Source organism: Sus scrofa, chromosome 18 (assembly GCF_054392235.1).
Source record: "Sus scrofa isolate SSC_HxYL_T2T_F1_AM1 chromosome 18, Sscrofa_HxYL_maternal_Yorkshire_Landrace_v2.0, whole genome shotgun sequence".
In the NCBI taxonomy this organism is placed as follows: Eukaryota; Metazoa; Chordata; class Mammalia; order Artiodactyla; family Suidae; genus Sus; species Sus scrofa.
The window spans coordinates 58,851,317-58,923,405 of NC_139400.1; the positions used below are offsets into that span (position 1 = coordinate 58,851,317).

The 72,089-nt window shown below is 44.9% G+C and overlaps 1 long non-coding RNA gene across 2 annotated transcripts; it reads right to left on the reverse strand.

The window, feature by feature from the left end:
• Positions 1 to 26,156: 26,156 nt before the first annotated feature.
• On the reverse strand, positions 26,157 to 43,686 carry LOC146395080 (uncharacterized). 2 transcript variants are annotated; one of them, XR_014834028.1, is made up of 4 exons: positions 37,495 to 38,014; positions 37,116 to 37,265; positions 27,704 to 27,916; positions 26,157 to 26,290 (listed from the first exon to the last, which is right to left on the reverse strand). It is a non-coding gene; the product is annotated as an uncharacterized LOC146395080 (long non-coding RNA). The 2 variants fall into 2 exon arrangements; XR_014834029.1 differs by lacking the exons at positions 37,116 to 37,265; positions 37,495 to 38,014 and adding an exon at positions 43,559 to 43,686.
• Positions 43,687 to 72,089: the final 28,403 nt, after the last annotated feature.

Here is a 72,089-nt window from a genome sequence, read left to right on the forward strand (position 1 = left end):
TAGGAAGGAAACAGAGGGGTTTTAGAGCAATGAAACCGATACTGTGTATAGACTAATGATGAATTAATGCCAGTAAACATTTGTCCAACCCATTCTATAGGTAATAACGACGCCAAAAGTAAACCCTGATGAAGAAAACTCTGGACTTTGGGTGATTATGATGCGTCATTGTAGGTTCATCCGTTATAACAAACGTTCCACTCTGGGGGATGTTGATGGGGGGGTGGGGATGCTATGCGAGTGTGGGGGCAGGGGGCCTATGAGAAATTATGTGCCGTTTGCTCAAGTTTGTGATCCTAGAATTGTTTTTAAAATAGTAATGTGTCTTATTAAAATTGCTATATATAAAATAGATCGGTAGCAAGGATCCACTGCAAAGCACAAGATAATCTACTCAACGCTGTGTCATAACCTATATGGGAAAAGAATCTGAAAAGGAATGGATGGATGGATGTGTATAACTGACTGCTGTACACCTGAAGCTAACACAACGTTCGAAGTCAACTATACTCCAATAAAATTTATTTTAAAAATAAATAAATAAATGCACATGAAATTGACTTTTTTTTTCCTAGGGTTGCACCTGCAGCATATGGACGTTCCCAGGCTAGGGGTTGAATCAGCTGCCAACCTATGCCACAGCCACAGCAACGCAGGATCCAAGCTGAGTCTGAGACCTACACCACAGCTCACAGCAACACTGGATCCTTAACCCACTGAGCTATGGCCAGGGATCAAACCCACATCTTCATGGATACTAGTCAGGTCCATTACCACTGCGCCACAACAGGAACTCCATAAAGTTGATTTTTAACAGAATAATAACCACAAAATATTGAAGGAAAAACATATATCATGTAATATGTAACTTTATTATACAATGTCAAATAGTCATTATATATCAACACATGATTCAGTCAGAAATAATTTATGTATAAAATTAAAAAGTAATGCCTTAAAGTAAAATTTAAATTTAAAAAGTAGGAGTTCCCGTCGTGGCGCAGTGGTTAACGAATCCGACTAGGAACCATGAGGTTGCGGGTTCGGTCCCTGCCCTTGCTCAGTGGGTTAACCATCCGGCATTGCCGTGAGCTGTGGTGTAGGTTGCAGACGCGGCTCGGATCCCGCGTTGCTGTGGCTCTGGCGTAGGCCGGTGGCTACAGCTCTGATTCAACCCCTAGCCTGGGAACCTCCATATGCCCCGGGAGCGGCCCAAGAAATAGCAACAACAACAACAACAAAAAAGACAAAAAAGACAAAAAAAAAAGAAAAATAAAAAGAAAAATTTAAAAAGTAAAAGTAAATAAAGAAAAACGGTAACAAAGAGAAACAAGCTGTGTACTTATAGCACCTACAGTTTTCACTCTGATGTCAACAATAAATGATTTTCCCAGCCATAAAGGGAAGAAGCCTCCCCAGGTCTCTTTATCCCCAGAACTTAGGCCCCTGGGTCCAAGCACCAGGCTCAGGGTGGAAGGCTGAGGCAGAAGTCAGGCCGCCCGGCACCTCAGTCACATGGAACCGTCAACACAACCGAGCCTGGAGCTGATGGGCAAGGCACAGGCATGGACCTGCCTGCTGGGTCTCAGGCAAGGCATCACAGCCCCGTGCCAGGGAGCACGTGTCAGTGTGAGTGTGTGCACACAGCCCCAGCTCTGCACACCCCCAGGGGATGCTGGCGCCTCTCAGGAAGGCCCTTGTTCCTGCCCCCTGACAGCCAAGCAGGTGACGGAGAGCAGTAAGGAGCATTGGGCACCCAGCACTCAGCTCTCCTCTGGGCCTCACTTCTTCCCCGACAAGGGAGGAAGGATGGACATTCTGGGATCTTCAGCTATTTCATTTTCGTCCGCACTCATGGCATATGCACGTTCCCGGGCCAGGATGGAAACTGAGCCACAGCTGAGATCACAGCAGGGGCAACATCAGATCCTTAACCCACCGGGCCAGGCACTGGGTGGGGAATGGAATCCAAACCTCGGTAGCCACCAGGGCCACCGCAGAGACAACACTGGATCCTTAACCCACTGCACCGCAGGGGAACTCCTCCTCAATTGTTTCTGATTCCTGAAAAGACCCCTGGGTCTTATCCCTGCTTCCCCGTCTTCCTGCTTCCCAAGCCCCCCAGCCCCCATGCCCTGGCAGGTCCCTTTGAGGCTGAACCTGACAGAAAACTCTTGTCCCCTCCCTGTGAGCTCACCCAGGCAGGAGAGCAGGGTTCCCAGCAGCAGGAATTGAGAGAGGAAGTGACCAGGGATGAAATGTGTTTTCCCAAATCGGCATCAGCCAGGAAGAGCAGCACCGGATACTCTTTCTGGGCTGCTGACCACGTGGCCGGGGAGCAGGGAGCGACCCAGGGCAGAGACGTTTCCTCCCCCCATCCAGCACTTTCTTCCACGGGGCTGCCCTGGCCTGACGCAGGAGTGATCCTTCTCCAGGCCTCTCCTCTCCCCTCTAGGGTGCACCTTCGGCTGGTCCTACGGACACCTTGCGTCTGCAACCTCTCCTTCCCAACACATTTCTCTCCAGACACGCTGGGTAAACTGCTTCTTGCCCCAGCCCTGGATATGTGGATTCACCCAATTCGATTCTCACCCCTTTTTCATTTGCTCTCCGCATGCTCTTCCTGCACAAGCTAGTCCAACCCACAGCTTTAATTGCCATCTGCTGATGGTCCTCAAACCCCCAAACACCGGCCCTGGGGTCCGCTCCGCCTGAGTGATGGACAAGCCAGCACCTCCAGCATGGCCCCAGCCTGTGCCTGCTGCCGCTGGTCTTTCTCTCTCATCCTTTCTCCTTGGAAAATACTCCGCAGAATCATCATCAATACCTTCCTCTCCTCCCTGCATCTGACGTGTTACCTGGTTACCATGGCTACAAATTCAAGCCTCACGTCTTCTGTCCACTCATCCCCTCCCCTCCCCTTTTTTTTAATAGTCGCACCCACAGCGTATGGAATTTCCAGATCAGGGATGAATCCAAGTTTCAGCTGCAACCTACACCACAGCTGCAGCAACACTGGATCCTTTAAACTATCGCACCGGGCCAGGGATCTAACCTGCACCTCTGCAGTGATCCAAGTCGAACCAGTCAGATTCTTGACCCACTTTGCCATGGCGGGAACTCCTTATCCCCTCCCTTTGAGTCTCACTCTGGGTCTCCGTTCCACTTGCCGAGATTATTACCACTGAGGGCTTACTTCTCTTGATGATGTGCCTCCATTCCACTCTGCACGGATGCTCAGAAAAATCTGCCTGACCTACACACCCAGGTTTCCTTATAAAATGAGGTCCAAGTTCCTTCTAAGTGACAGAGGGTGGCCTCATCTGCCCTCTCGCCTTCCTGCCCCCTGCCCCCCAGGGGATGATGGGCTGCTGCCCTGCCTGTGATTCCCTTCAAGCCCCGGCAGCTCCACCTCCTCATGAAGCTTCAGGCAATAACGTGATGTCCGATTCTAGTAACTGCAGCAAAGGTCTCTCAGGTACCACAACAATATTCAGAATCCCCCTGAAACATTAATACGGTGTCTTTGGAAATAGGCTAAAATTGCACTTAAGGAAAACAACGCAACTCCGCAGATGACTCGATGGACTTTGAGAAGTCAAAGACAGAGATGACGACAGGCGGGCGGGGGGGGGAGTCCTCGTTGAACATCCTTATAGGTCAAATTTAATATTGCTGCAGATGGTACACCACAATCTCCCTGGGAGTCTTTCCTCATGGGCTGTTTCTCCTCCAGTTCAATTGTCTAGGGAAATATAAAAGGAGATGTGGGCCAATAAACGTCAAACAGCCATTTCACAATCGTATAGCCCTTGAATGTCGATGTTTGTCCTTAGGTGATGTCTTTCCATCGTCATTGCCTTTTAACAACGGTTATAACCATTTTTTTTGGTACTTGTGTCCATAGGACCCATCAATCTTGTTATGATGTTGCCTCTCTTTCAAGCCCCATCCTTGGCATTGAGGGGTTGCACACGCACGACACGTGGGGAGGTGGCAACTCCTGGGAGCCCCTCTCCACCTGCGTGGGACACACCAGACTCTAGGTTCCCAGGAGCTGGCACTGACTGCCCCAAGTACAGACGTATCCTCTGAGGTACACATTATTCTGGCCGTACCGCCTCCCTCTTGTCCACAAACAGATTCTCTTGTCTGCTTTTACCTCTAAGAACAAAAGTTGATTTCTTCTACGTTCGTTGACCTTGACCGCCCACAGATCCAAGCCTGCCCTTCTCTGCCCACAGTGTGATGCTTGCAGGGCCCCCATGGGAAGAGATCTCCCAGTTGGACATTTCTGCGGCCAAAGTGATCCAGTTTTCTTTCCAGACCCATGCTCCCTTCCTCAAGGACCAGACGAATTTTTTTAATTGCAGAATTCTCTACATCTTGGGAGGCAAATAATGAAATAAAAGAAATCCTGCCATGTTCATAACACAGAAAAATGTCTTCTCCGTGGGTCGTATGGCACGTAGTTAGGTACAAAGTTAGAACAAATTGGAGTTCCCGTCGTGGCGCAGTGGTTGATGAATCCGACTGGGAGCCATGAGGTTGCGGGTTTGGTCCCTGCCCTTGCTCGGTGGGTTAACGATCCGGCGTTGCCGTGAGCTGTGGTGTAGGTTGCAGACGCGGCTCAGATCCTGCGTTGCTGTGGCTCTGGCGTTGGCCGGTGGCTACAGCTCCGATTAGACTCCTGGCCTTGGAATCTCCATGTGCCGCGGGAGCGGCCTAAGAAATAGTAAAAAGACAAAAAAAAAAAAAAAAAAACAAAAAACAAAGTTAGAACAAATTAACATTCCATCAGACTGCTGGATGTGGGGACAGCAGACCCCACAGTGTGGAGGACACACTTGGATATGGCCCAAGGGGACGTCTCACAGCCCTGCAGAAACAGGACAGCATTCGAGCAGGACCCAACAGACAGCTACAGTGAAACTCTGCCCCCAGATGTGCCTCTGCTGTGCCTCTTGGCTCTTTCTCTGCCATGACTCTCAACATCAGGGCTGGCTCGTAAACCAGGTGTAGGCCTGTTTTATAAACTCAGCCATTTACACCAGACACCCTCTTGTAAAGAGCGCTCAGTCCTTTCAAAGGGCGTGGGCTAGACTTGGACTCGAAGCAAGCCAAGTCGGGAGTACTAAAACTGTAACCTCCGTCATTTTAGGTCCATGCACCAAAAAATATTCTTGAGCAAAATATTACGTTGCAAGACTAAAGCAGCCCTAAAATACAGAACAAGCTGAATCTAGGTGGTGTTCACTCTAGACTCTGGGGCTCTGTAGTAGGAGCCTTGAGTGCGTTCAGGCCCTTTTTTTCAGCTTTCAGCGCCATCCCTGGCTTCCCTTGGGGCTGCTTCTAGTGCCACCTGGGGCCTTCTTCGGAAAACTGCCCTCGGGCTACTGGACTGAGGGTCCCACTCAAGTATAGAGGGGACCGGACATCCCTAGGGTGGCGCCAACCAATATCTCATTCAGCAGGAGAAGAAAAGTCCAGCTCATTCTTTCAGGGGCAGCCTCTGCAAACTGGCACTGCTCTTCCAAGTGTTACCTGAGCCTGGATATTTGCCTGACTCTTCATTGGTTCTTTCCTATACCTCCTCCCATCCCAACGCCTTTTCTTTTCCAATTTCTTCTTGGAGCAAATGCTTAATAATCGTCTTGCACATGAAGCCTTGGCTAGGGCCTGTGTGGGGCGCTCTCAGGAAGTAGGCTGTGTTTGGCTCAGTAGGAACTACCTTGCTTCTAGACTCAGTGATAAAAGAAACAGTGTTTTCTTTATCATTGGAGGCTTCAAGCCATGAGGAAGGGTCTCGCCGGTCCCTTATGATCAGAGCAAACATGCAAATGGTTATTTCAGAGCACGTTGAACTTGACCACGGGCACTCCCTTGGGCGACATCCATCATGGAGGTCGTCAGCTCGGGCATACACATACTCGTGACAGTCCTCTCCACTTTTATAAGAGGATATCTGCCAGAGGTGTCAGACAGGGCCACACAGGCTTGAAGCACCCAGCTCCAGAGCATGTAGGGCGCCCCCTAGAGTTGTGCAGCGCTCAGTGTAGTCAGGCACGGTTCGACATCAGCATCTTGGTGGTGCTTCACTGCACATCCAAGGAAGGGCTATTCCATCTGAAAAGAGTAGGACTAGATGCCCTCGGGGTCTCTCTTGTCTCTAAGAAACAACCCTGGCATAATCTCTGACCATGCAGAGCCGAACTACACGGCTCTAACCACACATCACCATGACTCACGGTACATCTTTAAATGAGGATTCTGATGAGGAAGGTAGGACCCAAGGCAGGTGTCCTTGATCTCCAGTGGGAACCTGGATCCTCCCAGCAAAGCTGCTCACAGATAGTCTATCTTTTCTGTCATGTGTCCTTGAAAACGTGCATGGGAAGAAGCAGTGAGATCCCAAACACCTGCCAGCGCCTGAGTCAGGCTGGGCTCACAAACGGAGCCTTTGGATGGCTCAGAGCAATAGCTGTGTGTCATTGCTCATCAAGACCAGGAAAGAACACACAAGTTCCGACAACAGAGCTATGAAAATTAGAAAACACCTCTGGCTCCCAGATTCCTTCTCCTCTACTCTCTGCATATCATGGAATGACGGTGACACTGTCCAGATCATCAAATACCAGCACTGAAAGAGACTGTCCAGACTAAGCTGGCTAGACTCCATCACTGCCCTGTGTAATCCACTTACCTGTATGTAAGCTCAACATTCAGCAAGAGCTATCTGGATATTTATCAGAACCAAGCTTCTCCTCCAGGGTACATGGTGGAAAACTTCAGGGTTGAAGCTACTGGAGGAATTAGAAAAGTAATAGCTCCATTTACCGTTACACAGATGAAGAACTATCTCAATGCCTCACCTTTTCAAAATGTAGCCAAAGATAGAAAAAAATCCCAAGCAGAACAAAATTTCCCTTGGCTTGGGAAATTGTTTTTCTTGTGACTATCCCTTGCTTATGAGGCTATTCTTAGTCAAAGCTCTTCCAGTTGAGTCCAGATAGAAGTTTTTGCAGGAATTCTCTTACTGAGTCAGGAGCTATTGGGGGGGACATTGTACTCCTTTCAGTGGGCATGATACAAATGGATATTTGGTGGCCGCTTGCAAAAGGTGTGATATTTATTCAAAGTTGAAGTAAGGCATGAACGAGTCCATGGAAGGACTTGGCTGCCCTTCCCATATGCTGCATAAAGCTGCTCCCACAGCATCTGATGTTTTTCTGTTGACATCAGAGTCAGTGTCTGGAATGGTTCTCTAACTTCAGTGTTTTTGTGGTTCAAACTGGGCATTTAATGGACTTTGGTGACTTTGTTGGCTTTTCGTGTTCAACTCTCTCACATTCGAAAACCACTGGGCTCTTTTTAATAAGCTCCTAAGGGAGCTCCTGGTGTGGCTCAGCAGGTTGAGAACATGCCATAGTGTCCCTGAGGATGCAGATCTGACCCCTGGCCTTGCTCAGTGGGCTAATGATCTGGCGTTGCCATGAGCTGAGGTGTAGGTTGCGGGTGTGGCTTGGATCCAGTGTTGCTGTGGCTGTGGCTTAGGTCTCAGCTGCAGATCCGATTTGACCTCTAGCTTGAGAACTTCCATTACCAAGGGTGTGGCCTTAAAAAGAAAAAAAAATTAAAATAAAAAATGAAAAGCCCTTGAGAGATTCTTTGGTTGATTGAAGTAGGACTGGATCCTTACTTCCGAAGAAAAGCCCTAAAATTCATGTTGACTTTTAAAATAATTCATGGAGTGAAGCCTTCCTGTTTCTTATTTCAAGTTCTCAAGGTATCTTCAGTAATAGATTTATGCAAATCAAAAAGATAAACAAAGAGCAAGCGTATACTTAAAGAGAACCGGATGAAAGCATTCAAGAGAAAATTAAACAACAGAAAAATAAATGCATTCCTTCACATGCCCCGGCCACATTATTAGAAGGGACAACACTGCCCCTCCCGAACTCAAATTCTTTGGACAGTTTTCAGAGGTACCAACTTTGTTTGGCAGACCAGCTCACCGGCTCATCATGCCAAGAGCACCTGTCTTCTCACTAATGAATAGTCAACAGACAAAAGGATGAAATAAGGGCCATGTGGCTACCGCAGACTTCATGTTACAAGTTTTTTTTCTTTTTTTTTTTTTAAAGGAAAAACGCCGCAAGGAATTTTACAAGTGCATTCTGCCAAAGAACTGATGAGGGGATCTAAATCGCTGGGGAAATACAGTTAAAGCGGTGTGTACCTTAGCGACATAGCATTTCTTTCAAATAAGTAAGTCCTTTTTAGTACGAGTGTGTGCCATGCAATATTTTCTATTATCTCAGTGTACACCTGCATCGGTTATTAGAAATCAGATTCAGCCGGGCCCGCGGGGTTTTTATTTGCTGAATCAGGCAGCTCCGTAGTGCACCCAGCTTGACCTGGAACTGGGCATCAGGGTGTATGGGCTGAGCTCGCAGGCTCGTCTCTCCCAAGCTGGAGGACCTTTGGCAAAGCCCTTGGCCTCTCTGATTTTTCTCCTCATTTATAGGGAGAACACTCATGCAATAGGGTTGTTATGTTGATTTTTTTTTTTTTTTTTTGGTCTTTTGAGGGCCATACCCGCGGCATATGGAGGTACCCAGGCTAGGGGTCCAATTGGAGCCGCAGCTGCCGGCCTGCACCACAGCCACAGCAGCGCAGGATCCGAGCCACATCTGCGACCTACAACACGGCTCACGCCAACGCCGGATCCCCAACCCACTGAGCAAGGCCAGGGATCGAACCTGCAACCTCATGATTCCTAGTCAGATTCGTTAACCATTGAGCCATGACAGGCACTCCTGTTATGTTGATTTAATGAGAACTTTTATGAGAACCTTGTATAGACAATGAAAGGATATGTAAATGAACACAAATGTGTTAATTAATTAATTAATTTGTTTATTTGGGGGGTTTTTTAGGGCTGTACCTGCAGCATATGGAAGTTCTCAGGCTAGGGGTTTGAACCAGAGCTACAGCTGCCAGCCTACACCACAGCCACAGCAACCTGGTCCTTGAGCCACTGAGGGAGGCCATGGATTGAACCTGAGTCTTCATGGATACTAGTCAGGTTCCTTTCCACTGCACCACGAGGGGAACCCCCACAAATGCGTTAATTTAAAAAGAAAATTAGTTGCTTACTCTCCCTGCCTTTCTTCTATGTGTCTTACAAGTCAGTTATTATCTAATATATTCCTAATGTTTTTACCTATTTGCCCCGAGTATTCAGCTCAATCCATGTCTACTTCATAGTCACTGTAAAAATTTGCACTTCATAGTTTTCTAATATTCTTATGTATTGATGGTTGATTGATTGATTTTATTTTTTGGCCTCTCCCACAGTATGTGAAGTTCCCAGGCCAGGGATGGAGCAGGGGCCATGGCAGCGACCAGAGCCACTGCAGTGACAACTCAGGATCCTTAACCCACTGCACCGCCAGGGAACTCCCTCACATTCTATTTCTGAGCAGCAAAGTGTATTCTCCCCTGAACCATCTTCATCCTGGCTTCTCTGGGGTCTGTTCACACAGTAGCCAAGCACCTTTCCCAGGAGCCTGACCGCCCCTCTCACAAAGCATCTCCTGTGGCGTTTAAGCCTCAGCCCCATCACTGGCGCTGCTCACTCCGTCACTCTGGCCTCCTCTGGGCCCCTCATGCTCATCTCAGGCTCCTTCCTGACTCTCCGTCTCAGACCATCAGCCCTCAGTGCTTTCCAGGCAGCTGGCTCCCTCTCTCTCCCCAGTCTCTGCTTCCTCTTTTTTTAGGGCCCCACCGGCAGCATATGGAAGTTCCCAGGCTAGGGTTTGAACTGGAGCGGCCGCTACCAGCCTACACCACAGCCACGGCAACACAGGATCTGAGCCGCACCTTTGACCTACACCCCAGCTCATGGCAACACCGGATCCTTAACCCACTGACCGAGGCCAGGGATCGAACCCATAACCTAGTGGATACTAGTCAGGTTTGTTACCGCCGAGCCACGATGGGAACTCCTGCAGTCTCTGCTTCTTATGAGAAACAATCGGACCACTGGAGGGCAATTGCGGGAGACCCCACACCCAACATTCCTGGTCCCTCTGTTTTGCTTCTTGCCCTGATGCTCACCACTGCTACCTCCTCTGTGAGTCACGTGTGTATCCTGTCGGGTTTTGAGGGTTTTTTTCCCCCGGTTAGAATCTAAATTTAGTAAAAGTGGGGATCCCTTTTGTCCAGGAGTGTCTTAAGTGCCCCCAACAGAGACCTCTACATAACGGGTACGGAGGAAAAAAGACGGCGCATGAATCCATCTGCACTGAGAAGAGGGATGTGATGATGAGCAGCCGGGATGCTGTAAGCCCAGCCCTCACGGGTGGGTAGGGCTTGGCCTGTGGAATGGTTCTGGATGATGCTCTAGGATTCAAAATCTGGGGAGATAGTGACAAGAGCAATGCCAGGCTTCCAGGTCTTTCTGCTGCCCCATGACGATGCAACGTAATGGCAGGACCCTCATGCACCACACGCACCTGTGGCCACCCCAGCATCTCCTTTTCATAAATGTGCTCCTTGACCTTTTTCTCTGTCCCTGCCCCATTTTCCGAAATGGCGATATGTTTGACGGTACCAGCCGAAGAAAAGTAGGGTACAGAAGAAAATCCCTCTCTTTCAATTGCTCGCAAGTCTGCTTTCTGAGGAAGAGAGTATGGCTCATAACATCGGTTTTCTTTTTGTTTTTCCTTATTAGAGCTGACATCCTTGATTGATGGAAACCTAATAAATTCTCCAACATTTGCCCATGTCAGGAAATAAAGTTAAATTAATATAATTTTTTTCAAATTCTGTGGAAAGTTTAATTTCTCAAAAAAATTAATAAAATCTGGTTTCTGGCCAGGAGAATAACAGAAATGTCAAACCGCCCCCATCAAAGCGTATTTGGCTGTAACTTGGGATAGCAGAGCCAGAAACCCCACGAGAAAGCCTGATTTTACTGCCCTCCAAGCTTGGTGAAGACTGAAAACAGCTATACCCCAATTTTGCCGCTAACCACTGGCTCACTGCACCCACACTGCCCTCTCCGCAAGGGAGATGCCATAAGGGAGATGCTGAAGCCTGGATGAGAGATAGCCACAGAGATAGCTAACATTACCCTGAGTCTCAGAATAAATTATGAATTAACTCCACGTACAGCATGTGATTAGCCCGACATGCCTTTGAATAACTGCGCAAATGGAGACAGTGGAGGAATAGGTGGGTTATTATTATTATTATGGCCCAAGAAAATACCCTCTTCCCCTTCCAAGCCCTATGTTCTAAGAGCTCTGAAAAGTCCACAGCGTTGCTGGATGGAAGAGATCAGAAAAAGGTCCAAGCATGTAGTGCCTGCGTGGCTCAGTGGAAACGAATGTGACTCAGTGGAAACGAATCTGACTCGTGAGAACGCCGGCACGATCCCTGGCCTCGCTCAGTGAGTTAAGGATCTGGCACTGCCATGAGCTATGGTGTAGGTCACACTCATGGTTCGGATCTAGCATTGCTGTGGCTGTGCCATAGGCTGGTGGCTACAATTCCCATGCAACCCCTAAGCTAGGAACCTCCATATGCCATGGGTGTGGCCCTAAAAAGATAGAAAAAGAAGGAAGGAGGGAAGGAAGGAAGGAAGGAAGGAAGGAAGGAAGGAAGGAAGAGTTCCAAGCAGGAGATGTAGACGAGGATGCGGTTTGGTAAGTGGCTGGAAACATCCTAAGACCCAGGCAAAGCAAACTGGTCCCCCTCTAGGGGTTCAAGTACACCCCAGCCAGGGGAGAGATCAGGCAACATTCTGATTGGCTGGGCACCTGGGCCCAGATGAAGGGCCTTGACCCAATGGCAGGCTGGGTACGGCGAAGGCTCCTGGGTCTGGAGCCTGGAACCAGCAGCCCAGGGAGCCTGGAGGAGCAAAAGCCAAGGTCATGGCTCACAAGCAGGGCCGACACTACCGACGCTACTATCCTCAACTCCACCAACCCAAGGAGGTCCTTCCTCTTGTGAATGCGTAACGAACCCACCTGCATCTTACATACCTTGGCCTAGAGCCTCATGTGCTCTGGGCTGAATAATGAACAGCCTCTGAATGGGTCCTTCTGACTTGAGATGTCCCCTCCCTGCACTTCCCAGAGTCCAACCCTCCCAATACCCAGACGGGAGGATATGAGTTCTCAGGATTAGCCCGCACTGAGTCACAGCAGGGCCAGCCAACACCCACATTGCTGGGGGCACCTCCAGAGTTTCCAGGTCCGCAGGCCCGGGGAGGGGGCCGAGGAGTTGCTTTTCCATAAAGTTCCCAGGCCAACCTGATCCTGGTCAGAGACCACACTTTGGGGACCACTGATGAAAGGCCAAGATGCCCAGGGCCACAGTCTCTCAGAAAGCCAAACAATCAGCAAAGAATGGAGACAGAATAGCTTAGGATCTTCGGGAGAGGAGTTCCCGTGTTGGCTCAGTGGGTTAAGGACCTGACCTTGTCTCTGTGAGGATGTGGGTTCTGAACCTGGCCTGGCTCTGTGGGTCAAGGATCTGGCATTGCCACAAGCTGTGGTGTAGGTCGCAGATGAGGCTCAGGTCAGGTGTTGCCATGACCGTGGTGTAGACCAGCAGCTGCAGCTCTGATACGACCCTTAGCCTGGGAACATCCGTATGCCACAGGTGCAGCCCTTAAAAAAAAAAAAAGAGAAAGACCTTCAAGGCAAACGTACCCAAAGCCTCATCCTCAGTGGGGTCATAACCCGCTGAGCCAGCCACCTGGCGAGATGGTGAGGTGTCAACGGGACTCATGGTAGCAGAGCCAGCCCCAACCAAACCCATTGATCCAGAAAAGTGAATTGGGTGTAAGGAGATATAAACACTGCTTTCTGGCTTTTGAGGGAGAGAGCAGAGGCTGCACTGAGAGAGGAAGGCCTGGGGGCCCAGGCTCAGGCTCGACGGAGACCCAGCTCAGGACGCCCACCCGTGAGGATGCCTCCCCGCCTGCTCTGGGCTTGTTCTTCATGACAGCTTTGCTCTTGTCTCTCGCCCCCTCCCCAGATTCCGAGCCTATGAGAGCAGAAATCGGTCCCGGTCAGCGGCGATCTCGAAGTCGTCCATCCCAGCAGAGGAAGATGATGTGACGGCGGATGGCACCCCGAGAGGATGGCACCCCGTCCGTCTCTTCCCTCCCTCAACAGATGCTTCCCGATGAGCTTGGTGGGAAACCGGCTGTCAACCCCTAAGGGCTGGGAATCAGCAGTGACCAAACCAGAGGGGGCTCAGGGCCAACCAGACATCAAACAAAAAGAGGCCCCCGAAAAGCTACATGTTTGAAAGATAAGCCGTTAAGGTGCGAGAAAGCGCTCTGAATGGGAGCATCAGCGCAGCAGAAGAGGTGAAAGAGAGGATTCCCCCGACTGTGTGGACTGTGTGCGTGAGAGCCCAGAGAAGAGCCCCCACCACTCCCGCCCCCCCCAACCCCCCCCCGGGGGGGGGCAGAGAGAGGAAGGATACAGAACGAAAGCGCCCTGATGCTTCACCACGAGGAAGGGCGACTCTTTGATTGAAACAGAAGGAAAGCTGAGCAGGTCTGCCACAAAAACACAAAGAAAGGAGATGCCCGGGGTGCAGGGAGCAGGAGGAGCTTTTGCCTCTGTGGGTCGGTGGTGCGGGGGGACCCCCTGGGCTGATCAGAGCAAGGACACGGTGTCACTCAGCTGGCGAGTGACGGGGAGAGTCTGCTGATTCCCCCACCCACCCTGATTCCTGTCCGCCCTGCCCCCGCCCCCCAGAAACTCAGATCACGGGTGGACAAGGGTGCTGTGCTCTGACCCCAGGTGGGAAGAGACAGACAAAGCCGAGGAACAAGCCCTTGTGAGAATTCCTGCGCTCAGCACCTCTTCTCAGACTCATTTCCAAGCCAAGCCACTTCCTACCTGGTGTGAGGACCTACTTCAAGGGTGAACAGCCTAGCATCGCAGCCCGGCCTTTGGAGGTCAAGTCCAGGTCCACCATCTGCCTCAGCTTCCCTTCCCTGCACGGTGACTGGTTCAGCCTCTGCTCCCAGAGACGAGACATTTATTCTTCTTCTTTTAAAATGTGTCTCTGGGAGTTCCTGCTGTGGCGCAGTGGGTTAAGAATCTGGCTCCCGCCACTTGGGTCCCTGCAGAGCTGTGAGTTTGATCCCCGGCCCAGGGCAGTGGGTTAAAAGATCCAACCCTTCTGTAGCTACGACATAGGTCACAGCCATAGCTCGGGTTCAATCCCTGGCCCAGGAACTTCTATAACCCACGGGTGCGGTGAGAAGGAGAAAAAAATGTGTCTCTGCATTTCCTCTGTCTCTCCTACTTGATGACCCTTGTGCCAGTGCTATCTGGCATGTAATGAGTGTTTGATAAATATACAGGGAGGAGAGGGAAGGGAGAAGGTTTCCATAGTTTGGCTACAGTGAATAATGCTACAGCGTACGTGGAGGAGTAGATATATATATTTGAGTTAGTGTTTTCAGTTTCTTCCGATAAATACCCAGAAGTGAAATCACTGGATCACAAGGCTTTCTATTTTTATTTCTTCGGGAGCCTTTACATTTGTGCCGACAGGGCACACGGATCCCACGGATTCTACATCCTCCCCAGCACTCGCTAGTTCTTGTATTTTGATGAGAGCCATTCTAACAGGGGAGAGGTAACATCTCCTTGTGGCTTTGGTTTGCATGTCCCTGCTGAGAAATGAGGTTTGGCAGCTTTTCATGTACCTGCTGGCCGTCTGTATGTCTCTTCAGATCTTCTGCCCGTTTTTAAACTGGACTGTCTCGTTGCTATTGTATGATGTTCATGTCGTCTCCACCTGGATTTAAACCACCTCCCAGGACCAGAATCCTGCCTCCCGGGACCTCCACACCCTGCTGCCTTCTATCCAGGGAGCACCTGTCACTCGGGGGTCTGAGCCCTGAGATCATAGCGAGGCTCCCTCCCCCAGGTCCCCAGACTGACCGAGAGGGGGAGGGGGAGGGGGGAAGCTCCTGAGCCTGAGAAATGAGTCATCCGCACACAGGGCGCAGCTCCTGGCCGCCTTGTCACAGGCAAGCCAGGACAGGACTTGATTTCGTCTCATTACTCATAGTTTTAGCGGGAAAAAAAAATTCTTTAGATGGCTATCTTAGTACTCCACAGATTAATCAAATTCAATCAAATCAGCCCATTTTCAGGTAAGGAAGGCGGCCAATCGGAAGAAGCAGGGAAATTACTTGGCACCACGGGTCTCCGTCTTCCACAGATACGGGGATGCTGAAGAAGAGAAAGCCCTAGAATGACGGGTCTGTGACCTACTCCTTCTCTCCCGTCCAGACGGAAAGGCCAGTGCACGTTGCTGCACCGATTCAAACTCTGGGCTGGCAGATAAAATTCATAGTTTATGCCAAGACGAGAAAAACTGAAACAAATTTTTTCTCTGCCCTTTGGCCATCTCTTTCCCCACAACTGTGCCTGGAGCATCTGTGTTATGGGCCGACCAAGCCTCCCCATCAGCAGAAATACCTGCTCAGCCTTCAGGAGCAACATTTTCCCAGCATCCACAATACAGCTCCTTAAGACGGGGAGTTCCCGTTGTGGCTCAGTGGTGACAAAGCTGACTCGTACCCATGAGGGTGCAGGTTCAACCCCTAGCCTGGGAACTTCCATGTGCTGCAGGTGTGGCCCTAAAAACAAACAAACAAACAAAAAACCCTTAAACGATATCATTCTTTCTGCATCTTTTAAGATGCCACGATGACCCATAACCCACGACCCCCTGCAGGGTGTACACTGCTAGTAATACATTGTTAACCCTCCAGCGCCCTGAACTTTGACCTCTAGCCAGAGGAAGAGCTCCCAGCGATTGCCGAGAGGCTGTTCCTGGGCTATAATGCTCCATTCGGCTAGAATAAGATTTTTCCTTTCCTTCTTAGATTGACGGATTAATTTTTTGGAGACAGGACCAAAGCGTCCTCCGGTCTAATCCTTCTAGGCCTAGGTCGTGTTTTAGTCATTATAACTAAAATTAACCTGCGACATTTGCATTCGTGTTGGCATTCAACATTGTCATCCCTCAGACCCTAAACACATGAAGCAAAGCCATGGACAGCACAGGTTTCGATGGCAATTTTAAAAGTTGTATGGAGGAGCTCCCTCTGTGGCACCGTGGTTAGAATCAGACTGAAGCAGCTCAGGTCGTCGTGTCGGTGGGAGTTAGAGTCCCAGCCTGGCACAATGGGCTAAAGGATCTGGCTGTGCTGCAGCTGTGGCTCAGATTCAATCCATGGTCTGAAAACATCCCAGGTGCCATAGGTGCAGCCATTAAAAAAAAAAAAAAAATGCATTGACAATGGAATGTTAATCCTCAAATTGAGTTGAACCTACAAAGAAGTGGCAAAGTCTCTGCACATGTCACAGAAGGGTTGTCAGGGCTTTGCTGCTGAGTCACGGCTGAATGCGGAGGAAATCAGTGAGCCAGCGTCAGTGAGGCCAAGACCCGTGCTGCCGCCGACTCCCAGGTGCCTTTGGCCTGGGAGTGGAGGGTCTGAAACCCCAGACCACAGCCAGCAATCCATGGTGGTCGTGTTGGCAGAATCTGTGGAATGTTCTGTGTGGATTCTGTAAATTTTGCAGATTTTACGGGGAAAGAAAGAAATGTCATATTCACGGCAAAAACATTAAAGTCCAGAAAACTTACACGTATATTCTGTGACTTTCAGGATCACTGGCAGTAGCTACATGAAATAAACAGCTCCGGCCGCCATCAAGGCAAACCAGCAACCCCGCTAACGGCTCACTTGGTTCTAATAATTTGCATTTTATTCTGACCCTTTAGAATGCTAACCAAGAAGTCCAAAACTCCAAAGGCAAACAATCAGGCATAAGTTTCTGGAGAGCGGAAATGCCGTTCATATTCCGAAACAATGTGGAGCGCAGGATTCTCATCTGAGGTTTTTAAGCCTTTATTCTTTGGAGCAGTTTCACGTTTACAACCAAACTGAGAGAGAGGCGTGTAGATTTCCCACGCGCTGCCCGCCCCCCACGGGCACAGACCCTTCCTGTATCCACACCTGCCTCCACCAGAGAGGTCAAGGTTTACCAGGAATGAACCCATCCTTTTAAAATGTTTGCCAATGTTTTGTGTTAAAGTAGCTGATTTACAAGGTTGTGCCAATTTCTGCTGTACAGCAAAGTGATCCAGTTATATATATATATATATGAAAAAGAATGTGACTTTCGGGAATCACGTGAAGTAGATGAGCAGATACATAAAAAACAGCCCCACACCTCATCAAGGTTAGGGTTAGGGTTAAGGTTAGAGTTAGGGTTGGAGTGTTAAAATATAAAAAATAAAATACATATTATATACATGTAATATATAGGGATACACACACACACACACACACACACACACATTCTTTTTCTCATATCATCACCATCATGTTATATTCCAAGAGATCGGACCCAGTAAGAATGAACCTATCTTAACATTGAAAGTTCATAGTTTACCCTAGAATTCACTCTTGGTGAACTACATTCTATGAACTTGGACATGCGTAAAGTGACATGTATCTGTCATTGTAATATCATACAGCATGTCCACGGCCCTATGAATCTTCTGTGCTCTGCCTATTCATCAGTCCAGTCTCTGGCAATGACGGGTCTTTTATTGTCTCCATTGTTTTGCCTTTTCCAGAATGTCATATAGTTGGGATCACACTGTATATAGCCTTTTTAGAGAGGCTTCTTTGTCTTAGTAATATGCATTTAAGTTTTCCCCATGTCTTTTTTTTAATGGCTGCACCTGCAACATATGGAAGTTCCTGGGCCAGAGACTGTATCTCAGCCACAGCTAACAACCTACACCACAGCTGCAGCAATGCCAGATCCTTTATCCCACTGTGCTGAGACAGGGGTGGAACCCACACCACCCCCGTGACCCAAGCCACTGCTGTTGGATTCTCACTCACTGTGCCAAAGTGGGAACTCCCTCCCTCCATGTCTTTTTATGCCTTAATGTCTCATTTATTCTTATTTTGGTTTCTTCTCTGATTCCCATTATATCTAGTTTCCTAAGATGGCACCTTAGATGATTAATTTTACATCCTTCCCTCTCTAATATATTTATTTCTTTTTCTGGATGCACCACAGCTTATTTATCTATTCACCTACTGAAGGACGTCTTGGTTGCTTTCAAGTTTTGGCAATTATGAACAAAGCTGCTCTAAACGTTTATGTGCAGGTTTTTTTGTGGACATCAGTTTTCAGCCCTTTTGGGTAAATAACAAGGAGCATGGTGGCTGGAGCATATGGTAAGAGTATGTTTAGTTTTTTAAGAAACTGCCGAAGTGTCTTTAAAGGTGGCTGCACCATTTTTTTATTCCCATCAGCCATAAAGGAGAGCGCCTATTGCTCCATACCCTCGCCAGCGTGTGGTGGTGGCAGTGTCCTGGATGCTGGTTGTTCTATTATTTATCTTTAGTAGCTAGAAGCCTGCTAAGATTATCTAGTCCTTCTTGTGCGAGTCTTAGCACATCGTGGCTTTCAAGGGATTGGTCCATTTCATCCAGGCTATTGAATTTGGGCGAGGGTTTGTAGGATGTGGGTAGTGATCTCCTCATTTCTGACTTGAGTAATCTGTGTCCTATCTTTTTGCTGAGTTAGCCTGACTAGAGGTTTGCTGATTTTATTGACCTTTCCGGAACTAGCTTTTGTTTTGGTGATTTTTCTCTATTGATTTCTTGTTTTCCATTTCATTGGTTTCTTCTCCGATTCCCATTACATCTAGTTTCCTAAGTTGGCAACTTAGATGATCAATTTTACATCTTTCCTCTCTAATATATTTATTCAAAATTATGAATTTCCCTCTAAGGGCACCTTTCCTGCATCCCACAATTTGATAAATCATGTTTTATTTTCACCTAGTTCAAAATTTTTTAAAATTTCTCTCGAGGTTTCTTCTTTGACCCCTGTTATTTAGAAGTATGTTATTTAACCTCCATTTATTTTGAGATATTTCAGTTCTATTTGTTACTGATTTTCACCTAACTCCACTGTGTCTGAGAATAGATAGTGTATGATTTCTATTTTTTTTTTAATTTGTGAAGGTATGTTTTCTGACCTAGAATATGGTCCATCAAGTGAATGTTGCACATGATCTTGAGAGGAATGTGAATTCTGCTGTTGTTGGATGAAGTAGCACATAGAGGTCAATTATATCCAGTTGACTCATAATGTTGAGTTCACCTATAGTCTTACTGATTTTCTGCCTGCTGGAGCTGTTTCTTTATGAGAGAGGCGTTGAAGTCCCCAGCTAGGATGGCGAATTCACTTATTTCCCTTTGCAGTCCTGTCAGTTTTTTGCACATGTAATTTGATGCTCTGTTGTCAGGACCATATACACTAAGAACTTTTGTCTCCCTTTGGAGAACTGACACTTTTGCTATGATGTAATGCCCTTCTTTCTCTCTCATAACGTTTCCCGCTTTGAAGTCTGCTCGGTCCGAAATTAACACAGCTACTCAGGCTTTCTTCTGATGCCTGTTTGCCTTAGATATTTTTCTCCACCCACTGACCTTGGACCAACCTGTGTCTTTATATTTAAAGTGGGGTTCTTATAGAAAACCAACAATCGGGTCTTTGTTTTTTGATCCACTCTAATATTTTTGGTCCTTTATATTCAAAGCGACTTTTGATACGGTTGATATAGTTGGATCACATGAAATTGTAAAAAAGTTTTGTAACTAAGGGTAGAAATATGAAAAGGTTTGTGAACCTCCAAAAGCCTTTTTGAAAAATACACATGCATCTCCTAGGGAGCAGTTTCAAGTATTTATCACAGTTTCGAAACATTCAAGGACTTTAAAATTTGAGCACACCCCTGCCCTGGAGCTGACGCTACAAACCTGCTATCCATTCATTGGGAAATCTGCTGTGCCAGATAGGGCAGAGTATGTTTTATAAGAAGTTTTTTCTTTAGTACTCATTGTAACTGTGTCAAGTAGGAATTATTTTCCCTACTCAATGAATGAGGACCTTGAGCTGCTGTATAGCTCAGTAACCTTGAGGGAAAAGACACAGCAAGTGGTTACTGGATCCAAAATGCAAAGTCATGTCCAGCCTTCTACAAACTCCTCCTACAATAAAAGTCAGTATTGCTTTGACTTGCAGCCTTCAACGCAGAGACTTAAAAGACCTCCCTTGCAACGGGGGTTTATGCTAAACGTGGATATTCACTGGATCGTTTCCGAACCCTCTGCTCCTCTCTTCAGTTGGTTTGTAAGCCCCTCGGGGCTACATAAGGGATGGTTCCCCTTCCATTTGGATGTTCCTCATGGCTCTCGCACAGTCCTGGGAGTTGCAGGGTGCAGGGGAAAATAACCCGTTGATGCCCCTAAGGTCTGTCTGCATCTTAGATCCTCTCTTTACCCCTGATATGCCGTTGGACGAGCTCTACACCCTCCCTGCCTTCTCTAGAACATGGGGCGAGACGAGCCTGCTGACCTCTCAGGGCTTGGCAAGAGTTTAGGGTTTAGTGAACAAATGAGATCACTACAGTGAGAGCTTTGTAAGCTATAAAGCATCCTATGTTTGCTACTCGAGCGCACACTTAGCAAATGATTGCTAAGTTGACGTCAATAATTAATGGAACTGATGGAAAAATGAATGGAATTTTTGTCTACAAAACATAATAAACACACTTTACACAATACGTTTTTTTTTTTCTTTTTCAGCCACACTCACAGCATACAGAAGTTCCCGGCCCAGGGGTTAAATCCAAGCTGCAGCTGTGCTCTAGGTTACAGCTGCAGCAATGCCAGATCCTTAACCCACTTCACCACAGTGGGAACTCCTACACAATATTTGCAATTATATATTTTGTACTCTTTTTTATTTCTAGAGAGGTAAAATATAGGCCTAAGACAAAAGCATTCATTACGTAGCCAATAAAAGGCAATATGATTAAGAACACTGTCCCTGTGCATTTTATGAATGAACACACAAAAGAGACCTTTTAGGAAAGCCTTCAAAACCGTGACCTCGTTCCACTTGTTCTAATCAAAATAACCAAAGTCAGCCCAGTGTTTGAAAGAGTGAATTCTTCAAGATGTTCCCTGACAAATATTCTTTGCTTCCAAAAATTTCCTTTTCGCCGTGAGTTGTCATCTCTCCTATTTTAATACGAGTTGATGGACATAGCAGAAACTCTCATCAAGACACAGCCAATGTTCTATCTTTCTAATGAAGTCGTGAGAATAAAGCCACCTGCCTGCTATTTGTCAAAACCGTGACCGTCTACAACAGCTGCTTGGGGTGAGCAAGTTCATTCTGCCGTGCAGTTCTGATTTGGCTGCACCTGTTTTGAATTTTCTTATAAACTGCACATGCTTCTGTCCATAAATTTCAGGAATCCCATGTTGGATTTCCTCAGACTTCCTCCAGGGGGGTTTGTAATGAAATTAGACAATTAAGTGGTCTGACAAAAGCTTTATCCCCACAGCTGCGAATTATAGGCAATCATCGGTTCCAATACGATGCTAACCTGATGGGTCCCATGAGTGCAATTTCTATGGCCACGAAAGGTTCCCATAACTGGTGTCTAGTTCCACATTTGGAAAAGCAATTTTTTCAACTTTGAATATAAACAGCATGCTAATGGATACGGAATACATCTCTGGACTCTGAACCAAGGAGGAAGACTATACATAAACTTTTAAATGAATGCAAGAATTAGTCATAATTAGATGCATTTAATTGTTTTCAGGCAAAACTTAGAATATACATTTCTGAGATTTTTTTTCAACTGGTAGATTTAAATTATGAGGTTTTTTTTTTCCCCTCTTCACTGTGGGAGAGACACTGTGACCTGTGGAAGATAAGTCCAGATTATAGTCTCACTTGAAAATTTTGGAAGAATCTTCATTATTTTGCTACTCAGTCTAAAAATACTCTCTCTGTGTGTGCGTATAAGTGTATTTAAAGAACAGTACTACATTTTGCAGAATTCAAGACAGGAAGGAATGATAATTCTCAAAAATTATCCCTGAAATTTAAATTACAGGTTACAATGTGTCTTGCTTTGTATTCATGAGTCATAGAAGTTTCTCGCTTCTTTTCTTTTTTTTTAACAGCTGCACCCACGGCATATGGACACTCCCAGGGTAGGGTTCAAATCAGAGCTGCAGCTGCCAGCCTATGCCACAGCCACAGCAACACCAGATTTGAGCCGTGTCTGCAACCTACACCGCAGCTCAGGGCAACCCTGGATGCTTAACCCGCTGAGCGAGGCCAGGGATTGAACCCGCATCCTTAAGGATATTAGTTGGACTCCTAACCCTCAGGCCACAATGGGAACTCCCAGACCTTTCAAACTGAAAGATGTTCATATTTCATTTACATGCTCAAGACACAGAATCAAGATTCTTCCAAATGACACCCACGAGACAATTTCCAGGGCTCATCTGACCGCGCCAAGAGAGTCCGTCCCTTGGATTTAATTCCCAGTCACACCCAACCAGAGGCTGGAGGTCAGGGGGCCCAAAAATGCCATCTGTGGAAGTCAGACTTGCAGGAAGCAGATCGGGAGGGGCTCGTGGAGAATATCCAGCAAGAACCAAACAACCTGCAGCCGCGGATGTTGGGAATGAAACAGTTCTTGGAGTTTCTGTCCAGAACTCATTCTCGTTTAAAGGGTCTGCGCCCTAGGGGAGGAATGTCACCTCCCTAGCGTCACCCAGAACAACAGGAAAGGCAGTTTTGAAACTCCTGGTATAAAACTTCTTTCTACGGAGAGTTCCCTTTGTGGCTCAGCAGTAAGGAACTGGACTAGTATCCATAAGGACGAGCGTTCAAGGAACTGGCATTGCTGTGAGCTGTGGTGTAGGTCACGGATGTGGCTCGGATGCCGTGTTGCTGTGGCTGGGGTGTAGGCTGGCAGCTGCAGCTCTGATTTGACCCCTGGCCTGGGAACTTCCATATGCCACGGGGGTGACCCTAAAAAGACAAAAAAAGAAAAAAGAAAAAGAAAGAAAGAAAGAGAGAGAGAAAAAGAAAGAAACTTCTCTCTTGCTCTAGGTGGACTTGTGTGGCTTTCCTTTAGGACAGTGATGATTAGTCAGTTGTTGTGATGGAAGACAGAAAAGTGTCCCCACGTGGAGCCAACCCTGAAACTGGGCCTTAAGAATCTTATGAATTATCGGAGTTGCCGTCGTGGCTCAGTGGTTAACAAATCCGACTAAGAACCATGAGGTTTCGGGTTCGATCCCTGGCCTTGCTCAGTGGGTTAAGGATCCGGCATTGCCGTGAACTGTGGTGTAGGTTGCAGACACGGCTCGGATCCTGCATTGCTGTGGCTCTGGCGTAGGCTAGTGGCTACAGCTCCGATTAGACCCCTAGCCTAGGAACCTCCATATGCCACAGGAGCAGCCCTAAAAATGGCAAAAAGACAAAAAAAAAAAAAATCTTGTGAATTATCCAACGAAGAGAAAGTCAGAGATTGCCTCCCCATCTCAGAAGGCAAGCTGTCTTTTTTTTGTCCCTCCTTCCTTCTTTGGCGGCCCCATGGCATATGGAGTTCCTGGGCTAGGGATCAGATCCAAGTGACAGTTGTAACCTATGCTGCAGCTAACCTATGCATTCAGTAACAATCGATTCTTTAAACCCACTGTGCCAGGCCAGGGATGGAACCTGCATCTGGCATATCAGAGACACTGCCAATCCCCTTATGCCACAGTGGGAACTCCAAGGCAAGCTGTCTTGATCTGAGTGGCCAAAAAGACAATCAGTGCTCTAAAAAAAACTTAACTCTCTTTCAAAGAGCCCACGTTCACGTGTCTGTAAGCCATCTTCGTTTGGAAATTGAAAAAATACGATGAAGAAAATGAGCATTTGATTTGCAAACCACATTGTAATGAAAATGGAATTAAAAGATTCCATTTTAAAATATAGCATGAAATATGTTGTTTCATGGGTGTGAACTCTGAAATTCATTCACTGCGTAATCATTTCCAGGTGCTCACCAGAATGTGCCTCACAGTTTACAAACACACGGCTTTGAAAATATCAAAGGACTCAAAGTAAAAATCCAAGAGCCCAACAGACACATGCTGATAAAACAGAGAAAATACAATTCTTAGAAATGGGTGCAGCAAGGGAGTGCCCTCTGTGGCTCAGCAGTAAGGAACCCAACTAATATTCATGAGGATGTGGGTTTGACCCTTGGCCTCACTCAATGGGTTAAGGATCCAGCATTGCCGTGAGCTGTGGTGTAGGTCAAAGATGTAGTTCAGATCTGGCATTGCTGTGGCTGTGGCGTAGGCCAGTAGCTACAGTTCCCATTCAACCCCTAGCCTGGGAGTTTCCATGTGCCACAGGTGTGGCCCTAAAAAAAAAAAAAAAAAATAGCAAAAAGGGAAATAGATACTGACAAAATTTAAAAAGAGACACTTCTCTATATCTTGAGAAATGCAGCTAAAATTAAACAGAAATGAACATTTAAGATAATGAAAAATTTTAAAGTGGGGAAGCAAACAAACAAAGGAGTTTCCTGAATATGCAATAGGTATAATTGTAGAAACAAACTTACAGGTGGAAGGGGAAAACAATGGAAGACATGATTCAAGAAAATTTTCCAGAAATAAAATGAGACAAATCTAGTTGTTAAGACAACACCCCTCTCAGGAAAAGTTTTCATAGGACAGAGCACACCTATAAGTATAATAATAAACTGACTGGACTTCAAAGATAAAAACGCATATTTGGGCCATGTAAGCATAAGAATTTAACTATCTATAAAGGAGAAAGACAACAAAGATATACTCAGCCACCATCGGCGTGAGAGAAATGCAAATTGAAATTACAAGGAAATACCATTGGTTTGTAAAACTTAACATGTACATGGTTCTTGTCCAGGAATTCCATTTCTGAAAATTTACTCAACACATGTAATGTCACGTATGAGAAGTTAAATACCTACATGCACATGCGACCGTCACTATTTTTCTCAATACCAATAAACAGGAAACAACCTAAGTATCCATCAAAGGAAAACAATTAAGTCGATTACAATGGTAATCAGTTTATAGAAAGGAATTCTAAAAAGCCATTAAACAGAATGGTACTGTTCAATGACTGCCACGTCCATTTGTGTGTTATCCACACACACAGGCACAGGGAAGCCTGGTCGCGGTTGGCATTCAAAGACTGGATATGAGCCCTTGGAAGGGCTAATTATCTGTAAGGATACACCCGGAGCTGATAATGCTGTCCCCGGTAAGGGGCAGCGTCCTCGGGACAATGGTGGAAGCCAACATCTGCTCCATCTTTTGAATTCTGTGCCATGCACATGTGCTGCAGACGATGACCCAGAAACAGAGGTGAGTCTTCAACAAAATGCAATCCTGTTGGTTGGTAAAAATTAAATATCATCCGTAGAATGATGGCAGGAAGAGTGAGAGAGGGGTCCTTTGGTGATTTCAGCTCTAGGACACCTGTGCCGCAGAGCTGACACCTGCTCTGGCCACAATGTCCCCTCGGGGAATTCAGGACACAGTGATCTCGTGGTCGAGGAAAATTCCAGATGTGAGCCCTATTGATGACTCCACAGCATGGGTAAGGCTCTGCGCTCCTTGGCAGACTTTTTTCCCTCGGAATCCTGGTTGATTTGCCCCGAGGAGCTCATTCCTTTCTCTTTACTCAAGGGTGAAGTCACCAGGAAGGTGGGTGTGTTTTCTCCCCACTCCAGCTGGAAACCTCCCTGACAGGCATTACTAAGACCAGCCCTGCCTAACTGGTGAAATCCCATTAATCTCTTGCCTGGGGCACTGCTCTCCAATGACAGGTGAGTGTGGGGAGGAGAAACGCAGGTTTCTGTACAGTTTCAGCTGCCTGAAGCTGTGGCGGTGAAGGAGGTGATACCAGGAGGTTGCCGCCCTGGAATGTTCCAGGCGCCCGCTCCTGCTCCAGGGAGTGGACACCCGTGGGCAGTGCTGCCAGAGGAGGGGGGGTAACTCCCACCCCCAGTGCCTGGTTGGAGTAGGAATTCACCCTGGTGGGGCAATTTTGGTTCCACACCCAGCCCAAAATGCTGTCGTGACATATTGAAGGAACCGCCCTTCCTCCTCCTGAAAGGTAGATGCTGCGGTCAGGAACACACACCTGCAAGGTCTGCTTGTGAAGGGACCCCTGCTGTTGGTGCCTGGAGAGGTCAGGTCATTTGGTGCCCACATCACAGCGTGGGCCACACCTCACATTACACCACTTGGAATGGATTAGCTTTCCAGGGCCTGAAAGTAGAAGTGAGAAAGGAAAATCAAGACCTAATACTGAATGGATTAGGAAGAGGTGGTATATATACACAATGGAATACTACTCAGCCATAAAAAGAACAAAATAATTCCATTTGCAACAACATGGATGGAACTAGAGGCTCTCGTGCTGAGTGAAGTAAGTCTGAAAGAGAAAGACAAATACTATATGATATCCTTTATATCTGGAATCTAATGTATGGCACAAGTGAGCCTTTCCACAGAAAAGAAACCCATGGACTTGGAGAAAGGCGTGTGGTTGCCAAGGGGGAGGGGGGGAAGTGGGATGGACTGGAATCCGGGGTTAATAGATACAGACTATTGCCTTTGGAGTGGATAAGCAATGAGATCCTGCTGTATAGCACAGGGAACTACATCTGGTCACTTATGATGGAGCATGACGGAGGATAATGTGAGAAAAAGAATATATATATAAATATATATATATATGTGTGTGTGTATCACTGAGTCACTTTGCTGTACAGTAGAAATTGACAGAACACTGTAAACTATAATGAAAAAATAAAAATCATTTTTAAAAAATTAAAAAGAGCTAAAAAAAAAAAAAAAAAGACCAAAAAAAGACTTAATGCTTTTGCCAGTCCAAAGTAGTGTCTACTTGCTCATGGACAGCAAAGCCAGCCTGCTGACACTGGTCGTGGCGAGAGCAAGAGCAGTGTTTACGGCAAAGCGCCGAGGAAGGAGTTCAGGCAGCCAGTGCTTTGAAGACCAAAACCCCCCAGTGGCTTTCAGGGAAAGCTTTTTAAAGACAGGCTGAAGGAGAGGGGGTGTGGGGTGTGTGAGCAGCTCCTGGGTCTTCTTCTGGTTGGCTGGTGGGGAGGTCTTTGAGCGTCCATATCATCAACCTTCGGGTTCCAGCCAGTCTGGGCCTTTGCCCTCGTGGGCAGCACGGGGTTAACTTCTTCCATCTGGTGGGGGTTTCAGTATCTGCAACACAGCTCAAAGGAGTAGCCCTTGAGGGGAAAATTTGTTTAATGAGTTTATTATTATTTCGTCTCGCTGGACGGTTTTCCTTTGTTTCTGCATTTGCTCCCTTCTCTAAGTTTACCCCTTGGAACTTGGGAAAAGCTTAGGAGGGTAAAGTTTTTCTACAAACAAGAGTCAGGCAGAGGACGTGGTGGGGGGCGGTCATCCTGGAAAGGCCCCGCAGGCTCCATTACAGGACCTGAGCCATTGAAAGTGGCCAAATGTTGATGGGGTTGCCTTTGTGGCAGGAGAACCGGCAGCAAAACTAAAGAGTGCTGGAAAGTAACAACCCTTGTTTATGACTCAGCCTGAATACAGTGCGACTGAGACTAAGACTGACAAGATGTGAACTGGCCAGAGAAAAAAATGCCAGTCAGTAGCTTACGTCTCTGATGTGGCACCTACCTGCTGGGTGCTGGTAAGTCTGATACTTGCTTGGAGAATGACAGCATTTTTTTTTGGTGGGGGGGGACCATGCCCATGGCATGTGGAAGTTCCCAGGTGAGGGATCGAACCCCCACCATAGCGGTGATGCAAGCCACCATAGTGACAATGCCTGATCCTTCACCACGAGGCCACCAGGGAACTCGAAAAAAGATAGTCTTCCACAGACGGATGCTAGGAGAACCGTGAAAAAAATTTAACTCACACCAGGTATTCAGTGCTAAAGTTCAAATGCATAACATCATTAGTTGTTGGAAAACACACATGCCATGACACAGCTTCTGGAGATACTCACAGCCCTGGCCACGTCAAGCACCAGTGAAGATCCCAGGGGAATATAAAATGGTACCACCTCTTGGGACAAGCCTGACAATTTTTACTAGTGAAACACATAATATACCTGTGATCTAGCAACCCTCCTCCTGGATATTTACCCAAGTGAAATAAAAAAGATATCTTCAGAAAATCTTGTACATTGAGCCTCAAAATAAACTTCCTCAAAATAGTGAAGATATTTTGCCTATCATGAGATTTCACCCGCTAACATCTCCAAGTCTCCCTTCCTAGAGAGATTTAAGTTTGTTTGTGTGTGTGTTTTTTGGGGTTTTGTTTTTTTGTTTTTTTGGCTGCAACCACAACATAGGGAAGTTCCCAGGCCAGGAGTCGAATAAGAGCTACAGCTGCCAGCCTACACCACAGCCACAGCAATGCAGAATTTCAGCTGTGTCTGCAACCTACACCATGGCAACACTGGATCCTTAACCCACTGAGCAAGGCAGGATTGAACCAGCATCCTCACAGAGATAATGTCAAGTTCTTAACCACTGAGCCACAGTGGGAACTCCAGGCTTGTTTTTCTTTCTCTTGATATTCTTAAGTACAGACTCATGAAGTGCCTGGTCTCTTCCGCTCAGTTTGTTTTTGGGAAGTGTCCATATCAATGCATGTATCAGTAGTTTATTTCTTTTTATTCATGACTGATTGTCCTATGGTATAGATACACCACAATGTGTGTATCAGTTTTTTTTGTTAAGGAACATTTTGGTCCTTTCGCATTTGGGGTAATTATTAAGAAAGCTGTTTTAAATGTTCTTGTACAAGGTCTTTTGAGAATATATGTTCTTGTTTCTCTTAGGAAAAAAATCTCAAAAGTAGACGTGCTGGATCATAGGGTAGCTGTGTATATACCTTTACAAGACATAGTCCGATCTTTTCCCAAAAGGATTGGACCACTTATGTTCTTATGAGAGATGTGTGAGAGCCCTGGTTTCTCCAAAGCCTGACACTGAGTTTGTCAGTCTTTTTCATTTCAGGCCGTCTAAAGGGGACGAAGTGGTACCTCTCTGTGCCTTTAACACGCGTTTCCATGGTTACCAATGACGTCAAGATCCTTCCCGTATGCTTAGTAATTATTCACACATCTCATCTTGTGAAATAGTTATGCACATATTTGGCCTGTTTTTCATTGGCTTGTTGGATTGTTGTTTTCCCATCATTGAGTTACCAGAGCGTATTCATGTAGTCTGAACACAAGTCTTTGATCGGATATGTGTGCTGTGAAAGCTTTCCCGGAGTTTGTGACTTGAATATTCATTTTATTCATTGTGTCTTTTGAAAAGCAGATGGTTTTAAGTTTGATGAAGACTAATCTATCAGGGGTTTTTTTTTTTCTTGTAGACTTCGTGATTTGGTGTCCTATGTAGGAAATTTTTCCCCATCTGAGGATCATAAAGATTTTCTCCTAAATTTTCTACTAAAAGTTTCGTAGTTTTAGCTTTTATGTTTAGGCCTATCCCCCACTTCAAGTTGATTTTTTAGTAAGAAGTGAGGTAAGGATCGAGGTTTATTTTTTCCATGCAGATGTCAAGCTAGGTGCTTCGGCATCACTTGTGGAAAAAGAACATCCTGGGGAGTTCCCTGGTGGCCCTGCAGTTAAGGATCTCATGTTGTCACTGCTGTGGCACAGGTCCGATCCCTGGCCTGCGAACTTCCACATGCCGTGGGTACAGCCAAGGAAAAAAGAAAAAAAAAACTTGAACATCCTTCTCCAATTGAATAACTATGGCACCTTTTCTGCAAAGCAATTGGCCTTACATGTGAGAGTGTATCTAGAGTCTCCACTCTGTTCCATTAATGCAAACATCTTTCCTTGTGCCAATCCTTCTACACTGTCATGATTACACACAGCTTTATTTCTCCCTTGTGGTTTTTTTTTTATTATTATATATATTCGTTAACCACTGCGCCACGACGGGAACGCCCCTCCCTTGTGTTGTATCATGTCCTGTTAATATAATTTTTCGTCATGATTTTAAAGCTCTGTTATGATTTTGCGTAAGCTCCATTACGAGGTGGAGCACACACATTTCTGATGATCAGATCTTGCTGATAAAATATTTCTTTTGTCTCCATGAAATATCCCTCCTGCTTTGACACCATTTTTCATCTTGGAGTTAATTCTCTTTGATATTAATATCATCACTCGTCTACTTGTACTTATAGTTTGGATGGTTTATCTTTCCTTCCCTCTATTTTCAGTTGGTGTCCATATATTAAAAATTCAGGAGTTCCTGTCATGGCTCAGTGGTTAACAAATCCAACTAGGAACCATGAGGTTGCGGGTTCAATCCCTGGCCTCGCTCAGTGGGTTAAGGATCTGGCATTGCCGTGAGCTGTGGTGTGGGTTGCAGACTCAGCTCGGATCCCTCCTTGCTGTGGCTCTGGCGTAGGCCAGCGGCTACAGCTCCGATTGGACCCCCAGCCTGGGAACCTCCATATGCCATGAGTGCAGCCCTACCTAGAAAAGGCAAAAAGACCAAAAAAAAAAAAAAAATCATATATTAAGGAAGAGCATACAGGGTTTTGCAGGTGGGTTGCTTTCTTACAGAACCTGACAATCTCTGCCTTTAATTGGAGTGTTCAACCTGTTACTTGCTTTGCAGAGCATGTGTTTCTATACAGAAGCATCTCTATAGTCAGAAAACACACAAAGCTATGCTTTCTACAGGACCCTGTATGGTTAAAGTATAAGCTGTGACAATACCTCGTATGCCTCTCTTGAGTGCACTTAACCTCATGAAACAAGCTGCAAATATTTAAAAGCTATTTGAAAGCACGGCTCCCACCAACACTTCAAAATAGTCAGACTTAGTTGCAGCTAAATGATCTCATTTATCACATATGTATACACCACAGAGACATGGAAACTGTTACCAGCACACACTTAGAGCAGTTTTCCAAAGGAAGATTGAGATGTTAATAGACTGTCAGTAATATTGAGGAAGCATCTATTTCCCTCCTTTTCAGAGTCTGAGAGAACCACGATCCTACAAGTTACAAAACACAGAGCTGGAAGAACCTGTAAATCCTAGCAGCTATTGGCAAATCAGAAACACCAGGCCTTTACCCCAGTTCCTGCTCTTAAACAGGGGAAGTAATGTCACTATAAACCAATAATGCATCTTTGGGAGCCAAGTGGGGAACATCCGGAGCAGCGCTTCCTCAAAAGCCAGCAGTGCCCAGGACCAGTGGGAGACGACCAGAATGTTTTGGGTGAGGCATGGAGGGCGTTATTTGATCCCTGAGAGAAAGGAAAAAAGAAGACTGAAGAGAACAAGGCAGAGGCAGGGCGAGGCTGGAGCAGCAGCAGATTGTGGTGAAAGAGCTCAGAGGGCCAGAGCCCCACAGTACCCCACAGCTCCAAGGCCACCGCAGAGGGGGTCGGGAGGGCCTGAGCGAATAAAGAGGGAGAGAATTCCATTCTGAAGCTGTTTTCCTGTCCAGCATGAGATGAATTACCAGCAGGGAACAACCCCCAAACCTTGGTACAAATCTGGTAGGTTGGCTAATAACCTTAATTTATCTATAGGGAGATCAGCAGATGCTACATCTACAAATGTTGGCACACATGGCACAGGCGTAGGAACTGAAGGAAGATGTGGTGGGACCAGAGGGACCTAGGAAAAAAACTAGACCAAGGGAGAGGAAGGCTTGGAGTTTCAGAGAACTACAGGATTCAAGTTCTAGGCAGTCTTACTGAACTTTTGCGTGTGTGTGTGTGTTGTCTTTTTAGGGCCGCACCCACGGCATATGGAGGTTCCCAGGCTAGGGGTCGAATCGGAGCTACAACTGCTGGCCTACACCATAGCTGAAGCAATGCCAGATCCGAGCCATGTCTGTGACCTACACCACAGCTCACGGCAATGCCGGATCCTTAACCCACTGATCAAGGCCAGGGATCGAACCCAAAACCTTATGGTTCCTAGTCGGATTCATTTACGCTGCGCCACGATGGGAGCTCCCTGACTGACCTTTCAAAGACCAGAAGAGCACAGCTGGCATTTGAACTACAACTGAATATTATTATAGGTGCTACAGAGCACCTTCTGTATGGTTTCTCAGCTAACTTTCATAAAAAATCTCGGGGGGCTAGGCTGAGAAAGAATTTTCATCCACCTGAGAAGATGGAGCCACAGAAATCACTAGCGCGCCATGCTGTTTGGTTTTCAACCAAAATCACAAGTCATGCTAGAGAAGAAGGAAAGAGACAAAATAAGCATCAAAAGCAACCTCAGAAATGACAGAGGTTTTTGAATGACTAGATGGGGGATTTAACTGTGGTGAGTATAGTAGGAGCTAAAATAGAATGATTGGATAACATGCAATAACAGAGAGGGAATGTGAGCAGAGAGATGGAAACTCTAAGACTCAAAGGGAAATACTACAAACCAAACCGCAACGTAACAGAAATGAAGGCTGCCTCTGATGAGGTCATCAATAAATTGGACACAGTGGGAAAAAAAGAGACGCTACGGCAGTAGAAATGTCTCAAACAAGTGAAAAGAGGAGAAAATTAAGGAAAAAGAAAACCACCACTAATTTTTTAAGAGGCTTAGGCTTCATTGATGCCATAGGTGAAGAGATAACAGACTCTTTTATGTGTTCTCTCGTGGCACAGTGGACTGAGGATCCAGCCTTGTCATTGCAGTGGCTCTAGTTGCAGCTGTGGCATGGGTTCCATCCCTGGCTCAGGAACTTCCGCAGGCCAAAGAAAGAAAGAAAAGAAATCATATAAAATACTCAGTTGAAACCAGAGAATATGGGGGGGGGGGAGAGCAAGCACAGTGAAGAAAAAATAGCTACAATCAAGGATGGGATGCGGCAGTCCAAATATGTCAATAATTTACTTTTCATGTGAATGGTCTAAATATACCAATTAAAAGATAGTAAGTATCAAAGTGGAGAACAGAAAATGAGACCCAGCTGCATCTATTCGTCCACATTAACTATGAAGCCTCCGGTGAAAAATAAAGGGAGGAAGGAAGATTGCCATGCTAACCACGATTAAAAAGTTGGGGTAGCAATATTCATTTCACAAACAAAACATCAGAACAAGGAAAATTATCAGAGAGAAAGGGGAGACATACATAACAGAAGAGGGATCCATTTTCCAAGAAGATATCACAAATCTTTAACGTATATGCACCTAAAAATATAGCCTCAAAGCATGTGAGGCCAACACTGGTAGAACTCGAATGAGAAATAGCCATGTATACTCTTATTGTTGGAGATTTTTATACCCTCTGTTGGTAACTGCTAGAGAAAAACCAGTAAAAAATCATGTAGTTGACCAGAACGTAACTATCAAGCAAAATGATCTGTGGTGTATTCTAACCAACAACAGAAGAATAGGCATTCTTCTTCAATTCCCATGGGGTATTCACACAATAGATTAAATTCAATGTCATAAGAAACATCTTAGTAAATGTGAAAAAATTAGCAATGAAACAAAATATTTCTCAGATTAATATGGAATTTAACTAAAAATCAAAATCAGAAATATGAATGAAAAATCCACAAGTACTTGAAGATTAAACAACGCTTTTTTTTTTTTTTTACTTTTTTTTTTTCTTTTTAGGGCTGCACCCACGGCATATGGAGGTTCCTAGCTAGAGCTTGAATCAGAGCTACAGCTGCTGGCCTACACCGCAGCCACGGCAACTCGGGATACAAGCCGCATCTGAGACCTATGCCACAGCTCACGGGAACACTGGATTCTTAACCCACTGAGTGGAGCCAGGGATCAAACCTGTGTCTTCATGGATGCTCATCAGATTCGTTAACCACTGATCCATGACAGGAACTCCCAAACAACACATTTTTAAACAGAATATGGGTTAAAGAATAAATCCCCTTAACCTAGGTTACATTAAGGAAACCAGAGAATAGCATTATAAATCTAATGGAAGCAGAGGGAAAAGTGATAAAAATTAGAAAACAAACAATGGAAATTGAAAACAGAAAAACAATAAAGAAAATCATCAAAACAAAGCTCACGATTTGAAAGGATCAATTAAGCTAAGTCCCCAGCCAGACTAACTAGGGAAAAAAAAAAAAAAAACACAAATTACCAGCATATAAATGAAAGGAAGTTTGTCACTAATGAATCCACAAACATGACATGAGTAGCAAAGGAAATCTAGGAACAACTCTATGCCCTCAAATTTGATGACTTAGAAAAAACAGGCCAGTCCCTTGAAAGGCACAAAGTTTTCAACTTCACACAAGGATAAACTGATAACCTACATAGGATAAATTGATACTTTAAATCGATAATTCATAAAAGGAATTGAAGAACTGAAATTTTAAAACTTGCTAAAAAAAAGCATCACACCCACATGGTTTCACTAGCAAATTCTACCAAACAATTAAAGAAGAAATAAGGCCAGTTTTCCACAGTCTCTTTCAGAAAATGGAAGCAGAGGAAGTACTTCCTAACTCAGTCTATGAAACCAGCATCACCCTAATAGTAAAACCAGATAAAGACATTAAAGAAAGGAAAACTACTGACCAACATCTCATGAAAAAAAGATGCAAAAATCCCCAACAAAATATTTGCAAGTGAAGCTCAGCAATGGACCAAAGCAATTCTACCCCACTGGCCAGCTGGCTTGACTCCAAGTATGCAAGGCTGGCTCAACATTCAAAAAAAACTAATCCGTGAAATTGGCCCCAGAAACATGCTAAAGAAAAAAACAGTTGTATGAGCATATCGGTTGATGCAGATCAATTTGTATCTATATGCCCAGGAATGCTAAGGATCACCACAGCTGGAAACAGAGGTAAATGATTCATCCTAGAATCTGCCAGAAGGCTGGCCCTGCAGATACCTTCATTCTGGGCTTCTAGCCTCAGAACTAAAAGTAGATGGCTCACATCTGAGCCAAATGGGCATGAAAGGTCAGGATAGCAGCACAGCTGGGATAGAGAGAGCCAGGGTCTCGGGGGGGCCCAGAAAGGGGCTGGTCAGGGACACACAAGCTTCATCAAGGACCAGGGGCACAGCACAGATTCAGGTCCCAAGAGCCATCTGGTCAACTACGGCTTCCGCTCCAGGTAGCAAGAGAGTAGGGGGCAGGGGAGGCCGATATTCAGAGAATCTTCTACACAGGCAGCTGAGGCAGGGACCTGCCCAGGTCTCTGGACAACAGTGATGCCCACAGACTAAAGCGGGTGGAGAGCACTTCCCGCCAGACCAGGGGCAGGTGGACAGCACCGTGCATGTAAGAAGCCCCTCCCCGCTGCCACCCCTTCTTGCTGCCTTTCGGGGGTGGGGGGCTCTAAGGAGGGCTTTATGCCTCGGGGAGGGCAGCCTAGAATAATTAACTGGACCACGCCTGGTGACAATAGGACTTGGGTAGAGATAAACATTTGCCCAAGAAATACAGTTCTGAACTGAAAGTGACTGAAAAACGGCCAGATGACCCAGAGTTTACCGGACTGGATTTTTATGATCATTATTTGTGGTTGTGTTGCAGTGGAGGCTGGAGGGCCCTCGTAAAAACGTGTGCACCCTTATAAAAATGAAGCGACTTTGATCTTTTCATTATGCTGTCTGCCTCTAGTTCACACCCGCTACACGAATACATCTTAACATCTTGCTGCAATAGACACATTTCTAGAGAAAACAATTCCAAAATTTTTTCACCATGAAAGAAATTATAAAACTGACACCCCCCCCACACACACACCCCAAAGAAATTTCAGCATAAAAACTATCGAGGTTCAATGATTTTACGGTGAACTCTAGCAAGACGGCTGAGAACAGGTAATTTAAGAGGTTTTGCTTATTCTCTCCCACAGCACAAAAGATTTCAAGCCAACAGGGAAAAGTATACCCCAGGAGAAAATCAGGCAAAGGAAGCTGGAGACAAGGGACAAAAGAAGAAATTCAAATGTTCCACAATAATAGGAAAGCAGAGAAAAGACTGGGTCCTGTTTTGCGCATTTGGAAATGATGCCACATGAGGAAACCAAAGAGGCACCTTGCTGCCGCGAATGCAAAACCCTCAGGTAGGTTTAAGACTGAGCACAGGATGGCGGAGCCCTGCCTTAGCAGATGCACACCTGACACTCTCCAGGGACCCAGCTGCAGGTTGAAAGGGCTGCTCGGAGACCAGTGGGGGGTCGGGGGTGGGGAGCTCTGACGGCTCCTGGTGCAGGGACCGGTCCAGACCCTCCTCCTGGGAGATCACAGCCTGGCGCCTGGCTCCTGGGAATCTGGCCCCACCTTCCCTCCCAAGAGGACAAATGATGCTCTAGACCTCGCCATGTGGACAGGGCAGCAATAAAGCCCCGGACGGGAAAGGAAAGCTTGTGCCCAGGAAACAAAGAAAAGGCTGACCTGGGACGTGAATGCCCTTTGCATTTGTCGTCGAAAATAATCAATAAACAATCTCTAACAGGCATAGAAAAGAGTCTTCTTTGAGCCAGACTGAGACTACAGTCCAGAAGACAAGCCTTTCATAACTTTGGGGAACTGCTCCAGGGAAGTGCACTTTTTGGCACAGTTTATGTCTTGTCAGAACAAAGAACATCAGAGCCAGGGTTTCCAAAAAAAAAAAAAAAAAAAAAACAGACAGGCAGATACAGTGAGTCCCTGTGGCCTTGGCACCTGGGAAGGGAGACATTGAGGAAGGGAGGCTTTTTTTTATTATTATTTTTTTTTTTTTTGGTTTTTAGGGTCAAACTTAACAGCATATGGAAGTTCCCAGGCTAGGGGTCGAATCTACAGCTGCTGGCCTACACCACCGCCACACCAGCGCAGGATCCGAGGTGCCTCTGCAGCTCAGGGCAATGCCGGATCCCCAACACACCCAACAAGGCCAGGGATCGAACCCACATCCTCGTGGATACTAGTCAGATCCATTTCCACCGGACCACAACGGGAACGCCTCATCTTTATTTTTAACGTGGACATTCTGCATTTCTCGCCAACGTGCCCTTTTCTTGAACAATTAAAGCAGAGATACAAGGTACGTTTTCTAGGCCACAAAAGGTTATTTTAGGCCGCATAAAATTCAGGTTAACTCACGTGTAAGCCAGAAGGACCGCCCAGCCTCTCGGCGTGCCAACACTTCGTTTCTCACACTGATGGAGCCCACTGAGCACGGCTGGGCCAGGAGCTCCGTGAAGAGTGTGGGGCCAACTTCCAGTTGACAGAGAGAAGCTGAACCACTCTGCCCTTCAGGAGGGAGGGGAGAGCTCTGTGGCCACGAGGAACTGCAGACTCCTGACCCCTCTGTAGCATCCTCTGTTCTTGCTCTTGCCAGAGGGGGGCCTTCGGGAAGTTTCCTGCCTCCCCCCCCCCACCCCCCACAAAGGCATTTCTGCCCCTGGGCCCCCCACCGCTTTCTCCTGACCCTTTGTTTCCTCCCTTCTCTAAAGTGCCACCTGCTGTCCCCCAGCCTCACCTGCCTCTCCCTGCTGTGCCTGTAAGTGCCCAGCACTGCCTGGCTCCGAATTACTTGGCACTTCTGATGTGGCTGGTTCCTAGCTCCTGCAAAGGGACAGAGGGTCTGCAGACATGGCAATGCTCCAAGATGCACCTTTCTTGTTCTTAACGAGTGTGACAAGCTGAGCTCTGATGCACGTGGACACAGCATGCCCAGCCCTCAGCCCTGCCCCCCGAGTAGCTGAGGGGATGAGATTGCTCTTTGCTGCAAGCCGGGCTGACAGAATAGTATATTTTTGCTTTACTGGATATTACCCAGTTACTATTTGTAATTGTTGTATCAACTTATATGTGAACTATAAATATATGAGATGATGTAATTTAGGAGATATTTTAATGCCAAGGAAATTCACTCTTTGCCTATGATAGGGCATGCCACTGTATTTCCTACATTGCCATTCAAATTTATAAATCTTTCTTGGAAGAACTTATAGGCTGATGCATAACATTTCTAAGACTGATACATAATACATAATACAGATACATAATATTTCTCAGCTTTCATAATATTTCTAATCAATCTTTTTCCAAGATTTTTAAACACAGTGTTTTTCCACATTTACTTCTACTACTTTGAGGCTATTGTTTTCATATTTAAACAACTTACTCATCTGAAATTTATTTTGTTATTGGAAATGAACTGTCAACTTTCCAATAGTCTCTCGAGGTCATTCATGGAAAATCTATCATTTCCTCACTTGTTTTCCAGATCATATGTTTCCGTTTGTGTTGCTTATTTTGGACTTTTTCCGTTCTGTTTGTTACACTATTTATTCATGCATCTCTATCACACTGTTTTAATTATAGTAGCTTTATAATATCTTTTGATATTTGCCTAGAGCCAGTGCCTGTTTATCATTCACCATTTTTCAAAGTATTTCTGAATATTCTTACTTCTAAACACGAGATTTTAGAACCAACCTGTCAAATTAAAAAAAAGTGCAGTATTTCATTGTGAGCAGGTTAAATTTTTAAGTTAATGTGGAAAGATACAATGACTAGGGGATATTGAAACTCAGTGTGCTGCTTTCTAAGTTTATTCATATATATAATAAATTTATTTTTATACTTTTTCATAAATGTGCTTCTGTTATTATGTATTCTTTGGTACATTTCCTAACTGGTTTTTTATACATGAGAGAGGTGAGTTTTATAGATTTGTACTCAACCATCTTTCTAAATTGTGTTTTGTAATTTTCAGTTTTCAAATTTTCCATGCATACAATTATATAATTTCCAGTGAATTCACTTTGCCTTGTTCTTTTCCAATTTTTCACACCTCAATATTTTCTCAATTTCTTTTTATCACTAGTACCTCCAGTTCTTGCCTGAAAAGCCTCCAAATGTTTTTTCATGCTGTATAATACTAGCTATTTCATCTTGTGGAAGGAGAATCTTTTTATTCTAATTTCATTAAAGATTTTTGTTTTCTTTATAATGAAGAAAAGATTCATATTTTCATTGCTTTTCAGCATTTATGTTGATAGCAATATTATTTTGTTCTACATGAATTATAATATATTACATTGTACTGGGACGTGTTATATTATACCAACACACTATCGTATTTTATTGAACTATTTCTGAAATAAATTCCATTTAATTAGAATATATTTTGATTGTGCTCCTGGCTTTGGTTTTCTAGCAATATTTATTGATTTTGTGTTTCCTTCATAAATGTGATTGGACTACAGTTTTTCAGTATATGTTTAGGGGGTTGGGTGTGATACCATGCTGTTTTCAAAAAAGCTTCATTTCTTTCAAATTTTATAATAGTTTAAAAACCATTAACATTGCCTAATTTTTAAGATATGCTGGATAGAATTCCTCTGAGGATTTTAAGGTGAATAAGTACTTGATTATTTTTAATAAAAGAGCTAGCTAAATTTTTTTATTATTAATACTTTTAAAATTTTCTCTTTTAGTTCCTACTAATTTTCACTTGTGTCTGTAATAATCCTCATTCTCTTTTCTTAGATTTATTGGGGGTTTTCACCCCCAACTCCTTAAGTAAGATTCTCGATCAATTTGCATATATTTTCCACTTTTGCATTAATTCCTCTATTCAAGTAACCGAGATTTTCTCTTTAATACTCTCATAGTTCATAATTTCTATGTGCAGTATTTTGCCCAGTTTTTATGATCTCCAAAACTGGTTTATCCTCCGAGAGGGATTTAAAGACAGTATTGCTTTTTTATGGTAATATTTTTAAAATTCTAGGTGGTAGGGTTTTGTTTGAAATTGTTTTATGAATGTATTATGTGGTTGTATTGCATTGTGTCAGAGAACATTGTCCTATTTCTACAATATGAATTTATTGACCAGATACATAGTCCATTATTATTCATTTCCATGGGCAATTGCAAATAAAGTGTAAATGCTATTTTTAAGCCTTAGAAATTATTATACTTCAGTTAGACCCGTCTTGACAGTGTGCTTGTTATTTCTTCAAACTCCTTCTTTTTTCCACTTTGTCTCTCAGCGAATGAAAGTCTTCTACTACATTCTTTTTAGTTCTTTTTTAAAAAGAATATTAGTAATTTATTTCCTGGGGCATGCTTTTTACTCTTCCATCCTTATTATACATTGCTCTTTGTTGTCTTGTTGATATTCAAGGCTCCTTGAGCAGAATTTAAACTTATCTCCAAGAAGGTCAGAGGTCACCATTTTCATCTTCTTCGAAACAGCAGGTTCTCTGGTGAATAATCTTCCTCTGCCATTTGTTCTTCAGATTATCTTTCTCTTTTCATCCTGGAGAATGTGTATGTTCTTTGAGTCTTTCATCAATAGATGATCAAGTTGTCTAAGGATACAAGAGTTTTATTTCTTTAATTCCAATCTGCATATCTTTTATTATTTTTCTTATTGCAGTATCTAAAATTTTCGGTATGATGTTGCATGGTAACGGTGGAATGAGACATTTGCCGTGTTCCTAATTTTAAAAATAATACATCAATTCTCTCATCAGTAAGTATGATGTTAGTTGAAATTTTTCTATGTCTACCCTTCCTTATGTTATGAAATTTCCCTTTATTATTTCTAGGTGTTTTTGGAGAATTTGGTTCGTTTTGTTGGCCACCCCTGTGGCATGTGAAAGTTCCCAGACCAGGGGTCCAATCTGCACCACAACAGCAACCCAGGCCACAGCAGTGACAACGCTGGATCCTTAACTCGTTTCACCACCAGGGAACTCTGAGAACTTTTGTCATAAATAAATTTTGACATTTGTCAAATGCATTTTCTGAATCTATTATAAACGTGTTTTTCTTATTTGTTCCATTAATGCAATGATAAATTTATTTACAAATGTATAACAAGCCTAGCCTTCTTGAAATGAACAGCAATTGATCATGCTGCATTACCCCCTCTTTTTGAGTGCTTTGAACTACGTGTGTGTGTATATATAATATATAAAATCTACTCTCTTGGCACATTTCAAGTATATAGTACAATGTTAACTACAGTCACATAGACATACATTAGGTTTCCAGAACTTTCTAATCCTAAGCAACTGAAATTTTGTACCACTTGACCAACATATCCCCAAATCCCTCTAGCATATGCCATTCATACCTTTGCTCGATGCCTTTTAAACTTTTTTCATTTGTTTGTTTTGTTTCATTTTGTTTTTTGTTTTGCTTTTTAGGGCCACACCCAGGGCATATGGAAGTTCCTAGGCTAGGGGTCGAATCGGAGCTACAGCTGTTGGCCTACACCACAGCCATGGCAATGTGCGATCTGAGCCACATCTGCAACCTACACCGCAGCTCACAGCAACACTGGATCCTTAACCCACTAAGCGAGGCCAAGGACTGAACCTGCATCCTCATGGATCCTAGTTGGGTTTGTAACTGCTGAGCCACAAATGGAACTCCCATTCTATTTTCATTTTTAGTCCCAGCTTCCTAGGGGTTGCTTCTGGGTCATCAGAGCTTAATTATCAAAGATGTGGCTTAAAATCCTTGAGTTAGTGAGATTTCCACCCTTTCCCAGTGGATCTGTGTTTGGTTTGGGAAATGCATTTTAAGTTCAGGCATTATACAAGTCTGTCCAGCTTCTGCCTTCTGCATGGGTAAGGCCTCCTATTCACAGAAGGATGAGTAGGTAGCTGGGGATTGCTCTGTCTTTCCTGAGCATGTGTGAAGGCTTGCACACGTACGCAGCTTTCAATACCATCCAAGATATGAGGTTGCTTATCAAGACCCACTAGGGTTGTCTCCTGTTCCAAATATCCCTGCTACATTTCTTGATGTCCTACCAGTGTGTCTCATGTCCCAATCCACACTGCAAGCTCAAGCCTCCTCTGGTTATTTGCCTTTGAAATTGCTATTAGTTTTGACAGTGCCACTGGGGGCTTGAGTTTTTCCAAGACCCCTAGTCAAGTCATCTTCATCTGTCTGCCAAGCTGCCCATCCTCACAGGTTGCCCCATGATTTGGCAAACCTAAGAAGAGGTGAGAGGAAAATGACTGCAGCCCCAAGATGAAACACTGCAGACTCTTAATTTTTTTCACTGAGATTCAGTGGCTCTTCTTGAATGAATGATTATCAGGCTCATCATATGCCTTTGATGGCTTTTCAGAGACCTGAGATGATTGTTTTTGTCCAGCAACATCATTTGGGGGGAGAAAGATAACAGTCCAAACTCCTTGCTCATCCGTTCTGGGTGCTGTTACCTCCTGATATTTTATTCCATTTCAAATTGCTTCTAAAATAAAAAATATTTTATAATCTCCGCCTTTTAATAGTTATCCTAAGGTTTGGCACACATTAAATTATCTATAAGTTCTTTGGATAAAATGAGAAAAAAAAATCTCTTTTAAACAGTCAGCATAAAGGGAAGGATTTTAACCAAACACCAACTCAGTGTTGCTTTACCAGGTCGCAGATGGAACTCTCTTGTGAAATGTCCAGAACATGACACTATGAACTTTCCTAATTGAAAGCAGGCGTAGAAACAAGGGTTCATAAATATTCAACTGAGAAAGGCAGCTTCCGAAAGAATAATTAAATTCACTGGAGCTAAACACATGTAAGAATACAAGCAAATATATTCCTACTTTAGTAATTGTGGGTTCGGTGTGACAATCATACAAATTATGGGAATAATGAGAGTATATTTTACTGTTTTAGAACAAAGAACTTCCATATTCTAATAATAGTAATGATGGTAATGATAATTATGAAAAAAATACTGGTTTTGAAACTTAAAATGTGAAAACCAGGAATGACTCATCCTAATTCTCTCAATGCTCAGACCTTGTGAATTAGCTGTGATTTTATACATTTGTCTCATCATTCATTCAATAAATAAGATCCCTGTGCCAGGAGGGCGCGGAGATAAGACAGCTCGTGTTTACATTCAGAAGATCACTATTTCACTACCGTGTTATTGGTTGAAAACCTTTGGCATTCCTGATTTAAACAAATATTTGATTTTAAAAATCCACATCTGGAGTTCCCGTCCTGGCTCAGTGGAAACAAACCCTACTAGTATCCATGAGGTTGCGGGTTCGATCCCTGGCCTCGCTCAGTGGGTTAAGAATCCGGTGTGGCAGTGAGCTGTGGTGTAGGTCGCAGACGCGGCTCGGATCCCGCATTGGATTGGACTCCCTAGCCTGGGAACCTCCATCTGCAGCACATGCAGCCCTAAAAAGCAAGAAAGCAAGCAAGAAAGAAAAGAAAAAAACAGCACATCTTAGCTTCACAGTTTAAAATCGTTTCTAATTCTCCTTGGGATTTCTTCTTTGACCCACGTGATATTTAGCACCATTTATTTATTTGTTTGTATTTATTTATTTGGTTTCCAATATTGAGGGCATTTTACCGTTGTCTCTCTGTCACTGAGTTAATTGTCCTTTTGTTAGAGATCTGACTTTGTATGTTCTGAAGCCTTTTGTGTTCATTGATGTGGTCTGTCTTGATGTACAGTCATATATCTCCGCAAAGCATGTATTCTCCTCTTGTCGGGAAAACGGTTTATGAAGGTTAATGAGGTCAAGGTAGTTGCAAGTGTAACTCACCTGCAGGCGGCCTCTTCTTTCTTCGTGGCCTCTCGTTCTGCAGGGACGACGGAAATCGGCGATGACCCTCGAGCCTGTTTGCCCTGTGGTTCCACCAGTTTTGCGACACGTATTTTGAAACTCTGTCCTCAGAGGCACAGACGCGGTGGTTGCGTCCTGCTGACAGTAAAGTTAACCTCTGTACAGCAATGAAGTAACCTCCCTTGCTTCTCGTACCAGTTCACACTCTGATGTGTCCATCGGGGGGACAGTAAGGTAGCTCCTACAATTGCTTTTGATTAGTGTTTAGCACAGCACGTGTTTCCATCCTTTTAATATTCATCTATCTATTACATAAGTGGTTTTGTGGTGCGGGACTTTGCCACATGGAACTGGCAGTCTCTGCCTTTCGATCGGAGTGCTGGGGACATGCACATTCAATGTGATTTTTTTTTGTCTTTTGTCTTTTTTTTTAGGGCCGCACCCACGACATATGGAGGCTCCCAGGCTGGGGGCCACGCTGGAGTTGTAGCCACCGGCCTACGCCGCAGCTACAGCAACGCAGGATCTGAGCCGCATCTTCGGCCTACACCACAGCTCATGGCAACACCGGATCCCCAACCCACTGAGCGAGGCCAGGGATCGAACCTGCGTCCTCATGGATGCGAGTCAGATTGGTTTCCGCTGAGCCACGGGAACTCCTTCAATGTGATTGTTGATATGGCTTGGTTTAGATTTACCGTCTTGCTATTTTTTCTCTTTTCCCATGTTTTCTTTGTTCCCTTTTTCATCTTCTCCTGGCCTATTTTGTTGTAATCAAATAATTTTTATGATTTTAATTTAACTCGATTATTGGTTCATTGGTGCTGTTTCCCTAAGCTGTTGTCCTAGGCTTTACAACATCCATCTCCAGCTTATCTCAGTCTAACTTCAAATACTATTATGCCATTTCATATTGAATCTAAGAATCTTAGAACAGAGTATTTCCTCCCAGCCTTCATATAACCATTGCCATGCGTTTTATTTCAAAACATGTTTTGTTTTAAAATGTCAAATAGTATTGAAGAGATTTTTAATGGAGAAAAGTTTCATATATATACATATATATATAGTTATGTAATAATTATAATATACATGATTTCCAGTGGGGTTTTTTTTTGCACACCCTAATTTCCATCTGGATTCACTTTCCTTTTGCTTAAATAACATTTTTTGTAGTGCTGGTTGCTGGCAAGGACTGCTCTAGGATTTGGCATGCCTGTGGGGGAAAAAGAAGAATTGTGTATATGTGCATCTCGTAAGTTGGACAGCGTTTGTCCTTCGGTGCTTTTTAAAGAGGCAGCCCCGTGGTTTCCTGGTTTGCAGGGTCTCAGTTGCGTCCCTCTCGTTCTCGCCTTTGTTGAGCTTTCTGGCCTTGGAATATAGCTTTCATTAAATCCGGACAATTTTCAGATGACCTTTCTTCATTTTTCATGTGTTTGCTTCTCCCTTATGCTTCCCTTCTTGGACTCTGATGACAGATACGTGGGCCCACTTTTCCTGCAGCACTTTCTCAGCCTGGCGTCTGGTGCTATTCCCTTAGGCCCACTAGACTTCTCTTCTGCACCCGCTCGGCTGCGGGTAACCCCATCTCGTGTAATTTTCATTTTTGAATTAAGACTGCAGCTCCGGAAGTTGGACTGGGGTCTTTTCTTTAACCCTTGCATTTGGTTCAGGGCTGATGTGGCCTCATAACAGACTTTGTACGTGGCCCCTGCCTCCAGAGGCGGCTCCGCTCCATGCGGTGGAATCGCAGACTCTCACCAGCCTGTGTCAGTACTGGGCATGGTTCCAGCGCCTCCGCTAGGCTGGTTCTCTCCCTGTTCTGGAAGCTTCCTCACACATGTTCACAGAGCGGGGCTCACCCGGACTGAGCTGCTGGCATCCAAGGCACTCTTCTCCCAGGCCTGGACCTGCTCCTCCACAACTTGATCTCTGTCGGCTCGCGCGGGGGCACCCCTGGGCTGCGCTGGCATCTCCCTTCCTGTCCTGGGAGCTGAGCGCTCACGAGCTCACCCCATTCGTCGCCCTCCTCTAAGTGTAAAGGCCTTGGTCCTCCTGTTCTTCTATGTCTCAAACCACTTGTATCATATCTTTTGGCTGGTTTCGTAGGTACTTTGAGGAGGGGTGTTAAATCAGTGACTGCTGGGGGTGGCAGAGGAGGGACAATCAATAACAGAGGACTGGTTCCCAGAAGTATCCAGGGAATGCCAGGAAGATGGGGCCAGACCCTCAAAAGCACACAAAAGAGGAAAAGTGGTCAGAAGCCCTGGGCATGGTAATGCTGGGACCCATCTTACCTTCACTCAGCTGAAGGTTTTGGCTATAACACATTATTAAGTTCATTTATTATGTAGTTCTTTTATACCACTGCTTATTTTCTTTTGAGGGCTGCACCTGCGGCATATGAAAGTTCCTGGGCTGGGGTCAAATTGAAGCTGCAGCTGCCGGTCTACACCACAGCCACAGCAATGCAGGATCTGAGCTGTGTCTGCGACATACACCACAGCTCTTGGCAACACCAGATCCTTAACCCACTGAGCAAGGCCAAGGATCAAACTCACATCCTCATGGATACTAGTCAGGTTCCAGCCACAACAGGAACTCTGTGAAAAACAATTTTAGCTATATAAATATTTAATTATTAATAACGAGTAATTCTTATATTTCCATTTGTGGCACTAATATAGAGTTTATTTAAAATAAATTTAGATAATCAAATTGAGTCCATTCAAATGTAAATTATAGTGCAGGCAGTACATATATATAGGAACAAAAATTGTAATGTAAGAATGGCTGATGTTTGGAAAACAAACTTCTAGATCATATGAGAAAAATGCCAGTCATTTTAGGAATCTGGTAGCTATACAATTTCACCAAACACCCCAAGAGGACATGTGAGAGGGTAATAGAATTATGACTGGGTCCCAACATACACGTGTGACTTACAGTCCAGCAAAAATGGGTTCATTTATGAAATGTTTGCATTTAAAGGTCAATAGTTATTGAATTTTCTAAAAAAAAAAACAGCAGCACTCTGAGTTCAATATTTTAAGGTAATTCAATTTGAATTTAACTTAGTTTCTATGTGTAGCAATAATTCTTACACCATAGTGAAAAGTACATAAGATTTGTGAAATTGAAGTTGCTTAATTTCTAAATAGAATACAGCCAGGCCTAGCCCTGGCATTTAGAAGGCCCAGGGCTAAAGTGAAAAAACGCACTGTATACCTTATTTTTTTTAAGTTGCAAATCAAGCAATTTCTTGAAAAGTGTATCCTGTTTTCACACCTTGATCGCTATACATCCACAATGATGAAACAAAAATATGTATAAGGTGGGTTTTTTTCATTTTTAGAGTTTTATTGAAGTACAGTTGATTTACAGTGTTGTAATAATTAAGACCAGATACTATAAAGCTCTTAGAGGAAAACATAGACAGAACACTCTCTGACAGAAACCGCAGCAATATCTTTTCAGATCCACTCCCTAGAGCAATGAAAATAAAAACAAAAATAAACAAACGATATCCAATTAAACTTAAAAGTTTTGCACTACAAAGGAAACCATAAAAAAAACAAAAAGACAACCCGGAGAATATGGGAGAAAAGAGTTGCAAATGAAGCAACTGACATGAGCTTAATCTTCAAAATATACAAACAATGCGTGCAGCTCAGTATCGAAAAGCAAACAACCCAGTCAAGAAATAGGCAGAAGACCTAAATGTATATTTATTCCCCAAAAAAGCATATAAAAGGCCAAAAAAATAGATGAAAAGGTGCCCAACATTGCTAATTATAAGAGAAATGTAAAAACTACAATGAGGTACCACCTCACGCCAGTCAGAATGGCCATCATCAAAAAGTCTACAAAACAATGAAGGCTGGAGAGGGTGTAGAGAAAAGGAATCCTCCTACACTGTTGGTGGGAATGTAAATGGATGCAACCACTAAGGACAACTCTACGCGTTTCCTTGACGAACGAAATATCCCACCCCGGGCATGGGTCCAGAGAAGACCATAATTTGAAAAGATACTTCCACCCCAATGTTCACTGCAATAGCCAAAACAAGAAAACGGCTTAAACATCCATCAGCAGAGGAATGGATAAAGCAAATGTGGTGATATACAATGGAATATTACTCAGCCATTAAAATGATGAAATAATGCCATCTGCAGCAACATGGATGGACCTGGAAATTGACATTCTACAGGAAGTCAGTCAGAGAAAGACAAACATCATACGATATCATTTATATGTGGAATCTTAAAAAAAAACAATATAAATGAACTTATTTGCAGAACAGAAACAGACTCAGAGACTTTGAAAACAAACTTATGGTTACCAAAGGGGACAGGTGGGTGGGAGGAATGGACTGGGGGGTTGAGACTGGTCTATGCACACGAAGGGACACAGAATGACTGGCCAGTGGGAACCTGCTAAATAGTACAGGGAACTTTAGCCAATATTCTGCGATAATCCATATAGGAAAAGAGTCTGAAAAAGAATAGATATGTGTGTGTGTGTGAATACATATATGAATCACGTTGTGTGTGTATATATATATATGAATATATATGAATCACTTTCTGGTACAGAAGAAAGTATCACAGCATTGTATGGTGGGTTTTTATATGATTGAAAATCATATAAAATTAATTAATGTAATTACTGATTAGCGAATGTAAGTATTATTGTGTATGCTTGGCTATTCTTCACATGGGGTAGTCACATTCAGATGAATAAGGGAGAAATATTAAGGCACAGACTTTATTTCTATAAAATCATGAGTTCTGTCATTCTAATCAATATTCTTCTATTTTTATAGACAGTAAGGATCTAATCCAGAGTGGAAAACTTTTTCCGAAAAGTGCCACACAGTAAATATTTAGGCTTTGTGGCCCTGGGTTCTCTGTAACCCCTCAGCAAGGGGCTACTCTTCTACCTCAGAGCCTATCAGCCACAGACATGCCAGTGAACAGGTGTGCTGTGTGCCAGATGTCAACGACAGGCACCACATGGGGTCTGGCTCTCCTGCTATAGTTTGCCAGCCCTTGAAAGTGGCATTAATTCAAAGTGTGTGAGATTGAATGGGCTCTCATCAAAAACGGTAACTTGAAGTAAATGCAAAGACTCCAGACATTATAGATATGTTTTCAAAAAAGTTATTTTACTTAAACGTTCCAAACATCTACTAAGGTTAAAGGGAAAATGGACAAGCATAAAATAATCTATTCTCCCTGAGTCCAGTCTACGCTACCAAGCTGGTAAACGGTAAGATGTTGGCGCAAAAGCAGACATAGAGCTCAATGGAACAGAATAGGGAGCCCAGAAATACACCCACACACTATGGCCAATTAATCTGCAACAAAGGGGGAAAGGAAATACAGTGGGGGGAGTTGCTGTTGTGGCTCAGCAGAAGTGAATCTGACTAGTATCGCCGAGGATATCGGCTTGATCCCTGGCCTTGCTCAGTGGGTTAATGATCTGGCGTTGCCATGAGCTGCAGTGTAGGTCGAAGATGCAGTGTAGGCTCAGGTCTGGCATTGCTGCGGCTGTGGTGTAGGCCAACAGCTGCAACTCCAATTTGACCCCTAGCCTGGGAACTTCCATATGCCATGGGTGCAGCCCTAAAGAGACCAAAGAGAAAAAAAAAATTACTTTGGAGTTCCCTTGTGGCTCTTAGGGTTAAGGATCCAGTGTTGTCACTGCTATGGCTCTGGTTATAGCTGTGGCAGGAAGAGTCCTTCCCTGGCCAAGAAACTTTTTTGGCATAGCCAAAAAAAAAAAAAAATTTACTTTCACTTAAATTTTACTTAAAAAGTTGAAACTTTCATTTATTTTTGGAAATTATACTAGATCTTATTAAATAGTTTGAGAAAAATCAAAGCATTCAAAATTTGAGCATGAAGCGTCCATCCATCGGGCTGCCGCGTAAAGAGCTGGAATTGGCTTTACATGTCATGTCCAGGCATATGTGTATACTGAGAAGTAGCAGAAATCATTGAGCGGTGTCAGCCCTCTACCGCAAGCATTTCATTCACTCGAGGCCACCACTGCGGCTCCTCAGGCTGTGGACGGCCGTGTCGGCAGGTGTCAGCTAGGTGGAGCAAGGAGCAGCGGCCATCCACTCGTCAACAGCGTCTGTTGTGCATCTACTGTTTTCAGGCATTCCTCTTGTTATTGGGGATATACATTGAACTAAGGTCTTTGTTCTCATGATGCTTACATCTAAGTTGTATTTATATCTAAATCATTATGTCCAGACCAGCAGAGGAAAGTGGCTGATGCAAGTTCCTGGGCTAGGGGTCAAATCAGAGCTACAGCTGCCAGCCTACACCACAGCTCTGGGTAACACTGGTTCCTTAACCCAGTGAACAAGGCCAGGGATTGAACCCACGTCCTCACGCATGCTAGTCGGGTTTGTAACCTGCTGAGCCACAACAGGAACTCCTCTTTCTTTTTTTCTTTATTTTTTTTTAAGTGGCTGATTTCTAGAGCTGGGAAGAAGTGCAGCCAACCGGCTAACCCCAAGTCCCATGGCTAGTGCTTTGTAGGAAAGGATTTGAATGCAAACCTTGAAACAATAGTTTTCAACTCCCAGGAGCTCTGAATATACCCCCTGGATGGAAGAAATTGACTTCAGGAAATCAGCTTCTACGAAATTACATTTGCCTTTTAACAATTCATCAACAATAGCAGTGTTGATGAATGTATTTGTACAAACACATATCTGTGTGTGTGTGTGTGTGTGTGTGTGTGTGTGAAATCTCAAAGAACCCACAGAAGCAGAATAGACAGTGTGATACCCACGCGGACGGAAGGTATTTACCCTCTGTAACGTGTTTTAAAAAGAGGCTAAGACCCCAAGGAAGCGAACCAAGGTACTCCTCTGGCGGAGCCCAGATTCAAATCCAGTTTCTCTACTGCTCAAGGCCAAGAACTTCCCACAGGCTCGCACTGTCTCCCTGGAGGAAAGGCCAGGTGTTGGTAGTGCACCAGGTGTTGGTTGTGCACCAGTGTTGGTAGTTCAGGAAAAACTGCAAAAGAGGAGCTGCTGAGTTACGCCTGGAGAATGGACCCCATGTTTCAGAATTGAAATTTTGTCGTTTCGTGAAAATTAGATACACTTTCCGCGGTTTCTCTTTGGTGAACGTAAAACTGAAAATCAACAATTAAGAGACTGTAAAAATTTTCATTCTGTTTCATTATTTTTGTTATACCTCCCCTTCCATATTTCTACATGGATACGTTGCACCAAATAACACTCACTATGAGAAGTTTTGAAATGTCTTTTTTTTAAATTAATGTACAGTTGATTTACAATGTGCCTTCATTTTCTGCTGTGCAGGAAAGTGGCCCAGCCACACATATACCATCTTCCACCATGTTCGAACCCAAGAAACTGGGCACACTTCCCCGAACTGTAGAGTAGGACCCCACTACCTCTCCATCCTAATGTGATAGTGTGCATCTACCAACCCCAAACTCCCCATCTGTCCCCTTTCCTCCCCTCCTCTCCCCTCTCCCCCTTGGCAAACACAAGTCTGCTTTCCATGTCTGTGATCTGTTTCTGTTTTGTAGACAGATCATCCGTGTCATATTTTAGACTCCACGTATAGGTGATGTCATATGGTGTTGGTCTTTCTCTTTCTGACTTCACTTATAGGAGAATCTCTAGTTCCACCCATGTTGCTGCAAATGGCATTGGTTTTTCTTTTTATGGCTGAATAGTATTCCATTGTAACATGTACCACATCTTAATCCATTCCTCTGTTGATGGAGTAGAAAACAGTGACATGCGTATTTCTATGACTGTCAATCAAGTTCAAGTAAGCATTAGACGTTGGGGGACATAGCCTGTTACTTAGTAGGCATTGTTCTAAGTCAAAAATATGCTTTTCAACTTATCCTCACTGCAAACGTTTGCCCACTTTGTCAGTAGGATCTAAATCTCGAAAAACAAGTAAATTAATAAAACAAAATCCACTAAGCCATGTGGATAAAGGTGACAAAGAATGTTTTATTTATTTAAAGTTTTTCTCTACGTAAAAAAAGACAGGTTTCTTGCTGTCAAATAGAAGTGAAAGAGCTTTTTGGAGAAGCTCTTTAATGGGTAGACATTTTTAAAAATGTGCTCAAACAGAATGAGTTCACAGAGAAAGAGTGGAGATTCTTGTGAAATACTCCAACGAGAGATGAGAAATAGCTGTGACAGTTGAAGCAGCAGAAACTGTTGATTTCCATAGCATAACCAAAAGCAGGGCGAGTGAGCAAGTTTTAAAAGTATAGCAGGATCTGAGGCCCAACTTCTCAAGAGCAGCTGCTCATGGGAGCACGTAGGCTCCCCTGTTCCCGGATGTGAGAGGGCCACCAGCCTCTGAGGCAGCTGAGCTATCACCACGCTGCTCTGACTTTATGGAAATCAGTTTTCTTTCTGTTGAGAGCAAAACAAGCCATGTTGTTCCATCATTACGCATGTGGGTAGGGTGGGGTTTAACAGCTTCTCTTCTGTTCAACATTTTTTCTACTTTCTAGCGGGAACACCCTGTCTCTTTACAACAGAATATGAGGCTGGAGCCACGTGAAGTCCCTTCTCTCTTGAATATTTCTCTTGACACATAGCTAGATGCGCATGTATGTGAATAATATTGAGATATACACTGATGTGTGCCTTTAAATGAGTCTGAAGGAGTCCACAGTCGTACTTTTAAAGGAATCTAAACGTCTTAACAGCATTTGTTGGCGCGGGGATAAGAGTGTGGATGGGATCAGAAGTTTTAAACGTGGGAGACAGGTTTAAAGCTTCTGCACCGTTGACATTTTCTAAACATATGCAAGCCATGTCATGCATGGTTATCTGGGTGCTGAAATTTTGGATGCTTTTGTTCATAAGTTTAAAAAGAATATTCTTTAATAGCGAAGTTAAGTGTTTCCACTCTTACAAAATAACCCCAGGGTTCCAATTTGTTGTACAGAAGCTTAAAAGTTGCATTAGTCAAGAGTTTTCTAAGTCCCCTGCCAACTTTTATTTAAGTACTTTTTTTTTTTCCCACCGATCTTTGCCTTTTGAAGGCAAGGGCTGGATTTTTTTATATCACATTGATAGGCTCCACACTGCTCAATGAATGTTAGTAAGATTAATGAATGTGGGCAAGAAAATCTTAAGACAGGAAAAATCCAGCAAAGATTGCACCTGCATCGTAAGTCCCAGGTCATGCTAGTCACGTGAATGATATCAGTATATTAGGAGCCACAGTGGTTTTTCTGGCAATTACAAATATCAACTCAGCAAAGTAAAGAGGGGGAGAACTTCCTCTGATTTATTAATAGTTCTTTTAAAATTACCACATGTTTCCACTTATAAAGTAATGCATTTCAAGATCAACTTCCAGAATGGAGAAGTGAGAACATCAGTGAACTTGCACTTTCACAAAAGCAGCAAACATACAGCCAAATAAATCAAATTTACCATTCCAGAATGCTGGCCATTAAACAATATGCAGAGGAGAATAAAAACCATCCTTCCAGGAGAAAGAGCAAACTCTCAGCAAGACAGTAGATTCAGTGATGTTTTAACTGGGAGCCATTCCTCCAGCTTAGTGGAGGGGTAGCCACAGCCTGGAACCCCGAGGACAACAGATATGACCACTTTGGGAGCTTTGTGAAAAGCACCATCCCCAAATTACAATCAGGACTTTGTTTGAACTTTTAGCTTCCTGAAAAGCCTATATTCTTAGAATATGATGGCTAATTGATGTGATTCAATTAGTTCGGCAGGGCTGAGAATCTACTCACAGGGCATTACTGAAACAATTATTTCTGGCAACACTGCCTAAGCCATGACGCAAGTTAGAAAAAGCAAGCGCCTGATGGAGAATTTTTTTTAATCCTGTATAACTAAATGGCCATAGAGAACCTGAAAGTCTCCGATATATTCCTAGACATCTAGGCTGTGTGCCTGACCAGGAAATACTGGAGGAAGTGGAAGTTACCAGTCACTCATGCCTGGCTGATCTTTAAACTCTATAGCAGGAGGAAATGACAGCTAAGGCCATCTCATGAAATCCTTGACTTTTGAGGGCAGGCTTTTGCAAAGGAGGAAGTCAAACAGGCGAAACAGTTAAGGAAATCTGACCAATCACAGCAGCTGTCCACTAACTATATTGACACTAGTGTGACCCCTAGGAAGTTAGTTTTTAAAATAAAAAATAAGAAACTTTTAAAAAGGATAGCAGAGAACTCAGTGGGCCCACATTTCAGGGAATATAGAATCTATAAATTAACCCTAAACAAAAGTCACTAAACAAATAAGCAGCCAGAAGAAAAGCAGCAACAACCAAAACACATCTAAGAGTCAAAGCAACAAGAAGTAATGAAAAGGTGGAAAAACTGATACCACAGTTATTGCAATATATTATCTATAATGTCTAGTGTTTAAAAATGTATAAGACATGCAAAGAAACAGGAATTTATTCTATATATGATGAAAAGAGGAGTCAACAGAACATGACCTCAAGACTACCTAGATTTTAGACTTAGTGTATGAAGGCTTTAAATTAACTGTCATAAATACGTTCGAAAACTAAGAGAAACTATTTCTAAAAATTAAAGAAAAGCATGACAATGATGCCTCACCCAGATGCATCACATAGAGAACATCAATAAGAAGATAAACATTATAAAAAGGAATGAAATTCTGGAGCTGAAAAGGACAATATCTGAAACAAACAATTCACTGGAGGCGTTCAATAGAAGACAAGAACAGTCAGAATAAAGAATCAGCATACTTGAAGATAGCTCAATTTAGATTATCCAGTCTGAAGAGCAGAAGAAAAAAAGTGAAGAAAAATTAATAGTGCCTCAGAGACCCAATATCAAGCCTATCTACATATGAGTAATGGGAGAACCAGAGGGGACAGAGAAAGGGGCAGAAAACTATCTAAAGAAATAATGGTCAAAAATTCCCAGATTTTATGAAAAAAAAATTGAATCTCCATATACAAGAAGCTTAACAGACTGCAAGTAAAATAAACTCAAAAAGATCTATATACCTATCCCTGCCATACCCACATTGACAAAAGTGACAGACAAAAAGATAACCTTGAAAGAAGCAGGAGAGTAGCAATTTGCCATGTAAAAGGGATCTCAATTCGGTGAACAGCCAACTTCTCATGGAGAATCGTGGAAGCCAGAAGACAATGAGATAATGTCTGCAAAATGTAAGAAAAAGACTGCAATTAGGCCTCTATAGCAGGTAACTACCCTCTAAAAACGAAGAAATTAAAACATTTCCAGATGAATGAAAAAGTGAAAGAAGGTATTTGTATCACATCCTAAAAGGAGTCCTTCAGGCTGAAATCAAAAGACTCTGAACAGTAATTTAAATAAACACAGAGAAATAGGAGCCCTGGTAAAAGAAACTACGCAGGTATCATGAAACACAGAATAAAAATTCTTTTTACTTTGGCCACACCCACAGCATATGGAAGTTCCTGGGCCAGGGATCAAACTCCTACCTCAGCAGGGACCTGAGCCACTGCTGAGACAATGCTGGGTTCTTAACCCTCTGTACCACAGTAGGAACTCCAAAATATTTTGTTAATAATGCTTTTCCTATTTTAAAAGATAACTGCATAAAGCCGTAACTATATAAACTGTGTTGGTAGGTTTATTAAGATGTTGTGCCAATAATAATACAATGTACAGAGATGAAACAGATATATATTGGAGGAAAGCTTCTGTATACTATAGAAATTAAGTTACTATTAATTTAAACTATTAATCAAACTAGATTGTTTTAAGTTAAGAATTTAATTATAATTGAAATCAATCACTGGGAAAATAACTTAAGAAAATTCAAAAGTATAATAAAAGAAACAACAAGAAAATCTAAAAAGTGCGCTATAAAATAGCTATTTAGCACAAAAGAAGTCAGGATTCAAACCACAAAGGGAAAAAAAAGGATGTAAGACATGAAGAAAACAAATGGCAAAATTAAACCTTACCTTCGGTTATATAATTTAATATTAACAGATAAAACATTGTTGTCAAAAGACAGAAATTGGCAGAATGGGTTTTCAAAATGATCCAACTATGTGCTGTCTAAGAGATACATTTTAGATTTAAGGACATAAATATGCTGAAAGCAAAAGGATTCAAAAAAAATGTTCCTTGCAAGTAATAACAAAAAGAAAGCTGGAGTGACTATAAGAATAGATTTTAAGACAAAAATTTTTACTGGAAACAAAGAAGAGCATTCTTAGTGATAAAACATCAATCCATCAGAAGATGTAAAATTATCAATAGATACTTAAAAACAGAGTTTCAAATGGCATGAAGCAAAAATGGGCAGAAATGAAGGCCAAGAGACAATCCAGCAGCAACATTTGGGGACCTCAAGATCCTACTTTCACTAATGAAGAGAACAACTAGTCAGAATAGCAACAAGAAAATAGACCCAACAGACACATATGGAAAACTCCACCCTCCCGCAGCAGAATGTACATTCTTCTCAAAGGTCCGCAGAGCGTCCCACAAGATAGACCATATGTCAGGCCATGAAACAAGCCTCAATAAATCTAAAAGGACTTAAATCATAGCCATTATGTTCTCCCACCACAATGGAATTAAATCAGAAATCAATAAAAGATGGGAATTTAGGAAATTCACAGATGTCTGGGAATTAAATGACCCACTCCTAAACAATGAATGGGTCAAAAGAAACCACAAAGGAAATTAGAAAATACTTTGAGTTGAATAAAAACAAAACACAGCATATCCAAACTTATAGCATACAGAGAAAGGAGTACTTAACAAAGATATTTATACCTGATTCGTTTTTATTTTACACACATATTTGTGCTCTTAATTACTTCTCGGGAAATTCACACATTAAATAACTTTTGAGTATTCTACTTGTGAATAGCTTTAATTTTTAAAAATACTTAAAACTTCACAATCTATTGTCATTATCCCGAATTTTGGACCACTATTAATGTTTCTTAATTAAATGCTTTCTATTATCAAGATATATAGATATACACACACACACACACACACACACACACACACACACACATATATATAGTCTTTTTGCCTTTTCTAGGGCCACTCCTGTGGCATATGGAGGTTCCCAAGCTAGGGGTCCAATCGGAGCTGCAGCTGCCGGCCTACACCACAGCCACAGTAACGCCAGATCTAAGCCGCGTCTGCAACGTACACCACAGCCCACAGCAATGCTGGATCCTTAACCCACTGAGCAAGGCCAGGGATCAAACCTGCAACCTCATGGTTCCCAGTTGGATTCATTAACCACTGAGCCACAACAGGAACTCCAAGAAATATTTTTAAAATTTGTTTTAGCTTTAATATTTAACTTTTAATACTTAACCACAATTCTTATATTTTCTGCAGTACTGACTGATCCATCTTATAGCCTACTCTAATTTTTTTCATGACTCTTACTTGGGTCTTTTACTTGAAGAACTAAGGAATCATCCAGTTTCTTTTCATAAGATTATTTTGTGGCATCATCTCCTCTGACATTAACATGTTTTATCTGCTTTTAACAAAGAGAGTGGTGACTTTCTCTCTAGGTTCTTGCCTGGACATGCAATTCGAAGCTTAATATCAAGTAGGAGATGAAGAGTTAGGGACCAGAGGGAGGCCCTGCCCAAGTCAGATGAACAGGAAGGTGGCGCTGCCAGCCTCTTGTTTGATGGGTCTTCTACTCCAAGGGGCCTTTGATCTATCTGGTGTTCGGCTTACATCCACCAATCACTCCACCCACGCTGAGAAGATGCTGGAGAAATGATGGGGTCGTCCCCACGGCTCCCAGGCAAACTGCTCTGGTGCAGATGGGAATCTATGTCCGTCTTCAGTCCCACGCCCCATGCTCTGACCTCACTTCGGTGACCTTGGGTGGGTACAAATCCCTCCCCTCTTTATATTTGGTCGGTTCATTGTGTTGAAATATTGGAAAAGCAAGCTTGGTGCACGGGTAACGTCCCTGCTGTGTGCAGAAGGAAGGGGCAGTGGAACCTGATGTAGTCATTAAATCCCCACCCCATGAGCATGGAAGCCGCATATATGTTCTGATGTGCTCTTTCATACCATGCGTGTAAGGCAACCACACTATTTATTGCCATGACAATTAACAAGGTTGAAGCACTTGAGCTCTCAGCACTTCACTTGTGTTAACTCATGTGATTTCTTCAAGGAAACGCCCCAACTTGAATGCTTTTAATATCTCCATTCCACAGAAGAGAAAACTGAGGCTTAGCAAGGTTACGTTCTTAAGGTCCCACTGAGCCAGGATCTAAATCCACTCTTAACTGCGGACTGTTAATGGGTCCTTGAGGCGAGTGAGGTTGCTGTCTGGGTTGTTCCGTGTCCTCTAACAGGCACTGAATGGTCTTGTCTCCCTGTGTTATTCCGTTATTTCCCTAAACCCCAGAAAACTGCGACAGCAATAATCATACCCCTCGGGTGGGTACGGGGCTATCTGACTGTGCCCTTGCTCCTGCCTTCCTTCTGCAGGTGTCTGATCATCAGAGGAGAGCTGAAGAAGCAAAGACTCAAAGGGCGTGGGTCTCTTAGCCTTTCTCATGTTCCCGTCCTCTTTACCGCCCCCCAGAGCTGTTTCCTATGAATGCTATATCGGAGGGAACAAGAAAGAGTGATTGAAGGCTGCTCTTTTCTCCAGTTTGAAGTTGGGACTTAAATAAACAGAAGATGCTTCCAGGACCTCAGGGCGAGGAGCAGCGGCAGAACAGGACTGGGGCTAGCTCCGAACACAGGGAGAATCTCACTGGGTCACTTCTCTTCTCCAGATTTTCGTGTTTAATGTATAAAATCTGAGGCTTTATGTATGTGAACCATAAATTTCCCTGCAGACACACCCTTTGGGGCCGGCGTGCATCAGACACTGTGTGATATTCTTGTTCACTGTTCGGCCCCCTCCCTGTGGACTAGCTAGACCCCTGTGAATAAAAACACCGCACACGGTTTTTCCTAGTGTGTGTGTCCCCATGTCCCTCCACGGTCCTCGGGCCATGTCTTTGTTTCGGGCCTGTCACATAATCGACCTCATGTTCAGTTGCCATTAGGGCCTCACCACATATTTTCCAAGGTCTTTGAAGCCACGGGTTCATTCATGTAGCGTTGCAGCCCCAATTAAACTTTAAAAAGAGTCTCCTGAGAAAGCATCCATGTATAATTGGATTGACCATTACTAGAAAGAGGATTCCAAGAAGGACAGCTCGAGATGTCATGCGAAGCAAATTTTGACACTCCACACATGGGCTCACATTAGAAGACATGTTTCCTTTTTCCAAATCCATGGAAACCCTATTTTGGCTTTAGGGACACAGAAAGGACATTCTGCTGGCTTATTCAATGAGAGAATGTCAAAGCCCTCTGATAGGAGAAGGGACTCTGTAAGGGCAACTGGGGTCTTAGCCATGCGTTACGGCATTAAAACGAGAGGAGGGCTGTTTTGAAATTGTATTTTAAGGAAAACAGAACTCATTTAAAACAGTAACAAAGTGGTTAAAAGAGTGGCCTCTGTTGTCCCAGGAGCCCTGGCTTTCACGCTGAGCTTGTAAAGGAAGGTGTGATCCCACGACTCAAGGCCTCCAGGCCCCGCTGCCCTCAGAGCAAGAACAAGATGGCCCTGAATGTTCCACGAATGGGTTGTGAGGACCACACGGATGGTACTTCAGAACACGCTTTGTGGTTTTCCTGCACATGGAACCTTCCAGTAGATGGAAGTACAGGATGAGCTTCGTGTCTCAGCTGTGCCCTCTCAGGGAGCCTGACCTTGAGAAGGTCATGACACCTGGTTCTATGCCAATTTCCTCACCTGGGAATGAGGGTAATGGCTTAAACCATCCTTAAGGACTTCTCCCACTTTAAAACCTGTGATTACAAAGTGCCATCAAAGGGTAGAGTCATTTCCTCTTACTTTAAGATGAGATGTATATTATACGAGTTAATGTGATGGCTGATTTGATGTGTCAACTTGACTGGGTTAAGGAATGCCCCGACAGCTGGTCAAGTGTTATTTCTGGACATGTCTATGAGGATGTTTCTGGAAGAGATCAGCACTTGAATCGATAGACCTAGTAAAGCAGATGGCTCTCCCCAGGGTGGGTGGACATAACCCTATTCTCCGAGGGACTGCATGGAACCAACAGGCACGGAAGGTTGAGTTCACTCTCTGCCTGACTGGACCAGCTGGGGCATTGTTCTCCTGCCCTCAGCAACCCAATTCTCAGCCTTCAGACCTGGACTTCTCAGGCTTTCAAATTTCATCCCTGGCTCTCCTGGGTCTCCAGCCTGCAAAGGACGTATCATGAGATCATGGGATTTTTCAGCCTCCATAATTACATGAGTCAACTCCTCATAATATTTCTTTCTCCCCCCCCCATCTCCCCTCCTTCCTCCCTCCACCTCCCTCCTTCCCTCCCCATCTTCTTCCCTCCCTCCCTCTCTCTCTCACCATCGCAAAAAAGAAAAATGCCCAACATGTTGATCCTTGTGGCAAGGAACCAAAATGTGGTGGTACCAGGGAAGGGGAACTATTCCTCCACAAAAGTTTCAATGGGCTGGGAGAATCTTCACCAACCACACCCACACCCACAAGTTCCTACAAACCATGACCCCTAATAGGTACAAGCACAAAGATATTCCTACCCATTCTGCTGGCCTTGTTCTCCCCACGGCTCTTGTCCCCTGCCCTCCTTCTGCTTCTCCTAGTCGCCCAGGCCCTTGCAGCTCGGAGGTGGTTGTTCAAGCCTTACGTGGCTGACCTAACCTCAGAGCTACAATCTGCCCTCCATCAGCCCATCCTAAAATCTGCAACCAAGGGTGCAAGACCGCCTGCCTTTCCCTGACCTGTATGATACACAGGCTCACAGCTCACCTCCCTCCCCTCCCCATCCATCTTGAAAACAGCAGAAGTGGGGGACCTTGTACCCCAACATCCATGCCACCTGGGATCTGGGGTAGGCTTTTGATTATCCCAAGCTAGTGGGCAACTTCACCTCTGAGAAACTCGTTCAAGGATGCAAAACCCTTTGAGTCTCAAAGACATGCAACAGAGGCTTGCTGTGGGCTTCCTGGATGCTGCTCGCGCTCCTACTTGGTGTGAATCAGCCGTAGAATGAAGTCGATACAATGACTGATAGATCAGAGAGGCATCAGAGTCAGCAAGAATCTTATCTGAAAAGAACAACTCAACAGCTACTCATTAAGCTCCTACTATATCCTAAACACGGGTCGAGGTGCATGGGGCACAGAAGTGTGAGAAAGAGAGAAAGATCCAAGCCTGCCTGGAACTTACATCCCTCCAATAAAAAAGAGAAAATGCTTATAACTAGTAAAAGATTAACTCGGTAACCACAAAGCTTCCAACAAAGAAAATCCAAGGACCAGGAGGCTTCACTGATGAATTCTATTAATCATTTAAAGAAGAATTAACACCACTTCTCCTGAAACTCCTGCCAAAAACTAAAAAGGAGGGAATGCTTGCAAATTAATTTATGATGCCATCATTACCCCGGTACCAAAGCCAGACAAAGACACCACAAGAAGACTACGGACAAATATCCCTTAAGACTGTGGATGCAAAAACCCTCAACAAAATACCAGCAAACTGAATTCAATAGCATATTAGAAGAATTTCATGCCATGACCAAATGGAATTTATTCTTGGAAGACGAGGATTGCTCAACATGTTAAATCAATCAGTGCAATTCACCACTTTAACGGAATTCAAGGACTGCAAGATCGTCGCAACTGCTGTAGAGAAGGCATTTGACAAAATCCAACACCTTCTTCGATAAACACACTCGCACTAGGGAGAGAAGGTCACATATGTTATATTTCACCACAAAAAGGGAGAGACAGCAAAATAAGTATAATAAATAAATTAGATAGGGTGCTACAGGTTGATGTGTCCCATGAAGTCTATGGAATTGTTCCATAGTGTCCAACATCAAAAAACATGGTTTGAGGAGTTCCCGTGGTGGCACAGTGGTTAACGAATCCGACTGGGAACCAGGAGGTTGCGGGTTCAGTCCCTGCCCTTGCTCAGTGGGTTAACGATCCGGCATTGCCGTGAGCTGTGGTGTAGGTTGCAGACGCGGCTCGGATCCCGCGTTGCTGTGGCTCTGGCGTAGGCCGGTGGCTACAGCTCTGATTCAACCCCTAGCCTGGGAACCTCCATATGCCGCAGGAGCGGCCCAAGAAATAGCAAAAAAAAAAAAAAACATGGTTTGCAGCAGTGGGATGGAAAATATGCCAACAATTTTAATTTAAAAATGTGTTGCCGTCAAACCTGGATGTCCAGAAAAAAATAAATAAATAAAAGAGTGTTTTCCTTTCAAATAATCCAAACCAACATGAGTTTGAGTGACCGCATATTATAAAACACGGTAGATTCAGGGACTGAGACGTGGAAATTGCCGTGGGTAAGGTACCAGTGGATGACCACAACTGACGGCGATCTCATTACGTCTTAGTTACCCCACATGTACACTGAGATTTTACTGAGAACCCTCCCTGTCCCAAGCTTTGAGACCTCTGATAAGAAATTGAGTTTGTAAAACTAATTCTCAAGAAACACAGTTTGGAAAATGCTTTGAATTTATCTAGTGGGGGAAATCAATGGTGGGAAAACAGTGCAGTGCATTTACTGTTCTTACGTGCTTTTTGTAATGGTTTGTTTAATTTGGCTGAACTCCACGACATGGGTAGACCTAGAGATTAGCATACTGAGTGAAATTCGTCAGACAGTGAGACATCATCTGATATCACTTATATGTGGAATCTTTAAAAAGGATACAAATGAACTTATTTGCAGAACAGAAAACAGATGCACAGACTTTGAGAACAAACTCGTGGTTACCACAGGGGACAGGTTGGGGGAGGAGGGATGGACGGGGGGTTTGGGATTGGCACATGCACACTGTGGTGGATGCAAGGACTGGCCAGGGGGGACCTGCTGTATCGCGCAGAGAACTCTATCCAGTGTTTTGTGATCACCTACATGGGAAAAGAATCTGAAAGAGAATGGATGTGCGTACACACATAGCTGAATTACTTTGTTGTACAGCAGATATCACAACGTTGTACATCAACTACACTTCGATAAAACGTTTTAAAAATTTGGCTGAACTCCATCAGGTTTATTATACCTATTTTCTTAAAAAGTGTCATTTTTTACATTGATACCTACTTTTGTAAATGCATGACTGATAAATTCCAATAGGGGAAGAATCTTGTGTTGTGGATTCTGTGGTCTGTTATGAGAACATTTTGTAACCAAAGAATAGATGAATGGGAAAGAGCAGATGAAACCAATGTTCTCCCAGAACTGGCGCACCTTCTGCTGATGCAGCCCTGCAGCAGGGTCCTTCTTCCCTGGCTTCCCCTGCTAAGCATCCCAAGGACACTTTCACTGAGCATCAGAGCTTATGGGAGGACGTATAAGAAAAGCAAAAGCTGGTTCTAAAAGCTGCTGTCGCCACTTTGCCCAGAGTAGATCACCTCCCTGTGTGGAGGGTACCTGGTGCTCCAGGTGTGCGAATTCACAGCAGCAGGACAATGCCCTACTCAGACCCCACTGGGGACACCCATAGGACATGGAGTTGGGGGGCATCACCAGGATGACCAGCTCTGACAAGATGACCAGATGCCCAGGGGCACTTCATGAGGACAGATGTGGGTTTCCGTTTTCCTCCGTGCATGGAAAGGAGGATGGATGAACACTTGCTCATGATACCCCTCAGAGTTAGATCAGTGCCAGCACAACCAGGAACACTGCCCCAGTGCCCACACCGAGAGCCCACAGGCACCTACAGGGACGAACAGCACTGGCCAGTCTCAGGTTTCTGTCACCTCGTTTTTCCCACAGCTTACTTGGAGTTAGCATAGGGTGCCCTCTGCCCACTCCTCACTGTCTTTCTCTTATTCACTGTTAAGAGAGAAAATGTGGCACATTAAAATTCTCAAGAGTTGATCTGAGCCTGCATTGACTCCAGTCCATCAGCACAAAACCAAAGGGGGTTGGGGGCTTCCCCTGGCAGGAGCTGGGGAGGAGCTTTAGAGGGTTTAGCTATCGTCAAGATTATTTGATGATAGCTTCTGGAGTTGCTGGAGTTGGGACGCCCAGGTGGCTGTGTGATCAGCTGTCCATTCTCTCAGTTGATGCGTGACTCTGGCTTAAGTTTCAGTTGCTTGAGTAGGTACGGAGGTGTCAGAGCTGCCCCATACATTACTGCAAGAGCCACAGCTCTGGCCACCGTGCTGAGCTGCTATCTCTGGCCACCGAGAAAGGGCTCTTCTTCTCATTCTACCACCATTGCAAGAGAACCTGCTTTTGTTCCCTCCCAAACTGGCTTCCCTTCAGACCTAGAAAACGGCACCCAACTCACAGTCATCACCTTGGAAACACCACGTGGCTAAGGAGCTTTCTTCTAATTTGCAACAATCAAGAACAAACACGAGAATGCTGCACGACTCCGAATGTACTAAAAACCATCGACTTGCACCCCTGCAGCAGATGGAGGTTCCCAGGCTAGAGGTCAAATCAGAGCTGCAGCTGCCAGCCTGCGCCACAGCCACAGCAACGCTGGATCCAAGCCGTATCTGCAAACTACACTATAGCTTGTGGCAACGCCAGATCCTTCACCCACTGAGCAAGGCCAGGAATCGAACCCACATCCTAGTTGGGTTCTTAACTCGATGAGCCACCTTGGGAACTCAAGTTAAAAAAAAAAAAAAAAACTTTAAGGGTCATTTGTACAATCCTTTTCTGCAAATTTTCTGTTTATTTCCTTCATCCACATTTTCTACCATGCTTTAATTAAGTATTTTTATTATTCATTTTTAGGAACTCGATATGGAAGGCCACCTTTCCCCTGAGATCTACATGAGGAATATTTCCCGTTGTTTGTTGTTAATCTTTAATCCTAGTTTATCGAATTATTTTGTCAAGAAGATTTTTCATCCTTTTTATCTAATTAACTACATCAATTTTTTCTGGATTTGATTTTTTAATTTTGGGGGTAGGGGGTTAAGGCCACACCCATGACATATGGAGGTTCCCAGGCTAGAGGTGGAATCGGAGCTACAGCTGCCGGCTGACACCGCAGCCACAGCAACGCCAGATTCGAACCGCATCTGCGACCCACACCACAGCTCAGGGCAACGCCAGATCCTTAACCCACTGAGCGAGGACAGGGATCAAACCTGCATCCTTCTGGATACTAGTTGGATTCGTTTCTGCTGTGCCACGATGGGAACTCCCTGAGTTTTTACTTTATTGAAATATGGTTTATTTGCAGTGTCATATTGGTTGGGTACAGCACAGTGATTCAATTATATATATATAATATAAAGATATATAAAGAATATGTTATAAAGATATATATAAAGAATATATAAATACATAAGGAATATATATATAATATATAATATAATATGTATATATACAGAATCGTGTTCCCAGCAATTCTTAAGAATCGTGGTAGTTTTTAGCTGCCAGCATTTCCTGCTGTGGCAGGCAGTGTGAGAACTGCTTGGATTGTTTCATTGGACCTTCCAAGCAGCCCTACTGTTAGACGGCATCATTTCCGGGTCAGTGTGAGTCCCTCTTTTCCTTCCACTGCATTCAGCAACACTCATTTCTTCACTCTTCCTCGTCTTCTCCTCTTTTTCTAGAAAGGAGCCGGGCCAGGCACTCAGGGGGTGCTGGGGAAGCCTGGATAGGGCCGGCTAGGAGCTGGGCAGCAGGAAAGCCAGGTCCTGGGGGGTTCTGCCTGGGAATATGGGACCTCTGGATATTTTATCAAAACAAAGAAACCCTGGCGTTCCCGCTGTGGCTCAGTGGTTAACGCACCTGCCTAGTATCCATGAGGATGCAGGTTCCATCCCTGGCCTCGCTCAGTGGGTTAAAGATCTGGCGTTGCCGTGAGCTGTGGTGCAGGTTGCAGTCGAGACTGGGACCCAGCGTGGCTGTGGCTGTGGTGTCGGCTGTCAGCTGCAGCGCCAATTCAACCCCTAGCCTGGAAACTTCCATAGGCCATGCGTGCCGGACCCCCCGGAAAAAAAAGAAAAAAAAAGCAAAGAAACCCAAGAGAAGCTGAGTTCTAGAACCCCTGGCCCTGGGTGAGGTTGGGTGTGGCCACTAAGGACGGGATTCCCCTCCCACCTCTGCATCGGGAGCAGAGGGGCCCTGCAGTGGGTGCCGAGCAGCCCCAGCCTAGGAGAAGGAAGTGCCCGGAGGGGCTGCAGGCAGGCGGGGTTGGGGCGCTCTGCTCCTTGGACCCTCTCCCGAGCTCTCAGGCGGGCCTCCTGCGAAGTTCGAGGTCCCCCTGCTGCCCTCCTTTTTTGTTTTTAGAACTAGGATAATATATGATGAAACCACTTCCTGGTTCCTTAAAGACTTATTCTGTGTGCGCACACCGAGAGATCCATCTGTGTGTACACACGCGGGCACATATATCCATGTGTGTGTGTGTCTATATGCATGAGTGCATATATGCATGTGTGTGTGAGCACACGTGTGTGTGTACATATGTGTGCGTGTAGAGCTGCACATGCGCATGCACGCCAGCGCAGTTTGATACGTGCACACAAAACTGTTCCCTTTAACGAGTCATAGCAACCAAAGTGCCGTCTGTGCGAGTCACCCCGAGAGACCATCTGTGCACATTCTCACTAGCTCCTTATCCGCTTGTTGTCTCCTCCCCTTGTTATCAGCAAAAGAGGTTCTCGAGAAACGTCCTTGCTCAAGGTCAGGTAGCCGCTCTCCAAGGCGAGCTAGGGTGGCCACTGAGCTTCTCTCTGAGGCATGGCTTCAGCCTGCCTCCCAACCTGCCTCAGCTCCAGACCCTGGAAGAAGGAGCAAAACCTTCGTGAACATCCAGGAAGAGAGATGGGGGGAGGAGGCTGGGGTGTCAGGACGGCGTGGGGAGGAGAGGGGTCTGGAGGTTACTGGGAGAGCCGCTTCAGAGGGGCAGCGGGGCCTCGGTGAGGAGGGCGACAGGCGGAAGCTGTCGGCTGTCCCCTCTCCGCTGTCCCCTCTCCGTGCAGCCCCTGTGTGAAGGTGCTCCCATCCATCCCAACAAGCAAGAAGCAACACCACCTGTCCATCCAAGACGCACTGCCAAGCTCCTGGCGGACAGCCCTGCAAACATGACTCTGAAGCGCAAAAGCACAATGCTCAAGTTCAAGCCGTGATGGTGATGTGGCCCTGGCTGCCCCCTGCTCCCTCTTGCACTGAGGTCTGACCTGGCTTCAGACACGTGCCAGGCTGGCCAGCCCTCACGCTTCAGGCAGAGCCGGGCGGCTCCCGGTCCCGCCTCTGACCTCAGCTCCCTGGTGTCTTTCAAGTCTGTTCAACTCCACGAGTACTGTTCCCTTTTTGGTTTAGTCGCCCGGGTGATTTCAGATGTTGTGCTGTATATTAGTGTATGGCAATGTCATTTCTTACGACGCTGGAGTCTGAAGCAGCAGCACCAGGCCAAGGTCAATTGGATCTTTGCTCTGGCGCTTGCAGACGTGGATGCTGGGGAGCCATGGACCTGACGTTGCGTTGAGAGAGCGGCAGGGCGGTGCCTGGACAGGCAGCTGTGCAGACATCCCCAGGTGCCACTTACTCTCGCTGCCAAAGCCAGCCCCGGGCTGGCCGCTGGTGCTTAAGGATGAATTACGGAGCCCGAGCTTCAGGGATGCAGATGCGAGAAGAATGGAGCCTCGAGAATTTTTTCTTGGCATAGACACTGGAGGCAGGAAACCAGCTCTGCTACAGAAGAAATTTCCAAGGAAAATAAAGTATAATCACCTCGATGGTTGAAGCCTCTCCAGTGGAAAATGGTAGCCGCTTGGGCTCCAGCTCACAAAGCCAGTGTGGAACGGGGCTGCTATGAATAGCAGGTAGAACCCTATTAAACCGGGACAGCGATCTTTTATTTCCTCGATTCACCAGTGAAAGCTAGGGAATATCCAACACCACTGAAAAAATCATTCTGATATTATACGTCAACGGGTCTTGTAGTGAATTAAATACTTCAGGGTCCAAAGGGATCGACTGATGTCTTAAATTGTGTGTGTGTGTGTGTGTGTGTGTGTGTGTGTGTGTGTGTGTGTGTGTGATTATCTATCCAACCAAAGAGATAACCCTCACTGCCCAATGCAAACTTTATTTAACGGCAGGTACAGCATTGGCCAAGTTCACCGGTGACACACAGCAGCTCAAATACGGGCTCTTTGGCCTTCAAGCAGGTTGATGGCTGGGGGAGAAGCAGCCATACCAGGAGCAAAGCAGAAATGTCATGTCGCAAAAGCCAAGAATGTCATCATTAACTCTTCTCTTTCTCTTTCCCTCGGCCTCTAAGACCCCACGTAGACCTTTAGACGGACAAACATTCCCCTCGCTTTATCTTGTATCATCTGCAAAAAAAAAAGTTGGAAATAAGTGGACATCTTTATCTCTGTTTTTCAAATGAGAAAATGAAGACACAGGCTCAAAGGAGGAAATAGAGAAGCCTGGATCTGTCTTCCAAACACCATTCTTTGTCCTCGATGTCACACCATCCTTCCTAAAGTTTCCCCGGTGATCTCCAAGGGGGGCATTCGAGGGCTCCACCTCGGTACTGCTCTCCAGACGGTACCCTGATGCGGGGAGGAATGGTCCCGGAAAGGGCAGAGTCTGCCCATCAGAGAACCGAGTAGAAGCACTAACTTGTCAACCAGAGCCTCACAGAAGAACTCTCCACCTGCAGGGAGAGGCCTCAGAGAGGGGACCCAGCCTGGCCCCTGACAGCTCAGCCCGCTGTGCTTGGTTGCAGACCTGCAGACGCCAACCCCGACCGCACCCCCTGCCCCACTCGCTTACATTTGACCATTCAGGAGGCTCAGGCCCCACGAAGGCTTGTCACCTTTTCTCCTTCCTTTCCCTCCTTCAGACCCCAGATCCCACCCATCAGCAAGCCCCACATCTCTGCTTCCAAAACATAACTCAAAATCCACCTCTTCCCTTGTTCGCGAAAGTCCAAACCACCCACATGGCTGGCCTGGCCCAACCCGTGCCCCCCTCCCCCACCCACCACATCCAGGCTAAGGATTGTTCTCTGCAAAGCCCCAGAACCTTCTTGCTAATGGCTTCCACTCCACTCACTAAAATCCAGACCCCATACCCCTCCAAGGCCTCCCTGCCTCTCAGGTCTCACCTGCCCCCTCCCCACTTGCACATCTTTCTAACCTGGTGCTTCTCCAAATGTGAGCCTGGGCCAGCAACCTCAGCACGGCCAAGGAAGCTAACTGGAAATGCAGATTCTCAGGCCCAGGCCTGCTGATTCGGAGCCTCTGGCCTGGGGCTCAGCCCCCGAGGTTTTCTCCCAGCCCCAGCGGTGCCGAGGCAGCTGAAGACGGAGGCCACTGCTCGGAGCTGCCCAGCACTTCTGTGACTCCTGCCTCAGCCCTTTGGCATCACCGGCCCCTCTCCGGACCTGCTCTTCCCACCCTCGGCAGGTATCTGGCGCCTTCTCATGAGTCACCTCCGACAATATCTTAGGTGCTTACTTGTTTCCCTCTTTTCTGCTTTCCTCCCCCACTAGGAGTCTGAAACCCATGGAAGCAGGGTGGGGGTCCCGTTTGCCACTGTTCTTCCAGAAGAGTGCTCGGCGCAGGGGACCCGTCAGCACGTGCCATCGACAAACACGTGAGCACAAGCGGCACCTACTGCCCCACGAATCATACGTGGGACACCCTTTCTCCACTTCGCAGAGGGGCACACTGAGGTCCAGGGAAAATGATCATCTGGCCTTAGGTCCAAAAGCCAAGCCATTCGTAAAGCTGAAACTCACCACCGTGTTGCCACACGCTCTCGCTGCATCTCAGAAAAATGTCCTGTCGCGTTCTCACTTCTGCCCAGACTCTCCTCCCCAGGATTGTAGGCGACATCTCTGGAAACATCGTTGCCTTCCTCCCTTGTCAACAGCCTGGCTCCAGCACCCGAGATGCGCCAGGTGCACACATCCGACAGTGGTGGGACGCTCTCCCCTCCACTTAAAGGACGTGACTTGAGTGGCTCCCAGAGGTGTCCCTGCCCCCTGGGACCTGAGTCCACCACACGTCTTTGCAAATTCGGGAGGGCAGGGGAGCAGTGCAGTATGAGGTGGCCTTGGCTAACTGGTGGGACATGGCCCGGCATTCTGATAACCCGGAAGCACCACCCAAAAGACCTGGAACATTTCTGTGCTTCGATCACACGCTGATATCTGACTTGCGCTTGTTTTTCCATTCCTACTCAGCCTCCCCTTTGCCAACGACCATTTTTCTTCCTTAATTTTAAAAGCACTGACCCTTTTCAGAAAAATTGTCTCAATTAAGGTCCTTCTGAGAAAGAATGACTTAAGAAGTTACGATTGTGCTCTGGGAACGTGGCTGTGCCCAACATTACACATGTTTTGGCAGGATTCTTGGTTACTTGAAGCTCACCCTGGTTCTGCCGCAATAGGCTGAAACCTGAGACTTCAGTGACTGAAGCTTTTGTCCCCACACTCAAGTAGTTCAAATTCAGAACAGCTGGGTTTCAAGCGCCTGTGCATTTTCTTCTCTACGTATTACCTTCTCTCCTGGAGCCAAGCCACTGTACGCCTTTCTTTTCTACGACTGAAGACAAATCCTCAGGAGTGGCGGGGTTGGGGGCGCGGGGGAATAGCTCTCAGGGAGCCCAGCAGGGACCAAAAAGTAAAAGGACATTTTCTCGAATTGCAGTTCATTAGACTTTACCAAAGGAAACCCATTCATTTCAAATCTTATTTGTTAATTTTATGGCCTAATATTTCTGAGTTGTTTCTGAGACCCTGGAAAGTCATAGGAAGTCTATAGACAAAAACTGTAGACATAATTAGCTAAGAACTGACGTTCATTATGAAAACAATTCATGTTGTTCTGTGGTCTGACCAAGAAAAGAGAGAAGCAAGGAGACACGAGCAACCAGGGCCGGGATGCTGCCAGGGGGCCTCCTGGGCTACAGAGAGCTACACTCAGTTTAGGGAAACGTCAAGTTAGAAAGGCACCTCCTCGGAGTTCCCGTTGTGGCGCCGTGGTGACAATTCCCTCTAGTTTCCATAAGGATTTGGGTTCGATCCCTGGCCTCGCTCAGTGGGTGGTGCCATGAGCTGTGGTGTAGGTCACAGATGTGGCTCAGATCCCGCGTTGCTGTGGCTGTGGTGTAGGCCGGCAGCTGTAGCTCTGATTCGACCTGGGAACTTCCATATGCCGCATGTGTAGCCAAAAGGAAGAAAGAAAGACACCTCCTGACTTCACAGGCACTTGGAGGGCCAAGGGTGAGTCTGGGCATCATCCTGTTCTCAGAGGCCAGCGGGGCACTGACCTTCGGTGGCATCCGGATCAGCGGCTCATTCTGAGATCCATTCCCAGCAGCCTTTAACCTCTCACCCTATGGGTACATTGCCTATCACGGTAACAGGCTCACTGGGGTGGCCCTAGGCTGGGAAAAGTTTTGGTGATTTCACACTGTGGCATATGGACGTTTAATCTATACCACTTGTCATGACGTTTCTAAAATATCTAATCATTGGCAATTTCCTGCAATCTTCAACTTCCCAGGGCTCTTCAACCTGTGTCCTGCTCTTTTGCATGTCTGCAGCTGCCCTCTGTCCCTCCATCCCACTGCACAGTGGCAATGACCCTTCTTCTGTCTCAGCCTTGAGCTTCTCTTGGCTGGACTCTGCCCTCTGTAGAGCTACCAGGGCTCCCCACATCTCCTCAGTCCTAAGATAACTTGCATATCTGATACCAGAAGACATTTGCAGATTCACCTGTGGTACCCAGGGGCCCCTCACTTTTCTCAGCATCCTGACTCCACCCTTCATGCCTGCTTGGTTTTCTGATCTCTCTCTCGGCTCATTCTCAGTTCTCGGCCAGGGCTTCCTTCCCCCACTTACAAAATCAAACTCATCTTTGAGCTGTGTTTTGGATGCCACCTCTTCTTGTGAAGTTTCTACTGCTTCCCAAATCAGACAGGGACCGTTGCCTGATGAGTGTAACCTGGCACAGGGCTCGGCAAATACAAACTCATGTTCTTCTCCAAGAAGGTGATGTCTGCCCGGACTCCCTGCATGGCGCTGGAGTCCAGTAAATATTCCTGCTGTAGAAGTTGAAGATTAATGGGACAGAGAACAAGGTGGGGTGTGTCTGTGTGTGTGCACACTGCTGAATTGAGCCTTGTCACACTGGGCGTTGACTCTGTATGTACGAAGGTTGAGAAGCCTTGGTTTCCCAAGAAAGTTCTGAGACACAGGAAATATCACAGGGACTGCAGTCCCTGCCCTGAACCAGAAAAAAAAAAAAAAAATAGTGCTATAGACAGAAACGTGTTCCAAGATGGATGTGGTTTTTCAGAATCAAGAACAATGATGGAGCAAAGTCAAAGCCCCACCACAGCGTGTCAGAAATCTTTGATGGACTGAAC